Consider the following 72089-nt stretch of genomic DNA (forward strand, 5'->3'; position numbering starts at 1 on the left):
AGGAGTCATCAAATTGCTGATTACCCAGAATACACTGAGAGAGAGCAGGAGGATCCTGAGGTCCTGTACATAGTTGAGAAGATGCTGGAGACGTGTGGCAGTAAGAGGTCTCTGAAGATCACACTCCACATCCTGAGGAACATTAAGCAGAAGGATCTTGCCGACTCACTGGAGAGAGATGAGCAGCTCAGTAAGAGCTTTCTCTCATTGCTAATGTGTATCCATTCAAATGCTGAAATTAGTTATAGCATCCACACTTTCACTATAGTGTTTTACATTCACAATATTACATATAGAAATTGTCACAACCAATGCGCACACAAAGGCATTTCAATGAAACTATAGCATCAAGCAGTGATTATGGGGGTAAGCAAATGTACATGAGATCAAATTTCCCTGAGGGGGATTCAAAGCAGAAACCTTGTGCTCAAAAGCCAGTGACTAAACCACTGTCCCATTAGACAGACTGCCCTGAGGTTGTAGCCAGGGCAACCTAAGAGCACTCAGGATAAAAATATTAGATTTTAAAATTACCCTGTGACCTTTAAAGACTTTACCACAAGGACACGTCCACAACATAAACCTGAGAAATGAAGTGTAGAAGGACATTTGAACCCATTTTCAGTCTTTATTGTACAAATGCAACAGTATGTACTTTCTTGCTGATTTGTTGTATTTATGATGGATTATAATTGCGAGTTATGTAATACTGTGTGAGAAGTGTGTAACACTGTGAGAGAAGCGTGTAATGCTGTGTGAGAGCGGTGTGTAATGCTGTGTGAGAGGTGTGTAATGCTGTGTGAGGTATGTAACACTGATATGTGTGAAATACTGTGAAAACTGAATGCATTAACATTTTCATTGACTGTTTTTTCTTAAAATCCGTTATTGAGTGGGAAATGTTTATCACATCTTTAAAATGTTTATCACATCCATTATTGAGTGGGAAATGTTTATCACATCTTTAAAATTATTATTTCTCATATTTCCTCTCTTCAGATGAATCCATAAAAAGAGCCCAGCAGAAACTGAAAACTCATCTGAAGAAGAAGTTTGAACGCGTATTTGAAGGTTTAGCAAAGCAGGACCGCCCAACCCTCCTCAATGAGATCTACACAGAGCTCTACATCACAAAGGGGGGAAGTGGGGAGGTCAATAATGAACACGAGGTCAGACAGATTGAGACAGCATCCATGAGACAAACCACACAGGAGATGGCAATCCTCTGCAATGACATCTTTAAGCCTTTACCTGGACAAGAGAAACCCATCAGAACTGTGCTTACAAAGGGCATCGCTGGCATTGGGAAAACTGTCTCTGTGCAGAAGTTCATTCTGGACTGGGCAGAAGGAAAAGCCAATCAAGATGTTGATTTCATCTTCACTCTCCCTTTCCGAGATCTGAATTTGAAGAAGGAAACAACAGTCAGTCTGATGCAACTTCTGCAGCACTACTTTCCACAACTGAAAGAGATCCAAAGTGTTGAAGGTGATAAAGTCAAAGTGGTGTTTATCTTCGATGGTCTGGATGAGTGTCGACTTCCTCTAGATTTCCAAAGCAATAAGAACTGCTGTGGTATAACAGAGGCATCATCAGTGGATGTGCTGCTGACCAACCTCATTAAGGGGAATCTGTTTCCCTCTGCTCTCCTCTGGATCACCTCCCGACCAGCAGCAGCCAATCAGATCCCTCCTGAGTGTGTCCACCAGGTGACAGAGGTACGAGGGTTCAATGACCCACAGAAGGAGGAGTACTTCAGGAAGAGAATCAGAGATCAGAACCAGGCCAGCAGAATTATCTCACACATAAAGTCATCCAGGAGTCTCTACATCATGTGTCACATACCAGTCTTCTGCTGGATTTCTGCTACTGTTCTGGATACAATGTTGGGTGAAACAGAGAGTGGAGATCTGCCCAAAACTCTGACTGAAATGTACACACATTTCCTTCTCATTCAGACTAATGTGAAGAATCAGAAGTATCATGGCACGTATGAGACAGACGCAAAGAAGATGTCAGCATCAGATACTGAAATCATCCTGAAACTGGGGCAGCTGGCTTTTCTACAGCTGGAAAAGGGCAATCTGATATTCTATGAAGAGGACCTGAGAGAGAGTAGCATTGATGTCAGTGAAGCTTCAGTGTACTCTGGGGTGTGCACAGAGATCTTCAAAGAGGAGTGTGGGTTGTATCAGGAGAAGGTCTACTGCTTTGTGCATCTGAGCATTCAGGAGTATCTGGCTGCCTTGTTTGTGTTTCATTCTTGTGTAAATGAGAACAGAAATGCACTCCGAGCAAAAAAATATCGCATTGACAGAGTAGAGCTGTCTGAGTTACACAGGAGTGCAGTGGATCAGGCCTTAGAGAGTAAGGATGGACACCTGGACCTTTTCCTCCGATTCCTGCTTGGCCTCTCTCTGGACTCCGTTGAGACTTTCTTAAGACACAAAACAAATCCCATTGTTACATTCTTTCAAAGACTAAGGACACAGCCAGAAAGCAGATCAGAGAGCATTGAGAAAACAGTCCAGTACATTAAGGAGAGGATCAGAAAGGAATCTTCAGCAGAGAGGACCATCAATATGTTCCACTGTCTGAATGAACTGAATGACAGCTCTCTAGTGCAGGAAATCCAGAATTTCCTGAGATCAGGAAAACTCTCTGATAAAAAGCTGGAACCAGACCAGTGTTCAGCGCTGGCCTTTGTGTTACTGATGTCAGAGGAGATCCTGGATGAGTTTGATTTGAAGACCTACAACACATCAGCAGCAGGTCATCAGAGACTGGTACCTGTAGTCAGGAACTGCAGAAAGGCCATGTGAGTATTATGTCATTAATAATGTCTTTTCCCACTTTCAATTTCTAGTGAGAATAAAGTGCAATAAAGGCAAGTGAAAATTTGGTTTAAAAAAAAAAAAAGATTTCTGAATCAAGATGTTTTAACTAGTGCCCTCATTTGATGTATTGTATCCAGAACATAAGAAGCATCACATGCAAAACCTCATCACTTATCATATATTTAATTTAATTTACTATTACTATTTACTAATTTAATACGTTTACTAATTATTTGCAAAGATAGCAACTGTGAAATAAATATGGAGTTTATTGATGGGCAGAGTAATCTGATGGATCAACCTTTATCAGAAAGTACAATTCAAGCAGATTAAAATGAAGAGATGCTATATTAAGTTACAGTATTATGAAAAGGGGCCCTGTTTTGGTGTCAGCACAGGCACAAACACACCTGGGTGCGAGTGGAATCGCTTGTCTTGTGTCTTGCAAATAAAATATTTTTCACTTTCACCAGGTTTGTCAATTTTATGGTCTGTGGTTAATCTGGTTGTGTCAAAATGGGTTTGTTGATGCAGTCGGGGATGTGTCAATAGAAACATTCGGCACTGGGTTAGTTTGGTGTTGAATAATGCGTTTGCAGTCAAACCAACCCATACCAGGTTTTAACTCGTGCTATTTTGGCATTATAACTGTGCCACACATGTGAATCCATAAACACATAACACAGATACAAGAAATATTTTGTTTATTTCAGTTTAACTATTTTAAAGAAAAGTTGTATTGTTATTCAGTCCAATGCTGGCTATTTAGGCAGTGGAGTTAATTGTGTAAACTACTTGAATGAGACAGGTGGGAGATCGGCTGTACACCCCTCAGATAGTGTTTACAATGAGCCCAGAACGCACTGGAAACTGGAAACATTTAAATCATGTGTTTCGCTGGGCTGGGTCAATGATTGGGTGGGTTTTTGGAATGTTGAAAATGCATTTTAGAATTTTGGATGGATTGGGTGGTACATCACTGTACAGCCCTCAGAAAGTCAGTACAGTGTACTGTGTTCTACACTACATAGCCATACACCATGGATGTGACATAGACCTCACAGAGGACACATTACAGGACTTTCATACAGAGAGAAGCAGAGTCGCATGTGACGATCGCTACAGATATTACAGAGCACAGAGTGCACGAGAGAGCAGGGACTGGTTGGCTGAGGAGCCGTTTCACTAGTGAGTGTACATTCATCTTATCAAATGCGTGTCTGAAATGAATGACACTTAGTTGAACTAAATCATTTTTTTGTTTATTTTGAATAGTGGTATGAAACAAAAATTGACAGCAAAGAAACAAAAAAGCACTAGTAAATTCAAACTAAATGCTGTCTTCTTTCCTGTCTTCTGGTGCATAAGCGCGATGCCTGCCTAGCTGAAACAGTAGCAGCAGCAGCAGGATGGAGAGGCCGACTGGAGGCTGTCTCTGCCAGCTGCCTCCTGCTCCTGGCCAGTCTGGGAATATTCTCCCTGCGAAACTGTTCTTGGGAATGGAACCTTTTATTATATCTTTTAAAACTGGCATATGAACATGAAATAAACTGTTTTTGTTTAAATAGTAACAAAATAATGAATGTAAACTATTCAGTTTCATCTTCATTGGTTTGTAGAGGTCCTCATAATTTGTTGTAATTGTTTATAGCGTTGGGCAGAGAAAATTCTCCCTTTAGAATAACCAGCATGGCGAGGTATATCCATATAAGAAATAGGATTTATTTCTGCAGAAGGAGTCCGGAACCTACACACAACAAGATGGATTAGCCTGAACTGGAGAAAGCAGGGGCAGTCCCTGCTTTCATAAGCAAAAAGTGTTTTAACAATAACATACATAATTCTACATCTAATTGGCACAGACAACAAGATGGATAAGTCCAGTCCCTGCTTCTATTAGCAAAAAGTGGTTAACAATAATATACATAATTCTACATCTGGTTGGCACAAACAACAAGATGGATAAGTCCGGTCCCTGCTTTCATAAGAAAAAAGTTTTTAACAATAACATACATAATTCTGATTGGTACAAAATTAATACATATGCATATTGTAAGATTTAACAAAGTAAATGTTTGGCTGTGTCTAGTCATATAGCATGAATACTGAATAAGCACACGGTGACCTCTTAGTCTTCAGTGTTACATAAACAAGCTTTATATCAGATATAGTAGTTTGGTTTTTATCGATCGGTTGCTTTCAGAGTCCTGGGCAGCATGGCATCATAGCCAGTTTCTCCCTGGCAGGATGGCAGGGGGGAGGATAAGGAGGAAGGCCAAGCTCACCAGTTTGAACTTATAGAAATCCAGAGAGACAGAGAGAAAGAAAAATAAAGACATGCACATAGACACACACACACACACACACACACACACACACACATACATGCAATATTTTTAAATTCTTGTCCTTGGGAAGTTTGTTGCCTGGAGACGGAGGGGCCCTGCTGCAAGGCCTAGGAATTTAGTGTTGTACAGACTTCTAGTTATGCTAGAGAAAACTCTCCTCCCTTCAGTAGAGATGATCACAACACACTTTCTCTTCAGCCATGGTGACATTAGCATATGGCTGTGTTTCCTAAAGGGAAATAAATGGGGTGATCTGATTGGCAATAATGAAACCAAACCCAACCACACCCACAGAACCATTTATTCTTATTGAACCAGCCTCTTTTACAACTGTGCCACAGTTGCGCTAGTGCCTGGAGTCAAGAAATGACTGAAATACCCAAATTCACCAGCGCCTTGCATTGCTGCTAGTGTTTGACAGTTGTGCCTTGACTGAGAAAATAGGGCCCAATTTAAACATCTAATTTAATAACACAGACTCAACTACACAAACAAAAACAAAATTAGACAGTCCTGGAAATTAAGTAAAAGATAATCATGAAAGACAAAACAAAACCAAGGCTTGTCTCTCCCACATTAAAAGTGATCAAAGCCAAAGACACACAGCTGAGAAGAAAGACAAAGCTAAGACACAAGACCAAAGGCTCATGTCTGCTTAACAAGACAAAACGTCATAGCCTGTATTCAATCAACATTTGTCCTTAACTTGGACTTGGACTAGTAAATACACTTCATACCTTTTCTTCACAAACTCAGTTTGGTGAATTAATTCAAGTTATTGCTGTAATTGCCAAACTGTTTGTGAAGAAAAAACATTCATTGCTTTTAATTGTAAGTTTTAATTATAAGAACAAATGTTGTTTGAATCCCTGCCATGTGTTTAAAAGAGGGGGGTTCCCCTTCTCTTCCTGGTCTATGCATAATTAATTACTGATTAGAAGAGAACAAAGGAGAGACTTATCTATACCCCTTTTTATATTTTACTTTTAAGCCGCTTGATAGGATTACACTTCTTTTCAATGTCATGATTAAAATTATGTTAAGCCTGGTTTGAGAGGGATATGTTTGGTTATGAATTAAATGTTTGTGTTTCTATGTTGGGTGACTAGGGCAGGCAGTAAATGTACCATCTTTAAAGGCCAGTAGTACCACCCTGGTCTCTGCTTTATTCTCTTATAGTCTGACCCAGAATCTCCAGCATAGTGCCTGTAGATAGAGTGCAAATAGGAAGGTAGAGGAATCGTAGGATATAATGGGTGCCAGAGTGAGGTCTTCTCAGGGAACTGTTAAATTAGCCTCTAACCCCAGAACCTGTTCTTGAGTTAATTCTGAGGCTTGTCTCAGGCTAAAGCCTCACCTGTACAGGGATTCTGAAGTTTCCTAGAGCCCAGAACAGACTGAATGGTGTCTCATTGGGCACTGCCATCAAATATATCACAATCTCAACAAAATAAACTCAAAGATATCAGTAACAGGTGTTCCCACAGACCTTTGGAATACGTTGTTTCTCTACCTGTCATATGTAATACCAGAAGACCGGACACACAGCTGGTTATATGTGAACAGATCACTTCCTTGTCTTTCTGCTTCTAAAGTGAATCTACTATTAAATGTATTTTAGATTGCAATGCTGTGGGTAGTTTGTCACAGAAAACCAAAACTAAAGAAACAAACTCACTGTCCTCTCTGGAAGATGTGCATTATTATTTAGAATCTTTCCTTTTGGTGGTAGCTGTGCCAAGCATTCAACATCTTTGCAAGTTAACTCACTGTCCACTTTGAAAGATGGCAGCTGCACTTCTGTGATGGGATGGGAGGGCTAAGCCCAGAGAACAGATTATAGAAAAGGTAGAGGAGCCCTTTGCCTCAATTCAGAGAACTTAAAGTATAAGAAAAGGGGACATTTGGGTCAGAATTACATCTGTAGAACAGTCAGAGTTCAGTCCAGCAGGATGTTTAATTTTCAGGTCCAAAATACTGCAGTTGGAGAGTGTAGCACAGACATCTTCCTCAGAGCATCATCAACCTTAAAATCCTCAATTTCACTCCTCATTACTGAACACTATCATTGGCAAATTTCCCATATTAGATACATGCTTCATGTATACCTAATATAATAATACTATAATATATTAACTCTTCTTTGCAGACTGAACAACTGTGAACTCACACAGAAGTGCTGTAATATTGTGGCCTCAGCTCTCCAGTCATCAAACTCACCCCTGAGAGATCTGGACCTCAGCTATAATAACCTGGGAGATTCAGGAGTAGAGCTGCTCTGTGCTGGACTGATGAGTCCAAACTGTAAACTACAGAGACTGGGGTGAGTAGCGCTGTGTACTGTGTGATCTTAACTAAATAGAATTTGTGATTATGGTTCTATTCAGTGAAATATTAAAAAGCTCTTTCTCTCTCAGTTTACTCCTCTGTCCACCAGCATTGTTTCTTTGCCCATATATACCTTACTTCTATATCACAACAAGCAAGTAAAAGCAGGATGAAACCTTTTGAGGGTTGCCAGGTTTGTGGTTCCTGAGCAGAATGTAAGGTTTCAGAGGAGTCTGTAGTATCAGGTCACAGGTGATTGGATGCTGAATGTCCGATTGACATGGTAAAAGATTGACCACCTGCATAGTAAAATGTTTCAGGTCTGTCAAACATTGCAGTCTACATCCATCTCCATTATTCACTACCTGCTATGAACTCTAATGAAATCCATACATTTACCCCACTCTCTTTCACACACTGACCTTTTGATGAAGGTGAGTTTTACTCCTTCATCACACACCTGTGTGTGCTGCAGGATTGTGGTGTTTCTGAAAGGATTGTGAATAAAATGGTATTTTATTCTGCTGGTAAAGCTGGGCATTAACTATTGGCCGGCAGGGTATATGTGTGTACATCTTGGTGGAAGAGTGTCCATCTGAACAAAATGTGAGCTGCTGTTTAGATGCAGTGTTACATCGTTTAGTTTAGTTACTCTTCTGTGGTTCCAGTCCCAAGTAATAGTCTGGATATTATACCACTGTAAGCAGGCATGCTGTGTGGAATAGCCTGATTCAGAGATCAATATTTTGGCTCTAGCTCCTATCATCTAAAGGATAACATCATTTACAGGAGTATTTCTTAGATATGTATTCTAATTCTTTCAAATGCCCTGACTTATTACATATTTTGTGCAGTTTATATTACTCCACAAGGTCTACCAAACATGTTGATAAGGGGTTTTAAAAGAAAAAAATGACTTAATATATCAGGCGTTTATTATCATTATTATTATCATTGTTACAATAATAATTAAATGCAACGCAATAATTAGCCTGTTAGATAATTAGCCTGCGAGAATAAAATTAATGGATGGATTATAGGGCAAGGACACACAGAACTTAGGTGCAATGTGTGGAATTTTCAAAAGACACCACGTTTTTAAAGTGTCTATCAGCAGTAAAAGTTAGTGGCAATAATCAGTTGTGGTGTTCTCATACAGCCACTAGATGGCGATGCAGTGCAATTCCAGTTGATGCCGTAGTTCAGTGGTACTCACTAATTTTCTTAGGAGAGCCACTTATGAGTAAGACCATTACTCAAAGAGCCACAGAGATTGGGATGGCAGGTATGCCATCCCGCCAAGTTACGCCTTGGCGGGGGCATGCCCCATACCTATACAGCACCGAGAGTTTGGCACTTTTCAGGGTTCCCCACAGAAATAACCACAACCGCCACAGACACTCAGCCCTTAAAAACATTAAATTCTGTACATTCTGACCCCATTTCAACAGACAGAATTCATAAACAACTTCACATGTTCACACAATAAAGCCCAAAACTAAGGGGATTTTGCGTTTTCTCCTTCTTCTTCTTCTCTTCTTCTTCTTCTTCTTCTTCTTTTTCTTCTTCTTTTCATTCTTATTTTTCCTGCCGCCTATCCCACTAACAACATGTCTCCCCATTGGACATTTCACTGACACCAGCCAAATCTTCACCTACACGACCCACTCAAAAACGTGCATACACACGCAAAATACCCATACCTTTTTACTCTGAAACATGTCCAGTTTTAACAGCTAGTCTGCCTGTGGCCTAGTGGGCAAGGTTACAGTCTTGGGAACATGAGGTCGTAGGTTCAAGCCCAGCTAGGAACACATTTCTTTAACCTGCTTCGACCCTCACAAATAATTGTCTACTAGCCTACTTATCAATTATTGCTTTTGCACCATATCTACCCGCCGTTCACCGTTCAGTTATTAACCGGCTACAATATTGCTAAGCCATATGCATTATGACTTACCGTCTGTACGTTCAGTTATTAACCGGCTACAATATTGCTAAGCCATATGGATTCAACGGGAGCTCTTCTGTGCTTACTGGCCTGTGTTCTTCTTTAAAACCACCGGCAGGTTTGCTAATGATATTTCACGCATTGCATAGCTATGGCATGGTGCTGCACTAACGAAGTCACAGACTGGTAAACCTCCGGTTTAAGGCTTGCATCCCGACTCGCCCTCAGGCAGATCATTCCCTCTTTTACACTAATGTTTTCTTACGCTTATATTTGCTTTACCAAAACTCACTCACGGCCACCCATATGCATTCCATGACGCAAATGTATTCCTTTTATTAAAAAGTTACAGCAGTTCACCACTGTGCCATTTCTACTAACTATATTTCTTCACTTGGCTACCGCACAAAACCTTCATATCAGCAAACGCCACGTTTCTACATTCATGTTACCTCGCCCTGTTCTCTATCTAGCCACATAGGCTACAAACAATTACTACGTATGTAGGCTACGTTCTGCAACTCCGCATTAAAACATTACATTTAAAATCATGATTCACTCATAAGTATAACTACTAGCACTGAACATGAGAAAAACACATTAGTGCAATAGATTGCACACGTTATTTAACCCTCCACTTCAACAACTAATGTTAAATATAGACTGTTATATATACCGTTTGATAAAAAAAGTAAGCTCGCTCATGGTCACTTCATTTACTTCGCACTATAGTCTGTGATCATGTCAACCTTCACCTACATGCCCATTCTGCTAAAAAACATATTGTTTCAACTACGCAATTTCATCATTTCGCCTAATTTATCTCACACTTGTTATTTTCTCATATGCAAAGCCTGCTGGGACATATGTGTCTGCTCCTATTCTCCACTATCAACTTTTCCGGTTCTACCTTAACAAAACAGCAAAGAGGATTCCTACCTGCAGATAAGCCTATCAAAATGCCTTATAAACCTTACAAACACTAAAAGTGCATCTTCACGAAATAACAGACAACGGAGCAGGACAGAAGGGTACACAAGTTGCGACCTAGGCAGCTCTAATTCTACGGGCTTGCTGATTCTTTTGTCAATCAAGGCTCGTTGGATGCCCGTCAAATCCGTGAGTAGCCTACATAGCTACACTGGCCATATTTCACCTTTTCTGATGCGTTTACAATTACGCCACCGCACCATTTGTCACAGCCACTGTTTTACATATATAGCAAACCGAAACTGCTAAACGTACACGCTCATCAGACTGTACAAATTCACACAAGGATAGCCATAATCCACAACCGTTTCTTACAGGGTCACTTCGCATTTCTCACTCTCGTAATAAAACGCTTTGCAAAAAGAAATGATATCTCATAAAAAACACGTTTTCAACGTACAAAAATGCCAAGTTACTCACACATACAACACATACACCGTCAATAACTCATTCATTCAGACTGCCAAAATCCAGGCCTGCCATTAAAAGTATTAATATCAAAATGACGCCAAGTTACGGTACTACAAACAATATAGGCTATCTTGCCTCACCGAAATTTAATAACATGTATTCCAAAGCAATGCTACCCAATATTTCCTCAATTCTTTCAAGTCACTTGGCCCTGTGTTTTGTAATCTTACCATATTACAATGTCATGCAAACGTTGTGTCAGATCAAAATGTCAAATATTTCGTATTGCCTCATGGAACACATTGAAATTCATGTAGAAAACTGCTGGTCAGTCACTACAGGAAGCATATTTCTCCAGAAAACATATGTTTATACTTGCTTCTGAACTGAATTTGACTAAATGTACAAGTGATTGTATATTTGCAACGTACAATAAATACATGTAAAATACATATTGTACATACATAGATAGAGAACTTCTTTATCCCCATGGGGACATTTCCCTCGCAGCATGTTACATTCACATTTACGAACAGACATTTATACCAAGAAACATACAATCATTCACGCAACAGAAAGGCTGGCCACCAAAATACATACATACCAATACAAATTGGACATATAGACGCCTTTTCAATCAATCTTGACTGTGAGAAAGCCATCCACACATATGTTTGGCCTGTCCATGTACTGCACGCGTATATACACACAGGGCCAAGTGACTTGAAAGAATTGAGGAAATATTGGGTAGCATTGCTTTGGAATACATGTTATTAAATTTCGGTGAGGCAAGATAGCCTATATTGTTTGTAGTACCGTAACTTGGCGTCATTTTGATATCAATACTTTTAATGGCAGGCCTGGATTTTGGCAGTCTGAATGAATGAGTTATTGACGGTGTATGTGTTGTATGTGTGAGTAACTTGGCATTTTTGTACGTTGAAAACGTGTTTTTTATGAGATTGCAGATATAACTCAGATGTTTTTTTTTTATCATCACTCTCAAGATATATACCATCTTTGTGTATGTTTTTAAAAAAATACAGTACCATGCTTTATATCCTTACATCTCTTTTTATTCTCAATTCATAATTGCGTTGCATTATTAAAAGATATAATACTTGTGTGTGTGTGTAAGGCTGGGAGTGGAACCCATCTTATGTATGTGTGTACATATGCAATTATACATAAGCATTATCAACATGAAATAAAAAAATGTTCACAAAAATGTATATATTGGCCTACTAATAGAGATGAAAAACGTCTTTTTCTAGGTTATATTTGTATCAATATGTTGAGGCTCTCATGTGTTTTAGCTGTCCCTTGACTTTCTCCATGCAAAACTTGTTAGTGGTCGCAATCCTAGTCAAACAATCAAGATGCACATCTGTAAGTCTACTTCTTTTCTTTTGACAATGCTCATTATAGAAAATGTTGCCTCACATGAGTAAGTGCTCACAAAAAAGCTCATTACCTTCTGCACACAGAGCTTTAAATGTGGATAATCTGAGGCTGGGACCATGCTCCAGAAATGAGCAACGCCTGATCTGAGCTCAGTTTTCAGTACATCGTTGACCTGCTGCTCAAGAATCTCACTCTGTATTACAGCAAGGTCTGGACAAAGGTTTTTCAGAGCAGGTGTAAGGCTTGACAATGGCACATTAAAAGGGTTCTCAATGAAATTGAAAAGCTCCCTATACCCCACAACATCTTGAAATCTCCTTTCAAATTAATTTCTTATTTCCTCCCATATGCCTACAAATTCATCATAGTCAAAATGTTGCAGTAGATCAGGGTTATCAGTTGTGCAGGCTCTTAGATTGGGAAAGTGAAGAAATTCTCTGTCAGGTATGAAGAGAGTGGTGATCTTGTGCTGGAAAGCAGTGACTGCTCTTAGCATGTTACCTGGGTGCTTCCCTTTTCCTTGAAGTTGGAGGTTAAGGGAATTCAGCTAGGATGTGATGTCAGTGAGGAGTGTCAGCTGTAATATCCAGTGTGGGTCCTTAAGCTTTGGCTCAGCCCTCCCTTTGCTTGCAAGAAAATCAGGGATGTGAGGAAGTTGAGTACAGAATCGTTCAAGCACCCGGCCACGCGATAGCCATCTCACTTAGTTGTGCATCACCAGATCCCCGTACTCTGCCTCGTATTCCTCCAGAAGTGCACGGAATTCCCGGTGATTAAGTGCCCTGGCCTCGATAAAGTTGACGACTCGCACAACGAGCTGCATCACATTCTTTAGCTCTTGGTTTTTAAGTTTTGACACCAGTGCCTCCTGATGAATTATACAATGAAAGGAAACAAACTTGGGAATGCTGTCTTCCATCAGTCCGATAAGTCCCTTCTCTCCTTCTCTCTCATGCTTGGAGCTCCGTCGGTGCACACCTACACAAGTTTCGAACAGTCGATTTGTTTCTCTGCAAAAAAGTTCATCAGTGCTTGAAAATCGTCCTCCACTCTGGTCTGTCCATGAAGTGGTAACAGATATAATAGCTCCTCCCGAAATTTGTTCTTTTGAATAAAGCGAACCCACACACACTATTGCGCCATGCCGCTTATATCCATGCTCTCATCAAGTGCAATGCTGTAACATCTGCAATTCGCTGTTCCTGGATATCTTTCCCAATAAACTTGATCCTCCTCATTAATGTCGAATCTGAAAGCTGCAGTGCATGTATTTGTTTTATTATTATTATTATTATTATTATTATTATTATTATTATTATTATTATTATTATTACTATTGTTATTATTAGGGGCCAAGCACCGAAGGTGCAGGGCACCTATTGTAATCGTTAGTATTATTATTATACTTTCCGTAATGGGAGTCTATGGCAGCCCATAGAACCCATTGGTGGTTTTTTATGAAATTTGGCACATTGATAAAGGACAGTCCAATGTATCCAGGCATCGCATTTGGGGCCAATCCATCCATCTCTTTAGCGCCACCAACAGGCCAAACTTCAAGGTACATTTTTGCTTATAACTTTTGAACCATTTGTCCGAGTATTGTGATCTTTTTTGCCCCTGAATCCTTGGGTCATGACTATTTCAATACATTAATTTCCGCCATATGAGATTTTCCGCCATTTTGAATTTTTTGAAAAACCTACTTCTGCGAACTAGTCCTAGAGCGTTGATCTGATCACCACCAAATTCGAGACATATCATCTACAGATGGTGCTGACCAAAAGGTAGTCACAGAATTTTTATTGACCAAATGATATGGCCACTGTGAGCCAATGAGTAAGTTGGAGGGTGTGGCTTTTAGCATAAAGGTGTATAAATTCTGAACGGTTTGACCAAACACCACAAAACTTCGTAGGCATATCAGTACCCATAAGTGGAGGCTAACCTTCCATTTTTGGCCCGATCAAACAAGAATGGTGGCGCTAGAGAGCTCATTTCCTGTTTACGTATAACCACTATGCCGATTTTTTCAAAACTCAGCACATTGGTATAGGGCAACTCCAAATGGACAGGGAGCAAATATGAAGCCGATTGGAAATAAGGTGGCGCTATCATGAGCTAAAAGGTGTTTTTTTGGATAAATTTGAACAAGCATATCTCCGGTCCCTTTTAGGCTACATTCATGAAATTTTGGACATATATGCAACTCGTCAAGCGTAACAACTTTCCCATAAGGACCCATAAGCTCCGCCCATTAGATCTTCCGCAAATTAGACTTTTTTGAAAAATGCTTCAAATGCTTTCTGCCATGGAAGTCTAGACTTTTTAATGTCATTATACATTAACAACAGCAGATGGCGCCATTTATCTATAAAATGGTTGCTGTTCACAAGGAGATGGTTCAATGATATTAGAAATCCCAGTAGACTATTTAAAAAAAAAATATTCATTTAATTTAAATAACTTATTCATTTGAAAACGTGATTGCATTTTATTTTCTTTTAAATGTAACAATTTCATGTGAAACGTAGAAAATATATCAGCATACCCTTTTTTATTCATTGTATCAAGTGGCTTCAAGTTCAGGGTGCATCCACTTTCAGTTTGTACCTTGTCCCTGTATTAATGCGGGTTTCCTCTGGGTATTCTGGATTTCTACCGCTGTCCAAACGCATTCAGGTAATGTCAATTGGACATGATGTTATTGCCCATAGGTGTAACTGTAAGAGTGCGTGTCAATGTGCCTGTTCACCCTGTGATGGACCGGTGTCTTGTTCAGGGGTTGTTCTGGTTGCTTGTCTACCTGGTGCCCATGTAGTGCTTGGCCCCTTCATTGCTGCTCGCAGCTATATTTATTATTATTATTATTATTATTATTATTATTATGCACGCTACATTATCTCTGCTGAGGTCAAAAAGCATTGCTTAACAATTTCAGCGTCCATGAAAGCCTTTTTATGCCTAGCTAAAATCCATGCGATCTCCTAAGTGGCCTAGGTCAATTTCTCGGCAACAGAGACTGATCTCGCCATCATTTTTTGCTGCTCAGTCAGAGTCTGTTAACTGTTTACTTTTATTAGTCCTCAGGTTGCTACCTGGCGGGTACAACATGTTGTCCTTGGCGTGAAAAGCACTAAAGTGGCGTTCAAGGTTATACCGTTTACAATTGGCATTAGTCTTCTGGCAAATTAGGCAGAATTGAGTGGATTCGTATTGCACAAAGAAAAACTCATCAGTCCATGTATCCTGAAATTTTCAGTGTTCGTCCTGAATTGACCTCACCTTTTTCTTTGCTGGTGCAGCATCGGTGTCTTGGGCTTCTCGGCCAAACTGATCTGCATTTTCCCCCGTTCTTTCCTCACGTTGCTCTTTCTCCTCGGGCCTGTTTCTAACTCCGTCACAGTCAGATAATGAACAATCACTTTTCTCGTTCTGCTTTTTTCTAGTCATAAATCTGTCCATTTTGAGTGGGCAGAGGCCGAGACAATATTTGATATAACCTTATATCAAACGGCATTATGGAATATCAAATTTAGGCTTATGTGCTAAACTTGCAAAACCATTAGCAAATGCAAAGCTACACACATAGGCTATACGACTACTCATGATCCCTCGCTGTTACGTAGCCTACGTTCTTTGACGTATCTTCAGTATGCTGCCATCTGCTGGATAATTCATTTCAATGTGCTAAAACAGGACATACACGGAACATATAGAAGTAAGTATAGCTATATTCTTATTGTTATCAGTGGATCTATATGAGCCGCAAAACAAAGTCTCACGAGCCGCGTAATGAGTAACAATGTGCTACGGAAATAAGGTAGAAGGGTACAAGTGATAAGTGATCCTAGATTGGGAGTGCCCTGCAGAGAGTGCCCTGGGAGTGGTGGCAGTGTAGCACAGTGGGTAAGGAACTGAGCTTGTAATCGAATGGTTGTAGGTTTGATTCCTGGGTAGGACACTGCTGTTGTACCCTTGAGCAAGGTACTTAACCTGAATTGCTTCAGTACATATCCAGCTGTACATTATATGTTTTTACATTTATTTGGCAGATGCTTTTATCCAAAGCGACATACAAAAAGTGTATTTCATGGTCATAGACAACTGCTAAACACAGGTTAGTAAGGTACAATACTTATTTTGTACAGCTATTTCTAGCCAAGAACACAGTTTAGTTCACACAGTGAACACAATTCAGATCTAACCTCTTCAAAGGCAACTAGGCAGAAGAATAAGCTACAGTATTAGGACAAATACAAATTACCAAAAAGTGCTGGGATGGGGCAACATGTAACAAGTGTCATGAAAAAAGGGGGGGGGGGATTTAGAGTGAAATATACAGGGTGGTGGTGGTTAGTCTAGGTATAGTCTGAAGAGATGAGTCTTCAGGCTACGGCGGAAGATGGGTAGTGAGGGGGAGGTTCGGAGAGGGACGGGGAGTTCGTTCCACCACTGGGGAGCTAGGGTGGAGAAGCTCTGTGATCCCTTTGGGCGGGTGGGAGGGGTTACAAGGCGCCCTGCTGCCGCAGAGCGGAGTGGTCGAGCAGGCACATAGAATCGAGTCAAGTAGATGGGAGCTGTCCTGTTGGCAGCAGTGTAGGCAAGGGTCAGGGCTTTGAACCGGATCTTGGCAGCGACCGGTAGCCAGTAGAGTGATCGCAGCAGAGGAGTGACGTGGGAGAATTTGGGAAGGTTGTAGATGAGTCGGGCAGCGGCATTCTAAATCATCTGTAGTGGCTGTATGGCACAAGCTGGCAGGCTTGCAAGGAGGGAGTTGCAGTAATCAAGGCGAGAGGTCACCGTAGCCTGGACGAGCAGCTGAGTGGAGTGCGTCGTCAGGTATGGTCGAATCCTTCTGATGTTGTACAGAAGGAATCTGCAGGACCGTGATGTTGCCTTGATGTGCTCCTTGAGGTCCAGTTGGTCATCCAGGACCACCCCCAAGCTCTTGGCAGAGTGAGAGGCAGTCACTGTGGTGCCATCAACCGTGATTGAGAGCTCACAAAGTAAGGAGGTCTTGCACGGGAAGAAGAGCAGCTCAGTTTTGTTGGGGTTGAGCTTCAGATGGTGGCTGGCCATCCAGGTGGAGATGTCAGCCAGGCAGGAAGATATCTTATCATTGACCTGTGTGGCCGAGGGGGGGAAAGAAAAGAAGAGTTGTGTGTCATCTGCATAACAATGGTAGGAGAAGTCATGTGAATTAATAACTGAACCAAGAGAGCTGGTGTATAAGCAGAACAGCAGAGGACCCAGTGCAGATCCCTGCGGCACTCCCATAACAAGGGGATGAGAAGCAGAGGTAGACCCCTTCCAGGTGACCTGGTAGGACCTATCTGCAAGATAGGAAGCAAACCAAGACAGGGCAGTCCCGGCGATGCCCATCCCAGCCAAGGTGGAGAGGAGTATTTTATGGTTGACCGTGTTGAAAGCTGCAGACAGGTCAAGAAGGATCAGGACAGAGGAGAGGCGTGAGGCTCTTGCAGTGGCAAGTGCCTCCGTCACAGCTAGGAGCGCAGTCTCTGTTGAGTGCCCGGATCAGAAGCCAGACTGGTGAGGGTCTAGCAGGTTGTTCTGATGGAGAAAAGAGGTTAATTGTTTAAGAACTGCTCGTTCAAGGGTTTTGGACAGAAAGGGTAGAAGTGATACGGGTCGATAATTCATTACATCGGAGGGGCCTGAGGTGGGTTTTTTGAGAAGTGGGGTAACACGAGCCATCTTAAAATCAGAGGGAACATGACCAGAGGAAAGAGAGGAATTAACAATGGAGGACAGATAGGGAAGGAACTCGCTGGAAATGGATTGAGAACTGTAGATGGGATGGGGTCAAGTGGACAGCTGGTTGCACGATGAGAGGTGAGTGTATAAATGGATACAATGTAAAATGTAAAAGGATATGTGTAAAATGCTATGTGTAAGTCGATCTGGATAAGAGCGTCTGCTAAATGCCTGTAATGTAATGTGATGTAATGAGTTGTGATAGTTAGTCCAGGTACAGACTGAAGAGATGCGTTTTCAGACTACGGCAGAAGATGGGCAATGACTGAGTGGTTCGTAGAGGAACAGGGAGTTCATTCCAATACTGGGGAGCTAGTGTGGAGAAGATCTGTGGTAGGGAGAACCATTCACCCCGAGGGAGTGCAAGTCACCCTGTTGCCGCAGAGTGGAGTGATCAAGCTGCCGTGTAGGATTGAATTGTGTCCTATAGACGGGAGCTGTCTTTTTGGCTGCAGTGCAGGCAAGGGTCAGGACTTTGAACCTGATCCTGGCGGCGATCGGTAGCCAGTGGAGTGACCTCAGCAGGGGAGTGATGTGAGAGAACGTAGGAACGTTGAAGACAAACAGCAGCATTCTGAATCATCTGTAGTGGCTGTATGGCACAAGCTGGTGGGCTTGCAAGGAGGGAGTTGCAGTAATCAAGACGGGAGGTCACCATAGCCTGGACAAGTAGCTGGGTGGAGTGCATAGTCAGGTATGGTCGAATCATCCAGATGTTATACAGGAGAAATCTGCAGGACTATGATGTTGCCTTGACATGCTCCTTGAAGTCCAGTTGGTCATCCAGGACCACCCCCAGGCTCTTTGCGGAGTGAGAGGCAGTCACTGTGGTGCCGCCAGCAGTGATTAAAGCTCCCGCAGTAGGGAGGTCTTGTGACGGATGAACAGCAGCTCATTCCCATCTCAGCTAAAGTGGAGATGAGTAGTTTGTGGTCAACCGTGTCGAATGCTTCAGACAGTTCTAGTAGGATCAGGCAGTGGCAAGTGCCTCCGTCACAGCCAGGAGGGCAGTCTCTGTTGAGTGCTCGGATCAACAGCCAGACTGGTAAAGGTCAAACAGGTTAACCAGCATTTATTACAATAAAGAGGACAAAGTTATTACATGAAGGACAACGTTATTAGATTAACCATTTTAAAAATAAGCTAAAATTCCCTGTTTTGCATGAGGGTGCAGCCATGCTGCCTACCCTCCCTTCCAGGAACATTAAAGGAAACGTCCTTTACGCCACTCTGATACCCTGATCTAGGCAGGCAACCTATGGGTCCCACCTCCTGTCTCGGAAAGAACAAGCCAGAAGACAAAGGTATTTACGAGGCTAGAGGCCCATCATGGCTACAGAACAAATAAAGATCCGGTTCCATTTGATCTTAAGTTTAAATGTAATTTGTGGCATTCAATTGAAATCATTGATTGAAAAATCTTTATGTCTATTGTAAACACCTCACAGCTAGACCAATGAGGGTTTGTAGCTGGAGGGGAAGGTATCGCGTGTTCTCCCTTGGCTGGTGTGATTCAAAACCGAGATGTTAGTTATTTTTCCTCTGTTCGTAAGAACAGGTCACAATTATAATTGAGAATGCACTGGTTCCGTTGCCACGGGTTAGATATGAAGGCGCTGCTTCATATCCCGCTTAAAGCTGGCCTGAAACGGATCAGTAGCATTCTGGTTACTCTCCGTTCGTAAACGGGGCTATGCTGTCATCAGAGATATATCCGATCTGTCGCCGGACTGTCAATATTCCAATGGGAGCATCAGAATATTCACAAATGCGCGGAACAACATAACAGATATATCTGTGACCACAGCAAGGAAGCGTAACAGTTACTATGTTTTACTCTCGTGTTAATCTGACTCCATTTTATATGATAATTTAAAAATTGGGTTTAACTATACGTGGAACTTGGGAGTGGTTACACTCGACTCTATCTTGTGCCATCATTCCTCAATATATGCTCTCGGGTTTAGCATTATTGTTAAATCTCAGTTCGGCGAGGAATCCAGAGGGTAGGAGGCTGACCACCATAATACATGCCTTCCATGCCTGGCTTACATGGATAGTGCATCGATAGTTATGAGCCCAGGACGGTGCGTATCTATCGGGCTCCTTAAGGCGAATTTGACAAGAACCGGCGTACTACGGCCATGGGTTCTCTTAAGCCAAAACACCAGAACCAATACCACCAATCCCTTAACAGGCAGATCGTGGTCACCTATCTAACTTGAAGACCCCACTAAAGACATTTACTGTACTAGACCCCTGATCAGTAGGTCCTAGTCATAATTGCCCCCCTGAGTATTTAAACGGAATTTCGGCTGAAAAGAAGATAAAATGGATTAGAGTCATGAAGACTACGCAAGTTAAAAATAAGAAGAATTTATTTAACAGGCAGGTAGGTTGTTATCTTTAAATACAAAATCAATTATAAGGGTTAAAAAACATAAATACAGAGTAAAAGAGTTCTTACCAGCCTGTTTAGCTACACACAGAACATCGAGTATGCGCAGTGCGGGAAGTCGATTGCGATCTTCCTTGGCTATCTACACACAGCGCACATAGTATGTGCACGGTGGGAAGTCGATTACGATCTTCCTCGATTGCTTTGTCTCCCTTCCTTTTAAGCCAAATCCCGCGTTTGGTCTAGGCATTACCATAAATTAACCTGGCCGAATCATAAATCTCGAATTCCGGCCTCCACCATTTGGAGGCGGTTGTTTAAACAATTGGTGGGGAAATGGGGAAAAGGAGATGATTACCAGAGAAGACATTCCATTGTGTTAGTTTTTTCCTGAGTTATTGAAACTATGTTTTTTCAAATTCTATTTGGTATGAAACATATTTCATTCAATGGCTTGATTATGGTGAACATGTACGTACCAAACATGCCAAGTGGATGTAATATTATGGTGCAGTTGTCATGAAAATACCCTTTTGTTTAACCATTGTACATGCAATCCATGTTATTATTACATAATGCATAATACAATAATACAATGAAAACATGTGCATGGTTTGTAAGGTTTTCCGGGGTTTGTAAATAAGATATACATATGGTTTATAGTCCAGATCCGGAAAAGAAATACAAAGTGTAATTTCAGAGGGGCCCACATCAGGGCACTGTGGTACTGTCCCGCACAGTTGCCCCACCATGTGGCTGGTCATTTCACCCTTTATGACCCCAAAACACCCACACCCACAACCACAGACAAAAGCCGCGTTTCCACCGCAGGAACTATACCCCGGAACTAGGAACCTTTTGAGGAACTCAGTGCGTTTCCACCGCAGGAACTAGGGTCTAAATTTAGTTCTGGGGGGTTTGTTTTACCCCCCAAAAGGTTCCTGCTCGGGGGGTAGTACTTTCCGAAAGTACAGGAACCTTTTGGGTGGAGCTTGCAGCGCTGAACATTTCTGATTGGTCGAGTACTCACGGGATTTTTTTGTGTCTATTTTCAGGCGCCATGTTTGAAAATATGCAGGCGCAAACCAATTTATTTTCATAATAACTTCAAATCAAACTTGTATGTTATGCGGCGCAGTAGCCTACTTTTGGTTATAGCCTGCCAACGTCTTGGAATTATAACGTGTGCTCTTCTGTTCTTTTCTTGCTTTAGTATTCGTTTTATAAAATGCTAAGCATTCGTGCTGGGACAGCATATTACGTACTAAAACATTCAAACGGATTAATTCGGTTGCTGAATATTTTCTTCCGGATTTTCTTAGCCCGTTGTAATTGACTCAAAACGTTTGATACAGTTATGTGAGGTATGCGGTAGTTCTGCGTAATTCACATTGGTGATACAGTAAAAGCAAACTGGAAATCACCTTCCGCACTTTTTGTCAGGGTAAAATAACAGGTTAATTCTAGTAATCGTACCTTTAGCCTTTTCAGACTGCCGTAATTTTACTCTGCCATTCTTCAATTCCACAAAAAGACCAGGAAGACTATGGACTAATTTATGGTGCATGGTTCGCATCTGGAGGGCACACTTCGCTGCTCGGCTAGCAGTAACTTCGAAGGAAAACAAACGGTGGCTGTACCACTACTAATTTAAATTTTCACGCAAGTCTGAGTTTTCGTTCTGTTCTTGTCATTTTGCGATTAGCCTATATGGAATTGACGATGAGAAAGTAATCAAACAGCAAATTGTTTACAACGTGTGCATGTTTTCTGCTGTTGTTGCCACTTAGCCTATATTGGAAATGTGAATGCATTCTGTCGCTTCGGATGTCAAGACATGAAAGCGAATGTTCGCATAAAAACATAATGAATGTGTTTGAGAGGATATATAAAACAGTTACAATCTGACTATTGGTCTGTTATATCCTATTTGTTGCATAACGGTCCAAGTTCAACTACCAATGACAGTTTTGCTTGACAGCGGTAAAATATGCCCAAACAGCTGCAGAAGAATATTTCAATTCCATGTGATTAAATCGATAAAAATCAATAAATACAAAAGTAACCATATATAGTCATTGTTGGTAACTCGTTGTATATAAGTGGAATAAACCCCTCCGGGCTGTCCCGGTTATTAGAACATAATGTAGGCTACTTCGGTGGTAGTATGGGGTTACAGAAGAAATCATATGACAGATGGACCGACGACAACGTCGCTTTTTCTTACGTCAGTGGGCTAATTTGCCTAATCTTCGCGGGACTTTAGACCCCGGTGGAAATGCAGACAACCATTGGCTGAAGGAACCTTTTAGTTCCTGGTAAAGTAGTTCCTGGGACTGAAAGTTCCGGGTAATTTTGGTGGAAACACGGCTAAAGAGACTAGTTCCCCTTATCTTAGTTGTATCCAGGTGGTAACATTCCAGAGAGCCAACGACTTGCTCACACAACCATAAACAACCAGTTCAGTTCCTCTTATCTCAATCTTGTCCAGAGGGTAACAGTCCAGAGAGCCAAATGGCCTGCTCATCCCGAGGAAATCCGAGTAGTTTATTGTTTTACCACAAGGCTCTCGGGTCCTTTGAAGTACACGCTGCGTCCCAGCATGCTGGCTTGTTCAAATGCCAGCCTTTTCTGGGTCCCAGTTTGATTTCCCTCTTACAGCTCCCCCCTCTGGCCCAATGGGGGACACTTCAGAACGTCCTCCCAAGGGGTCATGGACACTTTCCCAAATGGTTGGTGCCAGAGGTCCAGGGTTGTAGGGCTGATGGTGGGAATAACTGGGAAGGCTGATATCAAGGGTTGTGTGGGTTGAGGTGTGTATGGTATGGAACGGATCAGATGTTGGAGTGAAGATGGGAACTTTTGTGCCTCAGATGACCTGTTGCACTAAGTCCATTCCATCAGTCGGGGCCCGCCGTGTTCTTAAGCACAGGAAAACTCACAAGACAGCTGACAGTGACGTAGGAACTTTGTACCAGGAGGTGTCCTCTCGATTGAATCTATCGAAGCAAAGTCTTGGAGAAGCTGTACTTAAGGTTGACATCCACGGGGCGGTGCAGAGGTTGAACCTTAACAAACTTGGTTGGATTATGGGGAAAAAAGGTTTGTGAGATATTGCATATATGAATGAGGTAGTTGGGAGTTTTCATGACAACTGCATTATGTGGTAAATATGTTTTTTGTCCTTCTCATGGTAATATCCTTTGTAATTTTGTATAAACTGGATTTGGGAAATTAAAAAGAAAGGAGACAAAACCCAATACATTTTGTGTGGATGGTTATTGAAAATGATAGTATAAAAATAAAGAACATACAGTATAAAAATAAAGAAAAACACAAAAAGCATAATTTAAGACATGTAAGACAAGTAATGTTTGGAGATTGTAGCTTCCTTAAGTCTGTGGGAGATACATTTTAAAATTAATGTGAAACTTGTCATTAACATTAACAGAAATACCATAAATATTTAAGAAAATTTCACATACTTCTAAAACATTTCCCAGAAGGGACCTACAAATCCCCCTAACCATGAGGTGTTAAACTCTTTGCCTGTAGTTGTGCAAAGAAGATAAAATCTATGTAGGGTTACTGTCTGCATAATCTGGGAGTTAAACCGCAATTGATAAAAAAATAAAAAGATGAAAAAACAAAAAGAAAATCAGACACTTTCTTGGGAGTGTCGGTTTACTGCTCCTTAAATATTCAACAACTGACAGAGAAGGGGGGGAAACAGAGCAAGACAGACCGGTAAGGAGAAGGGAGAAAGGAGGAGGAGGAACAGTAAATGAAAAGGAAGGAGGGATTCAAAGGAGAGAAAATGTGGAAAAGTAGAATAAAGAGAGACCAGTAAGCCAGTCCTTGCCAAAAAATGACCCCCCTTTCAACATTTTAATGCTAAAAGACAAATTTGATGTAAACTTAGGAGTATGTGCTTCTTCTCCTTATTTATTTATTTATTTGACATATGTAGTTTGGAAGACTTCTTCCTTAAATAATTTTCCTTGCAGGCACAGATGATACTGGCCCTTATTAGCTGAGTTTAAGCTTGATGACCTTATGTTCATTTATGGCATTTGACTGGCTTATCAACGGTTTGCTAAAGATTCTAACGTATATTTTGTGCTATGGTGAAATTCACACAAAAATACCATTAGATCTCTAGTATCTGACATGCCTTAGCTAATTTAATTGGCACCCAGATAAGTCTGTTAGTGAATTCTAACAGTTTCTAAATGCCGTGCACAGGCGTGCGTTAATAATTAATATATTATTAGTTAATATTATTAATTTAAATACTCTGGTTTCATCCTTGTGCTGCTAAGACGCATAGAACAAAAACTCAGATGAAAACAATAGGGTACACCAGAATTCACTACACTTTTTTGAAAGCGAGCTTTCTAAAGAAAGGTGAATGGTGGCACACCTATGCCTACATAACTTAATTTAGCTCTAGGCTAATGGTTATTTTAGTTATAATAGGTCAAAGTCTATTTTTTGGTTGGTTATAAGCCATGTTGGAATTTTACCCTCTACATTGGCTTCTCTCAACTGTTTCATAAACCCTAACCTATTTATTTAATTAATAGTACACCACTGTTTACTGAGACAGATGACACAGGCCAAGGACCCTGGTTCCAGCACCTCAGAAATTCAGAAGTTCTGTGTCCTGATACCTTTTCACCAGTCTCAGAGGTCTTTAGACATGAGTCCCACATGTGGCAAATTCCAGACGGTCGCCACCCTTGTTGTAGCCTGCGGCTACACTCTCAGAGGGATGGAGACTTGCATTTGCCGTGGCACTCAGCGGTCCTGTGACATTACATCGGGCGCGGTACTCAGAGGTTCAGTGACTACACTGGTACCGGCCTCGATCTCTGAGACTTAAAGTATGGTTTCCTCCGGACAGATACGAACAGTTTCAAAACTTGGTGCAGCTGCAGTCTGCACTGTCAGAGGTCTTGAGACGTGTGTACCGCCGCAGGGCCATACCTGGGTTTAAGGATCAGCACAGACTCTGCTTTCAGGGCTGGAACTTCGAAGCCGAGGTTATGCACCTGATTCAGCATTCAGCAGTATTTTTTATATTATTTAATTTAATTATACTAAGAAGCTTGCCACTTTTCCTGAGTTAGCCCTCTAGCAAAGTTCAAACTTCTTCGCGTGTGCATTCTGTGATTGCACACGCTTACTGGCAGCTATAAACCTTCTCACTGTTCACCTTCTATTGCTTTTTAGTCTTCCATACTCCATTCTGTTCACCTTCAAAATTCACTGGCTTTTCACCAGTGCCTCATTTCTCCTGAGTTTGAGCAAGGTTTTCTGCGCCTCTGTGCAGAAACAGTAGTAAGCCTTGCACCAAAACTCCCTTCCTTTCTACAAATGTTTACATTTCCTTACACATACGTAACCATCTACTGCTATAGGCTAGTTTGTTCTAGAACGCATTCCGCCGTATTATCACAACACATTTCATAAAAACATGCCAGCCTAAGCTTCTTTCTTTCCCTGTTCATGAACTCCCCAAAGGGTAGTAATATGGAAAATGCCTGGTTTCTACGGTCCCAGGCCTGTCTGGGATATGTCGATCCCCTATGCAGTGACTAAAAACTCTCCCTAGCACAGGCTAATATACAAGAGAATTGTGTCACTCACCACACCAAGGATCGGAAACCCAGAGAAGAAAATGCGAGATACCCACAGTGAAGGGTATCACGCCGGGATGAAAAACACCAGCAGAAACTTCAGGGAACACTCCAGATACTCCATATCACGTCGGGGTCACCACTTGTAAACACCTCACAGCTAGACCAATGAGGGTTTGTAGCTGGAGGGGAAGGTATCGCGTGTTCTCCCTTGGCTGGTGTGATTCAAAACCGAGATGTTAGTTATTTTTCCTCTGTTCGTAAGAACAGGTCACAATTATAATTGAGAATGCACTGGTTCCGTTGCCACGGGTTAGATATGAAGGCGCTGCTTCATATCCCGCTTAAAGCTGGCCTGAAACGGATCAGTAGCATTCTGGTTACTCTCCGTTCGTAAACGGGGCTATGCTGTCATCAGAGATATATCCGATCTGTCGCCGGACTGTCAATATTCCAATGGGAGCATCAGAATATTCACAAATGCGCGGAACAACATAACAGATATATCTGTGACCACAGCAAGGAAGCGTAACAGTTACTATGTTTTACTCTCGTGTTAATCTGACTCCATTTTATATGATAATTTAAAAATTGGGTTTAACTATACGTGGAACTTGGGAGTGGTTACACTCGACTCTATCTTGTGCCATCATTCCTCAATATATGCTCCCGGGTTTAGCATTATTGTTAAATCTCAGTTCGGCGAGGAATCCAGAGGGTAGGAGGCTGACCACCATAATACATGCCTTCCATGCCTGGCTTACATGGATAGTGCATCGATAGTTATGAGCCCAGGACGGTGCGTATCTATCGGGCTCCTTAAGGCGAATTTGACAAGAACCGGCGTACTACGGCCATGGGTTCTCTTAAGCCAAAACACCAGAACCAATACCACCAATCCCTTAACAGGCAGATCGTGGTCACCTATCTAACTTGAAGACCCCACTAAAGACGTTTACTGTACTAGACCCCTGATCAGTAGGTCCTAGTCATAATTGCCCCCCTGAGTATTTAAACAGAATTTCGGCTGAAAAGAAGATAAAATGGTTTAGAGTCATGAAGACTACGCAAGTTAAAAATAAGAAGAATTTATTTAACAGGCAGGTAGGTTGTTATCTTTAAATACAAAATCAATTATAAGGGTTAAAAAACATAAATACAGAGTAAAAGAGTTCTTACCAGCCTGTTTAGCTACACACAGAACATCGAGTATGCGCAGTGCGGGAAGTCGATTGCGATCTTCCTTGGCTATCTACACACAGCGCACATAGTATGTGCACGGTGGGAAGTCGATTACGATCTTCCTCGATTGCTTTGTCTCCCTTCCTTTTAAGCCAAATCCCGCGTTTGGTCTAGGCATTACCATAAATTAACCTGGCCGAATCATAAATCTCGAATTCCGGCCCCCACCATTTGGAGGCGGTTGTTTAAACAATTGGTGGGGAAATGGGGAAAAGGAGATGATTACCAGAGAAGACATTCCATTGTGTTAGTTTTTTCCTGAGTTATTGAAACTATGTTTTTTCAAATTCTATTTGGTATGAAACATATTTCATTCAATGGCTTGATTATGGTGAACATGTACGTACCAAACATGCCAAGTGGATGTAATATTATGGTGCAGTTGTCATGAAAATACCCTTTTGTTTAACCATTGTACATGCAATCCATGTTATTATTACATAATGCATAATACAATAATACAATGAAAACATGTGCATGGTTTGTAAGGTTTTCCGGGGTTTGTAAATAAGATATACATATGGTTTATAGTCCAGATCCGGAAAAGAAATACAAAGTGTAATTTCAGAGGGGCCCACATCAGGGCACTGTGGTACTGTCCCGCGCAGTTGCCCCACCATGTGACCGGTCATTTCACCCTGTATGACCCCAAAACACCCACACCCACATCCACAACCACAGACAAAGAGACTAGTTCCCCTTATCTTAGTTGTATCCAGGTGGTAACATTCCAGAGAGCCAACGACTTGCTCACACAACCATAAACAACCAGTTCAGTTCCTCTTATCTCAATCTTGTCCAGAGGGTAACAGTCCAGAGAGCCAAATGGCCTGCTCATCCCGAGGAAATCCGAGTAGCTTATTGTTTTACCACAAGGCTCTCGGGTCCTTTGAAGTACACGCTGCGTCCCTTGTTCAAATGCCAGCCTTTTCTGGGTCCCAGTTTGATTTCCCTCTTACACTATGTTAGAAGAAGAAGTAAACTTCCATGCTTTTTATAGGTATACAATAGCTGGACGGAATTACCTCTTATACTACCTATTATATTTCTGTCATGACTATTTAGCCCTGCTTTCAACAACATAAGGTCACTTTAATGTAATAAGTACACTGTCAGCTTTTAGATAGGCCAGTCCTTGTCATAAGTGAGCCTGCACCCCCCCCCCCCCCTTTTGGTTGTGCATTTTAGCTCATTTCCTTTGTCCCTGTGGAACTGGAAGAGGGGCATACTTTGGTAAGGTCTGGCTCTTCAGTCTCTCTCTCTTTTCTGGTAATCTCAAATCAGAATATTGTTTAATTTCTTCTGTTTTGTACCTTAGATATAGTGAGCCTACATTCAATAAGTGCATAATTTAAAGAGTGCATCATTTCAATTCACTATTTTAATTGACTCCTTATTTAATAAAATTATTTAGTCTTCTGACTTGATACAGAATTTGTTTTGGCTTGTCACTTGATTCCACCAGGTTACTGTCGATTGACCTATCAAAGAATTTGTCTATTTAATTTATAAATGTCATTTTCAATAATAATTGTTAAGTTAAGTCATGTAAAGTACATTTTCTATGTAGGTTAAGGGAGAGGTTCTTGCATGCAATACCACTTGTGTTCAAGGGCATTGACTGAAAATACTGGTCTGAGGGTGGCACGGTGGTGCAGTTGGTAGCACTGTCACCTCACAGCAAGAAGATTCTGGGTTCAAATCCGGTGTCACACACCGTGACTACTCTAATAGGGACAGAAGAGCTGGACACAGGGAGATGTGTAAATTCCAGATGTCTCCAGCATTTTATTGGGATAGCGAGTGAGACCGTAATCACAAACACAAACGAAAAACCTTTGCCCGTCACCCTCACGGGATCTGGGCAAAAACAATAAACTAAAATAACAAAGACAAAATAAATGAAATTATACGAGCGCTTTTCAGCCTTTTCTCTGGTCTGTACGTGCTCTCTCTCGCTGTCGTGGGGGATCCCAGTCTCAGACGCCTACTGTGGAAAGAAGCACACTTCTAAATTCTGGATTGATTCGTAACATCATCCAGGTGTGTGTCTGCTTAACCAGTAGGCGTGGTCCTCTAATTGCCCTGAATTCCTCCCGCAAACCGAGCCCTGCCACATCCGGCCTGGGCCTTTCTGTGTGGAGAATGGCCTTTATTTTGTATATTCTCCCCGTGTCCACGTGGGTTTCCTCCAGGTACTCCGGTTTCCTCCTACAGTCCAAAGACATGCAGATAGGCTAATTGAAGACAGTAAAGTGCCCATAGGTATGAGTGTGTGAGTGCATGGTGTGTGTGTCCTGTGATAGATTGGCAGCCTGTCTGGCCCAATGCACACTGGGATGGGCTCCAGCACCCCTCACGACCCTGCCCAGGATAAGCTGGTATAGATAATCAATGGATGATGGATGGATGTTGGTTGTCCAACAGTGCCTCCTGGAGTTTTACATCCAATATTGAAATGGAGTGATCTTTGTCTGCAACATGTTACACATGCATATAAATACACTGCTGTCTGAGTTTTAATCACAATATAGACCGCTGCTGGGTCTGTACAGCCTGCTCACTGCTTATTCCTGTATTTTAATGTATAAACACAGCGTGCAGATGTTCCCCTGTCATACAGTACTGCACTTCTGCCCTGCTCTCCATGGGAGTATCGGGGTTCCCCCACTCCCTGCCCACTGATCCCTTAGCAGTGTGCAGCACCAGGGGGTCCTGAGACGGCCTCAGCACAGGGGCTCAGCTGATCCCTTAGCAATGTGCAGCACCAGGGGGTCCTGAGACGGCCTCAGCACAGATTCTCAGCTGATCCCTTAGCAGTGTGCAGCACCAGGGGGTCCTGAGACGGCCTCAGCACAGGGGCTCAGCTGATCCCTTAGCCCATAGTGATGGATGACAAAGGGATTTTACATTTATGCAACCTCATATTTGTACCCCAGTGAAACAAGAAATGTCTGCCACCTGGGTGCAATTAGGATCAGTGTGAAGGTCTACTCTCTCACTCTGGCTGGAGTGAGAGAGATGGGAGTGAGGGGGGCAAATGCCTGTGAAGAGATCTACAGCTGCACGGCCAAATCTCTGCCATAGCATTTACACAATCTGGGGATGAAGACACCATTCCCCGTACAGTGGGTTTCTCCTTGTCAGCAGATCAGAATCAGAATCAGAATCAGAATCGTATTTTATTGCCAAGTACGTTTACACATACGAGGAATTTGTTTTGGTCAACACACCGAGGCAGCCATCTGCGGCGCCAACTTATTAGATGAGAAATAAGAGAACAGGAGGAAGGAGGAGGAAAAAAAATAGTCCTTTCAATGAAACGAGGGCACTCGTTTCATTGAAACGAAGAAAAATCTCAGCACATAGCAACATCATAAAAACATTACAAACATTACAACAAAACTCGAAGACTTGCACATGTGGTAGGGGGTAGGGTGTCGGGGAGGGGATGTGTCGCAGCACAGACACTGGGGGGAGCGCGCAGCCGCTCAGGCGCATCGCATCAACCCTCAGCAGACTGCACTGTAACGGGGGAGGGAGGGGGGGTGGGAGCCAAGAAGGCGTTGAGTAGGAGGTGGTGTGTGTGTTATCTTCATGTGCGTGTGTGTGTAAGTCCATGGACCTCATCTCCACCACAGTCTCAACATTGTCTCTGCCGTCTGATACTGGTGACGAGGACATGGCCGTTGCCATGGAGACGACCTCGAAGAGTCCTGATCCAGAGACAAAGTTCCACAGGAGCAGGGAGGTGGGGGCAGGGCCGAGCATCTGTCTGCATAACAATCCAGGAGAGTGGAGAGATATCAGCCTTCCAAGGCCGATGTGGGGGAGCCAATGAGGATAAGGATTGTTTTGGGTTCAGGCAGACTTCTGCATTTTTTGTCTACCTTTAGTCCTGTGGTTCTCTCAGCGTTGTTCCAATCATCCGAATTAGTGGCCCATTTCAGTGAGCCGAACCGACAACTTCTCCAAGTTGGTATCCGTCATGCGAATTTGCGATCCAATCAGCGCTCGTGTTCAGAATTCCTGGAACATCAATCAATCAATCAAATTTTATTTATATAACGTATTTCACAGTAATTGTCACAATACACTTCACAGACAACCCTGGCCTAGACCCCCACAGGAGCAAGCCTAGAGCAACATGGGCCACGCGTAACCACAGAAAGTGACGGCTGCTCCAGACCAACAGTCTGTGGGCTAGGCCATGGAGCGGGAGGGAGCGCATGCCACCTTGGTGATTGACATATGCTACTGCAGTCATTATCACAGCGTATGAGCACATGATGTTGCCTTAAACTGGGAAGAAAATATCTGAGAGCTGTCCATATAGTTAATAGCTAAAAGAAAATTGATTCACCATGTGACCCTCCTGAGACCCCCCACTCCAGAAAGGGATGTGTGTGTCCTTTTTTTTCCGTATAAAAACAATCCTGAGAGGGGTTCCCTGAGTGTACAGTAAGAGTCTGTGTTTTCCCAGTGACACAGAGTTACAGAGCGCATGTGTGTCACCGTGAGCCGGCGATGGAGATTGCGCACAGGGCTGAGGTGGAGGGATGAAATCCACCTCATAAAGCCCCTCATTCTTAACAGCCCCAGTGGCAATACCTGAGAGGCTGACACCATCAGCTCCTGTAGTCTGAGGCATGTGTGATACTGCACTCTTGAGCCTGGTTTGAACTGAGAGAGACATACTCTGAGAGATAAAATGCAGTCCGCTGATAGACAAGTTCACATGGATTCAGAGTATAAATCCACTTCCAAGAACGTTTCACTCCAGGATGGGGAGAGATTGCTCTTGGGGAGGTTTACTCTGAAACCAAGAGACAACAGATGTGTCAGAACTCGCTGAGTGTCCTGCACAACTCTGGGTTTTGAATTGGCAATAATCAGCCAATCGTCTGTATAAATCAGTATTCTGATCCTCATTAGTCTCAGTGGAGCCAGACCCGCCTCTACACAAAGACAGAACACCCGTGGACTCAGGGAAAGGCCGAAGGGTGGAACTGTGTATTTGTAGCAAGCACCGCGATGGGCGAAGCGGAGGAATTTTGTGTGAGGGGGATAAATGCCTACGTGGAAGAAGGCATCTTTCAGATTTACTAATGTGAAACTGGGATGTTATGTTAATCAGTTAAGTGTTCATTCTTAAAAAGAATGTTGATTGATGAATTTCTATAGATTAAACAGTTAATTTTCAATAAACCATTTCAATGTATAACCTAATGTTAGTGATTAGATTTCAAATGAAAGAGACGTTTCTAAAATGTTAAATTAGTGAGTCACGGTTCCCTTGACTGGCAGCGTTAGTGAAACGTTATTGGTCCTTTCCTGGAACATCAGTGCCATCTGAGCGCGTCTTCTCAGCTGCTGGTCTCACCTTCAGCGGACTGCACACCAGACTGGCCCCAAAGCACACAGGCATGCTCATACTCCTTAACAAAAATGCTTAAGTATTAAGCTAAGCATATTTTAAGTCATTATTTTTATAGGCCATGGAGTAGATTTTAATCTAATCAGTTAATCATTATTAATCAATTATTGGGTGCCGACGATTGATTAAAAGATTTGCACAAAAGTTTCCAGTCGTTCTGACATATTGAACGTGAAAGAGTGCTGTATGTTAACATTTTGAAATTGCCTCAAATGTTTGTTTAACACTGAGATCCAAGAAAGGAAGTTGAGAACCGTCCTTCTTTGGGAGCTGGAAATAGTGAAAATAAAAACTATGTTGGGTTCGATCTCTGGGAACCACACGTATTTCCCCCTTTTTGTAAGAAGGAAGGAATTTATTCCTCTTAAACATGGGGGCGCTCTCTTGTGTTTGAGAGTAAATGACTCTGTAGAAATGGGGGGTTTCACTTTGAACTGAGTCTGTAGCCCTTGGCTATTGTCTGTAGCCCTTGGCTATAGTAGCCCTGCAGGGTCCTATATGCTCTTCCAGGAGGGCGGTAGCCTCCTTTCGCATTGGACACGCTACTGTCTGTCAGAGCCACACTTAGTGCAACTGGATGCTTCTATGGAGGTCTGGACCGGATGTCGTTGCCTAGAGTTGGCTTTCAAACACAAGATGATGAAAGAGAAGTTTATTTATGGCACCAATGCAGTGATTTGTTTGAGCAGAGATGCATACTTCAGTCAGTATATACGTAAGCCACGTACTTTGGATGCACTGTAGGAGAAAGAGTACTTTATCATATGACAAAATATGAGAGTTGGCAATAACCATGAATAGAAAGCTTTAACAGTGTTAAGAGGCAATCATTTTATTTACCAGACATGGAAAGATGGACTGGACACTATGCTGTAAGAGAGGAAAGGACATGCACCTGAAGAGATTGTAAGATAAAGAAACGGAACAGAAGAAATTGTGATGCATACCAAAAATGCTTTTTAAGAAAGACTTTGGATAATGAAGTAAATTGTTTGAGCTTCCCTTAAATGCTATCCAGAGAACATCTCCCACAATCCACACTAGTTTACATTTGACAAAATGAAGTCTAACCTGAACAAGACTCTAGTACCTACCACCATCCCCACCAGACCACGCCCCCTCCACCCTACAGGGACAGGAGTGCTGCATGGTAATTATACTGACAGTAAATAAGGGGCATTGTACTATTGGTGTGCCCTAATGATTGAATCTGTCATTCCTGTATGTGTTGCATGTCCTTCTGCAAGGGTTTACAGTGATGGTCCTTCTAAAGACTGTTTTATACTTCTGTGTAGTCTGCATAGTTTGCATGATTTCCATTGTGTGCAACTTTTGCAAACGCGCAGAACATTTATATGACATGTTGTACTGGTACAGGTTGTGATTTTCCACCCATTTACAGATACCTTCAATTCCATATCTTTCATATCCTTTAATAAACTTGTATCACACCCATACTGTATGCTATGGGAACGAGGCACAGACGAGGCAGACAGTGCTGGCAACATACCTGTTGAGGACTTTTATTGTGACAGCGGTATCGCAATGAATGAAGACAGGAAAAGTGAAACACGAAAGACGAGATGAAAGACTACTCAAAGAGAGAGATCAGGCTACTCAAATGTTGGGGGAAGCAAAAGTGCTAGGGAAGTGCAGGTGGGTCCAAAATTCAGGCCACGAGGAGGGGCACGTCCGAATTTGCCACAAAAAAAAAAAAAAAAACGAGAATCAGAGACTCTGTTAGTCACTCAGTGAGGGGAAAGCCAGCACACCCCTGGAGTGAGACCATGAGGCCTATATAGGGCCAGCAGCTACTCAGGCAAAGGGGAAAGGGGATGTGGAAAAAGCACTGGTATGCTGCTGGCGGCCTGATTGTATCTCAGGTCCAGGTCTGAGTGCGGAGTGGAGGTGCTGAAACTCAGCCCTGTCCCTCCGGCGTTGTCCAAGTCTGAGTGCGTAGTGGAGGTGCTGAAACTCAGCCCTGTCCCTCCGGCGCTGTCCAGGTCTGAGTGCGGAGTGGAGGTGCTGAAACACAGCCCCGTCCCTCCGGCGCTGTCCAGGTCTGAGTGCGGAGTGGAGGTGCTGAAACTCAGCCCCGTCCCTCCGGCGCTGTCCAGGTCTGAGTGTGGAGTGGAGGTGCTGAAACTCAGCCCTGTCCCTCCGGCCATGTCCATGGGGCGGCAGGCTGGGCCGGTGAGACACAGGTGAAGTGGAGCTGAGTGGCGGCTGATGGCAGGGAGGGGCGGGGCTTCAGAGGCCCACACCACAATACATATATATGAGCATGTGCATTACTTCCTGTTACAGTGAATCTGCCTTTAGCTGTGTTAGCTTGCAGTGCTGTGGGAAGTTTGTCACAGAAAGCTAAAAGGAAATGAGCAAATTGACTGTCCACACATGAAAAACGTGTGTTGTCTTTACTTGGTGGTGGCCAAACATCCTACAGCACTGAAAACTAACTCACTGTCCACTCTGAAAGGTGGCAGCTGCACGTCTAGTATGGGATGGGAGGATTAAGCCCAGAGAAAAGATCATAGAAAAGGTAGATGAGCCCATTGCCCCAATTCAGAGAGCTTACAGTATAGGAAAAGGGCCCATTTGGGTCAGAATTACATCTATAGAACTGTCAGAGTTCAGTCTAGCAGGATGTTTAATTTTCAGGATTGTGGTGTTTCTGAAAGGATTGTGAATAAAATGATATTTTATTCTGCTGGTAAAGCCGGGCATGGTTTCATCGGCACGTTATGTGTGTACATCTTGGTGGGAGAGTGTCCATCTGAACAACATGTGAGCTGCTGTTTAGATGCAGTGTTACCTCGTTTAGTTTAGTCATTTTTCTGTGGTTCCAGTCCCAAGTCATAGCCTGGATATTATACATTTGTAAGCAGTCAAGCTGTGTGGAATAGTCTGATTCAGAGATCAATATTCTGCCTCTAGCTCCTATCATCTAAAGAATAACATCATTTACAGGAGTATTTCTTAGATAAGTATTCTAATAATCTTCAAATGCCCCCACTTATTACATTTTTTGTGCAGTTTATATTACTCCACAAGGTCGACCAAACGTGTTGATAATGGGTTTTAAAGAAAGAAAGGACCTAATACATCAGGCTTTTATTTTCATTATTATTATCATTGTTACAAAAATAATTAAATGTAACGCAATAATTAACCTATTATATTCCCAAAAGCGTGCGAGAATTAAATGATTGGATGGATTATAGCGTAAAGACATGGAGAACATAGGTGCAATGTGTGGATGTTTCAAAAGACACCACATCTTTGAAAATCTAGTGTCTACCAGCAATAAAAGTTAGTGGCAGTAATCAGTTGTGCTGTTCTGATACAGCCACTAGATGGCGATGCAGTGTAATTCCAGTTGATGCCGTAGTTGCATTGCTGTAAGATCGTGCCAGATGAACTGAAGTGTAGCACAGCTCGTACACGGCTCATGCACTGCTTCATCTGTTAGCAGGGACAATATCGCAGGTCTGACCAATAATATCATGACTGGTTAGATAAAACCTTCATGTTATTTTATATACTGGCGTATATATTTAAGTTGTCCGTGACAGTTAGCTGCTTAGTTCCTCTCTGGCTCCGCTAGCTAGGTTGGGTCATGAAGTAACGTTAAGGTAGGTTGGGCTGGCTAGCTAGTGCCTGTGACTGTGTGGGTCAAAGCGAAAGCTGAACTTAGAACAACGACAACAAGTGTCATCAAATAATTATGTTATGTAACTGTAGTTCTGTATTTTCAAAGAATGAACTAGCTGAGGTAACAGTAAACAGCTCAGAGCGAGCTGGCATCGCCATGGTAACCAACCGACCCTCCTAACTGCCACATTTTAAACAGCGTCGTCATGGTTACTGTCACGTTACTTTGGCGAGAGGTAAATAAGGAAGAGCACAATTTTGTATCGAATGCGGTTTCCTTTCACCTTGCTGAATATTTTAAAATTAATGTCAAAAACCCTGACAGACTGTATAATTTGTTAAACTTAAATTGTTTGATAACTTGATGGTTACAAGATTAGGAAGAAAATATTATAATGATGACAGTAATGTATTATGGCGATCTTGCCTGTGTATAAAGTAAATAATTGTGATAACTTGGGTTAACTTGTCCCGCTCCACGATCGTGTAAATACTCGTTATTTTAAATGTGTGTAGCCTGCTAGGAACCGCTTACATAGCGCTAGCAGCCCCTCGGGTTTATGATTTGCACCGTCATGCTTCTGTCATTAGTCACCTAGCCACTACTGCTGTGTTGTATTCCCTGCCTGTCTCCCCTGTTTTGCGTGTGTCTCGTGCTGCTGTTTCCCGCTGTATGCCAATTATCCGACCTTCGTGTGGTGTGATGTTAAGGCTGTGTGATTGGTTAGTCCTGCTGTGCCTTGGCAGCCAATCACGGCGAACAGGGTTTTTGACAAAAGCAGGCTTCACCCAGCTATGAGGGTCAGTCTACGAATTGCCGTTTGGAAGAGATGTCACAAATAAAGCGAAGCTCCCCGGGAGCGATTTGAAAACAGCCAAGCCCATCTCCGTCTCTGCTTCTTCGCGAAACCGCCACATTGGTGTCCGGAAGTGAGATTCAGCTAGCTGAAGTGGAGAAGGCGATCCGAGAGCTGGAAGAGAGACTGGGGGTACCGAGGCGGCGGAAGACCGAGGCAGCAGAGACGGCGACGGGCGCCGACCTGCAGAGCTCGGTGGCGCAACGAGAGAGAGCCCCCAGAAAACCAGACGGAGCCAGTGCTGTTCAACCTACCCACCCGAGGGAAGCTAGCACTAGCACGCCAGCTAGCATGCCAGCTAGCACACAGCCAAAGCTAGCCCGGTTCAGTGGAGCAGCGCAGTGGGAGACGTACCTAGCCCAGCTACAGCTGGCTACCCGTCACTGCGGCTGGAGCGAGAGCCAGACGGTGCACTGCGGCTGGAGCGAGAGCCAGACGGTGTGATGCACCTAGCACTCGCCCTGGAGGGCCCAGCGCTGCAGGTCCTGCTAGATCTCGATGCTGCCGAACAGGGCGATCTCAAGGCGCTGACGACGGCCTTGGCAAGGCGTTTCGGCCAGAGGCGGTCGATGCAGAGCAGCCGGGAGAAGCTCAACATCCGCCGCTGTGCAGGAAAAGAGAGCTGGGGGACCGTGGCTGCGGACGTGCGGCTCCACGCACGGCAGGGCTACCCGTCCCTCGACTTGGCAGGGCAGGACGAGCTCGCGCTGTACGCCTTCCTCCAGACCCTCTCCCTGGAACGGCTGCGCCAGCACGTCATCCTGACCACGCCCTGCTCCCTAGACGACGCTCTGAAGGAAGTAGAGAGGGCGGAGGACGTCCTCGGCTTGGCTCCAGGGCAGACAACCCGGCCCCGTGTCCGCGAAAACGACTGCTACGAGGAGGAGGAGGAGGAAGTCCGCTGGGCACTCTCACCCCCACAACAGCGGCGACAGCGCCCACCACCAGCACGACGCGGCTGCTGCTATCGCTGCGATGAGCCAGGGCATCTGGCCCACGACTGCCCAGCACCAGCGCCCAAGCCCTGATCGCCACGGCCGGCGGGAAACGACGCGGGGGCAGGCGCTGTGAGGAAACCGCTGTCCCAGGAACCCATCCTCCTTAATCAGGAGCAGCCTGCTGCGCTTGAAACCAGTTTGGTCCCACTCGCGAAAGCAAATATTCCATCTGCCTTTGTGAAGGCGGGAACCGAGCAAAGTCCTTCCATTAAGAGAGCCGAAAGAAAATTCCAGCCCGCCCTTTTCAGGGCAGGAGAGCAGCCTGCCCTTTTGAGGGCAGAAGAGCAAACCATCCAACAGCGAATGGGCCGACTGGGGGAGGCGGGCGGGCTATACCTGCATATGTAGGCTGGATGGGAAACCCTGCTGGGCACTGGCCGACACGGGGGCCACCATCTCCCTGGTGCGACCGGGAACGCTCCCCAACACTGCCTGGTCCCCAACAACCACTCAGCTGCAGTCAGTGACGGGACAGAGGCTCGGCATGCGGGGCAAGAAGATGGTGAGCATGGAGGAAACCGAGAGGTGGTGACGCATGAGTTCTGGCTGGCCGACATCAGCGACGCATAATCATAATCGGCCTGGATCTGCTGGTCCACTGGGGTGCCACGGTGGACATCGCCAACGCCAGGCTCTCCATCGGTGCCACCACCCTCGCCCTCCACGCCACCCCCAAGAGGAAACGCAGGTCCAGGAGGACCCGTCGCCGAGCAGCCTCAGCCCACCCTCACCAGCCGCCGCCACCCCAGCTAACCAACACAGAGTGTGGCTCGCCTGCCCCACTGTCACAACCTGCCCCCCCCTCTGTCGAGACGGTGAGTGCTGTCCGCGAGCTGTGGCGATGCAGCTGCAGTGGCCTCAACCCTCACCAATGCCAACAGCTTGAACGCTTGCTGAAGGACAATGCAGACCTCTTCGCTGCCCGCGATGAGGAATGCACGCAGACCGAGCTAGTGCAGCACGCCATTGACACTGGTGACGCTGCACCGGTTCGTCTGCGCCCTCACCGGTTGTCACTCGCAAAGCGGCTGGGGGCAGAGGAGAGGTTAGAGAGATGGCTGCTGCAGGCGTCATTGAGCCTTCCAACAGCCCGTGGGCGGCCCCTGCTGTCCTAGTGCGGAAGAAGAACGGAGAGTGGCGTTTTTGCGTGGACTATCGGTGCCTCAACGCCGTAACGCGCAAAGATGCGTACCCTCTCCCCCGCATCGACGAGGCGCTAGACCACATCGCGGGGTCCAGTTGGTTCTGCTCGCTGGACCTCCGGAGTGGCTACTGGTAGGTTAAAATGGCCGAGGATGCTAAGGCTAAAACCGCCTTCACCATCGGGCAAGGGTTGTGGCAGTTCCGCGTGATGCCGTTCGGACTGTGCAATGCCCCTGCCACGTTCGAGCGGCTGATGGAAAGGGTGCTGTCGGCCGTCCCCCGAAGCTGCTGTGTAGTGTACCTGGACGACCTCCTAGTACATGCCAGTAGCTTTGAGCACGCCCTCGCTAACCTCCACGACGTGCTCACCGTGATTCGCCGGGCTGGGCTACGGTTGAATCCCCGGAAGTGCCAGCTGCTCCAGAGGGAGACGGCCTTCCTGGGGCACGTTGTGAGTGAGCGAGGGGTAACCATCGACCCAGCTAAGGTGACTGCTGTGCGGGATTGGCCGACCCCAGCAAATGTAGGCGAGCTGCGCAGCTTCCTGGGGTTGGCGAGCTACTATCGGCGGTTCGTGCGCGGTTTCGCCTCCATTGCCAGTCCCCTCCATCGCCTCACCGACAAGTACCAGCCGTTCGTCTAGACCACCGAATGCGCAGAAGCCTTTGCCCGGCTCAGAACGGCTCTCACGGAGGCCCCCGTACTGGCGTATCCCGATGTGCACCGCCCATTCATCGTCAACACCGACGCCAGTAACGTGGGGGTGGGAGCCGTCCTCTCTCAGGAGGACAGCGATGGAGAGAGAGCTGTCGCCTACTACAGCGGTGCCCTGAGCCGGGCAGAGCGGAACTACTGCGTGACCCGCCGAGAGCTGCTGGCCGTAGTCAAGGCACTGAGGCACTTCCGACCCTATCTCCAAGGCAGCCACTTCTGCCTCCGCACTGACCACGCTTCGCTCACCTGGCTCCTAAATTTCAAGCACCCGGAGGGCCAAGTCGCACGGTGGCTAGAAGAGCTACAAGAGTGCGATTTCCAGATCGAGCACAGGGCGGGGCGGCACCACACCAACGCTGACGCTTTGTCCCGCTGTCCCTGTGCTGAGCTGGATTGTCAACACTGCCAGCGACAGGAAGATAAGAGCCAGGTGGAGCTAGCAGTGGCTACCGCTTCCATCAGCGAGGCGGAGTGGCTGCCAGTGTCGCAGGAGCAGCTGCGGGAAGGCCAGGAGGCCGACAGCACGCTAAGAAAGGTGAGGGGCTGGCTGGAGGCAGAAACACCGCCGCAATGGGCTGAGGTCTTGGCTGAGGGGCCCGAGCTCAAGACCTACTACGGGCTGCGGGACGGGCTGTTTTATCGGCGGTGGCAGGCACCCGGGCTTGGTAGCGACCTCCTCCAACTCCTCGTTCCCCGTGTGCTCCGCCCCCAAGTCTTCGGGTTGGTGCATGGCTCGGTGGGGATGGGCCATTTCGGGAACAGAAAGACCTTACGACGATTGAGGTGGCGCTTTTACTGGCTTGGGTGCCGCCGGGACGTGGAGCTGCACGTCCACTGCTGTGACTCCTGTACAGCATGCAAGGGGCCTACCAAGCGCTCCCGCGCCCCTCTACAACGCTATGTGGTGGGGGCCCCGATGGAGCGAGTGGGGGTGGACGTCCTCTGCCCCTTCCCTGTCACTGAGGCCGGTAACCGCTACGTCCTTGTGGCTATGGACTACTTTACGAAATGGCCTAAGAGGCGTACGCGGTGCCGGACCAAAGTGCTGCAACAACAGCGGGGAAGCTGGTCGAGGAGATGTTTGCCCGTTTCGGGGTCCCCGCCCAACTCCACAGCGACCAGGGGCGAAATTTTGAATCGCGGGTGCTGGCTGAGGTCTGCAGTCAACTTGGGGTAGCTAAGACCCGCACAACTCCACTCCATCCCCAGAGCGACGGACTGGTTGAACGGTTCAACAAGACCCTGACTGCACAACTCGCCATCCTCGCCAGGCAGCACCGACGAGACTGGGACCGCCACCTGCCCCTGGTCCTGTGGTCCTACAGAACTGCCGTATAGGAGTCCAGCCTCTGCACGCCCGCCGCCCTGATGTTTGGACGGGAGCTCCGGATGCCTGTGGACTTGGTGTTCGGGGCCCCGCCCGAAAGCAGGGAACCAGCCCGTACAGAGGCATGCTACTTCCGCCAGCTGCTGGAACGATTGCGAGTGGCACACGACTTCTCTCGCCAGGCCCAGGACACTGCGGGACTGCGACAGAAACGCGCCTACGACCAGCACTGCAAGGGGCAGGCCTTCAAGCCAGGTGATAAAGTGTGGGTCCACTGCCCAGTGCGCAAGAAGGGCCTGTCGCCTAAGCTGCAGTCGCATTGGCGGGGGCCTGGCGAGATCTTGGAGCAGCTGAGTGAGGTGACGTATCGCATGCGCATGCCAAATCGAGGGCGCCTGGTGGTGCTCCACCAAGACCGACTCGCACCTTACCAACCACTCACCACCGAAGACGCAGCTGGCGGACAAGAAGGTAGCAGCCCTGTCCCCTCTACACCACCGGCAGCAGAGGAAACGGCTCAGCCCACCACGGGCCGACCCACTCGGAAGCGACGGCTACCAAATTATTTAATCGACTACGAGGTAAATTGCGTAGAAATTGTGGGTCGTCGGGGACTAGCGACCCTTTAGATGGGGGCTGTGTGGCGATCTTGCCTGTGTATAAAGTAAATAATTGTGATAACTTGTTAGCGGTTAACTTGTCCCGCTCCGCGATCGTGTAAATACTCGTTGTTTTAAATGTGTGTAGCCTGCTAGGAACCGCTTACATAGCGCTAGCAACCCCTCGGGTTTATGATTTGCACCGTCATGTTTCTGTCATTAGTCACCTAGCCACTACTGCTGTGTTGTATTCCCTGCCTGTCTCCCCTGTTTTGCGTGTGTCTCGTGCTGCTGTTTCCCGCTGTATGCCAATTATCCGACCTTCGTGTGGTGTGATGTTAAGGCTGTGTGATTGGTTAGTCCTGCTGTGCCTTGGCAGCCAATCACGGCGAACAGGGTTTTTGACAAAAGCAGGCTTCGCCCAGCTATGAGGGTCAATCTACGAATTTCCGTTTGGAAGAGATGTCACAAATAAAGCGAAGCTCCCCGGGAGCGATTCGAAAACAGCCAAGCCCATCTCCGTCTCTGCTTCTTCGCGAAACCGCCACAGTATTTAGCTAATGGGTTATACGAGTACATTAACAGTTATATTTATCTATTCATAGTGATGAATATTCAGCGTCTTTGAAATGTATAGATGTTTATGAACTGAAGAACATGTCAGGTGAGGTAAAGTGCACCACAAAAATGCTGTTTTCTGTGTTTGCAGATGAAATTAATATGTTTGCAAATCAGATAAGTTCATCACATGGAAAGGGTTATTCGAGCCCAGTAATTGCCTTAGACTATTGTGGATTATGAACTTAATTTACACACCCCCTCCCTGTTTTTGTGTGTACATCTCAGGAATGCGTAGGTACATATGTATCAACTGTCAAGGTGAACAATGTCACAAAGAATTTGTGCGTGTGTTTGTGTGCGTGCGTGCGTGCGTGTTTGTGTGTGTGTGGTCTCTCCACAGGCTGGGTTGGTGTAATCTCACAGAGGGCTGCTGTGATGTTCTGGCCTCAGTTCTGCGTTCTCCTCACTCAGAGCTGAGAGATCTGGAGCTCAGAGACAACGAGCTGCAGGATTCAGGAGTGAGAGCGCTCTCTGCTGGACTGGAGGACCCACACTGTAAACTGCATAGAATGGGGTGAGTACAAACACAAACCCCTTCAATCCAAAGGGCTACAATGTAACTAAATACAACACTGATGTCAATGTTTCTAATGTGAAAACAGACACTCCACAGAACTGAGACAGCATGTTCCTGTTCTTCCTCTTGGTAGAATTCGACTACACAAATGAATGAAGAAAATGTTTTAGTCCTGTTTACTGAACTGTAGTGGTATGTAAACTCAAATGTGTTTGATAATGACTCATTCCACATTCATGTTATTTTAGTTTAACACACACAGCCCTGTTAGTTTATATTATGTTACATTACATTTATTTGCCAGACGCTTTTATCCAAAGTGACGTACAATAAGTGCATACAAAAGGTAATTGGAACAACTACAAAACACAGGTCCGATAAGGTACAATATTTTGCAGTTATTCATAGCCATGAACACATTAAGTCCAGTTCACACAGTGAACATTACTTACCTAACCTATGCTAAGTCAAACTAGGAGGCATTACAAGCAACATCTAGACAATGATACTGGGCACAGTAAGTGCTGGATGGAGGTACATGTAACATGAGTGGCACAGGAGGTACATGTGTAGAAATAGAGGGATTTAAATGATAGAAATGATCTACAGAGTGGTGATAGTTAGTCCAGGTATAAAATTGTGATGCATACCAAAATGCTTTTTAAGAAAGACTTTGGATAATGAAGTAAATTGTTTGAGCTTCCCTTAAATGCTATCCAGAGAACATCTCCCGCAATCCACACTAGTTTACATTTGACAAAATAAAGTCTAACCTGAACAAGACTCTAGTACCACCCCCCCCCCCCCCCCCCACCCTACAGGGACAGGAGTGCTGCATGGTAATTATACTGACAGTAAATAAGGGGCATTGTACTATTGGTGTGCCCTAATGATTGAATCTATCATTCCTGTATGTGTTGCATGTTCTCCTGCAAGGGTTTACAGTGATGGTCCTTCTAAAGACTGTTTTATACTTCTGTGTAGTCTGCATAGTTTGCATGATTTGCATTGTGTGCGACATTTGCAAACAGGCAGAGCATTTATATGACATGTTGTACAGGTACAGGTTGTGATTTTCCACCCACTTACAGATACCTTCAATTCCATATCTTTCATATCCTTTAATAAACTTTTATCACATCCATACTGTATGCTATGGGAACGAGGCACAGACGAGGCAGACAGTGCTGACAACATGCCTGTTGAGGACTTTTATTGTGACAGCGGTATCACAATGAATGAAGACAGGGGAAAAGTGAAACACGAAAGACAAGGTGAAAGACTACTCAAAGAGAGCGATCAGGCTACTCAAATGTTGGGGGAAGCAAAAGTGCTAGGGAAGTGCAGGCGGGTCCAAAATTCAGGCCACGAGGAGGGGCACATCCGAGTCTGCCACAAAAAAAAAAAAAAAACGAGAATCAGAGGCTGTTAGTCACTCAGTGAGGGGAAAGCCAGCACACCCCTGGAGTGAGACCATGAGGCCTATATAGGGCCAGCAGCTACTCAGGCAAAGGGGAAAGGGGATGTGGAAAAAGCACTGGTATGCTGCTGGCGGCCTGATTGTATCGCAGGTCCAGGTCTGAAATGATTGGATGGATTATAGCGTAAAGACATGGAGAACATAGGTGCAATGTGTGGATGTTTCAAAAGACACCACATCTTTGAAAATCTAGTGTCTACCAGCAATAAAAGTTAGTGGCAGTAATCAGTTGTGCTGTTCTGATACAGCCACTAGATGGCGATGCAGTGCAATTCCAGTTGATGCAGTAGTTGCATTGCTGTAAGATCGTGCCAGATGAACTGAAGTGTAGCACAGCTCGTACACGGCTCACGCACTGCTTCATCTGTTAGCAGGGACAATATCGCAGGTCTGCCCAATAATATCATGACTGGTTAGATAAAACCTTCATGTTATTTTATATACTGGTGTATATATTTAAGTTGTCCGTGACAGTTAGCTGCTTAGTTCCTCTCTGGCTCCGCTAGCTAGGTTGGGTCATGAAGTAACGTTAAGGTAGGTTGGGCTGGCTAGCTAGCTAACTTGTGCCTGTGACTGTGTGGGTCAAAGCGAAAGCTGAACTTAGAACAACGACAACAAGTGTCAACTTGAGGGTCATGTTGTTTCATGTAAATGGTAAACAAATGATATTTGCAAAGTGTTCATATTTATTATCAAATAATTGTGTTATGCAGGCCTAACTGTAGTTCTGTATTTTCAAAGAATGAACTAGCTGAGGTAACAGTAAACAGCTCAGAGCGAGCTGGCATCGCCATGGTAACCAACCGACCCTCCTAACTGCCACATTTTAAACAGCGTCGTCATGGTTACTGTCACGTTACTTTGGCGAGAGGTAAATAAGGAAGAGCGCAATTTTGTATCGAATGCGGTTTCATTTCACCTTGCTGAATATTTTAAAATGAATGTCAAAAACCCTGACAGACTGTATAATTTGTTAAACTTAAATTGTTTGATAACTTGATGGTTATGTAACCCGAATATTTGGAAGAGGCTGTTCTCCAAGTCTCGGTCGAGGCGAAGGTGTAATGAACTGGGCTACAATGAGTATCGTCAGGTATAACATTTAATGGAAGTAGCCAACATGGCAGGAGCAGTAGCACAGCAGCATGTTACCAGCACAATCCTCCTTTCCAAAACTAACCAAACAAGATGTGTTCCCTAATTAAGGTCCCAGGGGGAACACAAGAGGGGGAACTTAAATATTTAATGAAGACTGAATACAATATGCGTATAAATGGAAATGTATAGACTTAAGAGTTCAATGTAAATAGTTCAGTATTACCAGTTACAAAAATGACAATTGTTAAGATTTAAATAATACCCATGGCTGATACAAATAAAGGTTACAGTTACAAGATTAGGAAGAAAATATTATCATGATGACAGTAATGTATTTAGCTAATGGGTTATACGAGTACATTAACAGTTATATTTATCTATTCATAGTGATGAATATTCAGCGTCTTTGAAATGTATAGATGTTTATGAACTGAAGAACATGTCAGGTGAGGTAAAGTGCACCACAAAAATGCTGTTTTTTGTGTTTGCAGATGAAATTAATATGTTTGCAAATCAGCTAAGTTCATCACATGGAAAGGGTTATTAGAACCCAGTAATTGCCTTAGACTATTGTGGATTAGTCAGAATACTTTATGAACTTCATTTAAACACCCCCCTCCCTGTTTTTTGTGTGTACATCTCAGGAATGCGTAGGTACATATGTATCAACTGTCAAGGTGAACAATGTCACAAAGAATTTGTGCGTGTGTTTGTGTGTGTGCGTGCGTGTTTGTGTGTGTGTGGTCTCTCCACAGGCTGGGTTGGTGTAATCTCACAGAGGGCTGCTGTGATGTTCTGGCCTCAGTCCTGCGTTCTCCTCACTCAGAGCTGAGAGATCTGGAGCTCAGAGACAACGAGCTGCAGGATTCAGGAGTGAGAGCGCTCTCTGCTGGACTGGAGGACCCACACTGTAAACTGCATAGAATGGGGTGAGTACAAACACAAACCCCTTCAATCCAAAGGGCTACAATGTGACTAAATACAACACTGATGTCAATGTTTCTAATGTGAAAACAGACACTCCACAGAACTGAAACAGCATGTTCCTGTTCTTCCTCTTGGTAGAATTCGACTACACAAATGAATGAAGAAAATGAATTAGTCCTGTCCTGTTTACTGAACTGTAGTGGGGTGTAAACTCAAATGTGTTTGATAATGACTCATTCCACATTCATGTTATTTTAGTTTAACACACACAGCCCTGTTAGTTTATGTTACATTACATTTATTTGCCAGACGCTTTTATCCAAAGTGACGTACAATAAGTGCATACAAAAGGTAATTGGAACAACTACAAAACACAGGTCCGATAAGGTACAATATTTTGCAGTTATTCATAGCCATGAACACATTAAGTCCAGTTCACACAGTGAACATTACTCTGACCTAACCTATGCTAAGTCAAACTAGGAGGCATTACAAGCAACATCTAGACAATGATACAGGGCACAATAAGTGCTGGATGGAGGTACATGTAACATGAGTGGCACAGGAGGTGCATGTGTAGAAAGGATTTAAATGATAGAAATGATCTACAGAGTGGTGATAGTTAGTAGTCCAGGTATAGTCTGAAGAGATGCATCTTCAGACCACGGCGGAAGATGGGTAGTGAGGGAGAGGTTCGTAGAGGAACAGAGAGTTCGTTCCACCACTGGCTAGGGTGGAGCTAGGGTGGAGAAGCTCTCTGGTAGAGACAAGATTGAACCCTTTACCCGGATGGCAGGGGGTGCAAGGCAGTGGTCAAGCGGGTGTATAGGATGTAATCATGTGCTGTAAGTAGACGAGGGCCGTCCTGTTGGCTGCAGTGTAGGTGAGGGTCAGGACTTTGAACCTGCAGTGACTGGTAGCCAGTGGAGTGACCTCAGCAGGGGAGAACTTGGGAAGGTTCAAGACAATAAATGTGTGTAAGGTGTGTAACACACTGCTATTAGTTTGACACACAGCCCTGTTAGTTTATATTAATGTGTGTAAGGTGTGTAACACACTGCTATGTGTTTGACACACACAGCCCTGTTAGTTTATATTAATGTGTGTAAAGTGTGTAACACACTGCTATGTCTCTAACACACACAACCCTGTTAGTTTATATTAATGTGTGTAAGGTGTGTAACACACTGCTGTGTGTGACACACACAGCCCTGTTAGTTTATATTAATGTGTGTAAGGTGTGTAACACACTGTTACGTGTTTGACACATACAGCCCTGTTAGTTTATATTAATGTGTGTAAGGTGTGTGTGTCCTTCTCTCTGCAGGCTATCAGGCTGTAGAGTCACACAGAGAGGCTGTGATTCTCTGGCTTCAGCTCTGTGTTTAAACCCCTCACACCTGAGAGAGCTGGACCTCAGATACAATCACCCAGGAGACTCAGGAGTGAGAGCGCTGTCTGCTGCTGAACTGGACACACTCACACTGCTGTAAGTACAGAAAGTTTCCACACTGCGCCTCACACACACACACACACACGCACACCTGAGAGAGCTGGACCTCAGCTACAATCACCCAGGAGACTCAGGAGTGAGAGTGCTGTCTGCTGCTAAACTGGACACACTCACACTGCTGTAAGTACAGAGAGTTTCCACACTGTACCTCTCATACACACACACACTCACACTGCTGTAAGTACAGAGAGTTTCCACACTGCACCTCACACACACACACACACACACACACACACACAAAAGGAGTTGGGGCGGGCATGGAGGGCACTGTTCACATGAGCGTTACTCAGGAGGGTTGGGGATCTCCAGTGGAGGGTGCTGCAGGGTATCACTGCAGTAAATAAGATGTGGTTGTTGTAGTTTGGGGTTTGATCAGGGACACAGTGATGGTGGAGTTTCAGTATTACAAAGCAATGGAGAACCTGAGTGTGTTTCAGAGTGTGTGTGTTTTAAGGGTGTTTCATGTTCAGTGGAGGGAGGGGAGCTATTTTTGCATATGGAATAGGGTGAGGGATTGGAATAAGTTTCCTGTGACAGATTTGTGTATTTTTCATATGATCTTGGTTTCGTGTTTTATTGTGTCTTTGTTTTTATTAATGTGATGTCATCGGTGTGTTGAGAGTGGAAATAAAGGATGGTTAAAATTCATAATTCTGTTCTGCTGTTCTTACAGTGTGGACCATGGAGGAGAGAACAGGACCAAACCAGGACCCAGGAAATGTGAGTGTGTATCGACACAGAACACTTTCCATAGGTACACACTCTGCTGTGTGTGTGTGTGTGTGTGTGTGTGTGTGTGTGAGAGAGAGACTTCTCTCTTACACACATAAACACACAAACAGAAGCACACATGTACACAATCACACACACAGAGATACTATCACAGCTCTCTCTCTCTCACACACATAATGAGGTGAATATTAATACGGATAATTAATCTCATTAATGTCTCTGGTGTGCAGACGGCTGTCAGCTCACACTGGATCCAAACACAGCGCACAGAGAGCTGTCTCTGTCTGAGGGGGACAGGAGGGTGACACACACACCGGGGAGAGTGGAGCCATATCCTGATCATCCAGAGAGATTTGAGTGCTGGCCCCAGGTTGTGTGCAGAGAGAGTGTGTGTGAGCGCTGTTACTGGGAGGCTGAGTTCAGTATGTCTGAGAGGGAGGGAGGGGTTTATATAGCAGTGACATATAAAGGAATCAGCAGGAAAGGACGGGATTCTGACTGTAGGTTTGGATTCAATAAAAACTCCTGGAGGCTGAGGTGCTCTAAACTCAGAGACTCTGATAAACTCAGATACTCTGTCAGGCACAATGAGAACCGAACACGCATACCTGCCCTCACCTCCCCCTACCACAGAGCAGGAGTGTGTGATGATGATGATGGTAGAGGAGTGTGTGTGTACAGGGTAGGAGTGTGTGTGGACCGTCCGGCCGGCACTTTGTCCTTCTACAGCGTCTCTGACTCTGACACACTGACCCTCCTGCACAGATTCCACACACACTTCACTCAACACACACCCCTCTGTGCTGGATTTACAGTGTGGAACTCCTCAGTGTCCCTCTGCTAACTGGAGTAGACACACACAACACACACACTCATACACATACACTCACACATACACACTCAGATACACAGACACACACACCCACACCTACACACACACACTCTCACACACCCTCTCTCTCATACTCACACTCATACACACGCACTCACACACCTACGCACACACACACTTGTGCGCACACACTCACACTCTCTCACACCCACTCACACACCCACATTCACCACTACACTCTCACGCGCACACACGCATGCATGCATGCATACGTAAACACGCTCATAACCATATGCACACACACACACACCCTTTCTCTCACACACACACACACTCACATCCACACACACACATACATGCGTGCAGAGATACAAACACGTGTCAACACACATTCACATTCCCATATGCATGCACACATGTATAAACACACACACATTCTCTTACCCATGCACACACACACACACTGATGTACACTCATGCACACACACATACACACTTTCTCACACCCAGTCACTCACACCCCCAATCACACACATGCACACACACCTACACACGGACACACACAATCTCTCACACACACAAACACACACATTCACCAGTGCACTCTTAAGCGCACACACACATTCATGCATACGTACACACGCTCATAACTGTATGCACACACACACACCCTCTCTCTCTCTCACACACACACACTCACATCCACACACACACACATTCATGCGTGCAGAGACACAAACACGTGTCAACACACACATTCACATTTCCGTACGCATGCACACGCATGTATAAACACACACACATTCTCTTACCCATGCACACACACACACTCCTCAGTGTCCCTCTGCTAACTGGAGTAGAGACACACACACATGCGCATACACACTCGAACGCATGCACACACACACACACACACACATATACACACACTCATATACACATACACACACACACTCAATCACACACATATAAACACAAACACTTGTATACACCTAGACCCTCACACACCCACACACACACACACACACACACACACACATACACACACACACACACACACTTATATACACACACTCATATACACATACACACACACACACAATCACACACTCACATATATATATACACACACTCATATGCACCTAGACCCACACACACACGCACTCACACACCTACACACACTCTTGCACACTCAATCACACACACCCTCTCTCTCTCACATACACTTATATACACACACTCATATACACATACACACACACACTCAATCACACACCTACACACACTCTCAGTCATGCACACACGCTCACACACCTACGCACGCACACTCTCTCACACCCAGTCACTCACACACACCTACACACAGACACACACAATCTCACGCACACATATACACACGCATGCAAACATACACACGCTCATACCCGTATGCACACACACACACTCTTTCTCTCACTCACACTCTCACATACAGTATACAGACACACACATTCGCAAACGCATGCGCGCGCACACACACGCACTCACACCCAATCACACACACACACACACACACACACACACGTCGAAACACTCGCAACCTTCCTTGAGCAAAGCCTTACCACTGCAATTTCAGCTGTGCCCAATATTAGCCTCAGTACTGCTTAAACCCTGTACATAAGAGTATGATCTTTTAGCAGGTTCAGGTTAAGCACTCACTCTCTAAATATGATTTTATTTTTTTACATTTTGATAAATTTATATTGAAAATGTTCAAGGTGTGTTTATGTACTTTTGATTATTAAAACATTCATATAACATTGAGAGTAATAATGCCAGAAGATGGCAGAGTGAAATGTTTTTGAAGTAATAATTCTGTCTCCTGTATCTGCATCTTTTAAAAAAAGAAGCCAGTGGCAAACTCCTCCATGTGCATTTTGCTAGTTTTTACAGTTTCTTTCATACATACAGTGTTCCAATGTGCAAATTTCTGTGGGCTGATGCAGCTGATGCATCCCATGAGAATGGTCACTGCAGTGTACTTACTTCCTTTCATTACTGTAAACAATGATGGATTGAGTTTCCTTATTTATTCTGTTAGGATTGATTTTTTTTTTTTGTTGCTTTAATTTTCTGTATTTTCAGACAATAATATGCAATGATTAAACCTGAATTATAAAAATATCAAATGTTTTGCTGTTGTGATTTATTATTGTGTGATGTATTGAACTCCTGTGACACTGGTACTTATTACATATTCTGTATGGGATTATGTTTGGACTCAGTATGAGTGGATCAGCATGGGGCTAAAATCAGTTAATCAATGCAGTAGAAGCAAGGACATTCATCTACAGTAGTGGAAATAAAATCTGTTATAAGAAACGTTGTGTAGTGTCTGATGAATGCTTGCTTCTGTTACTGTAGTGTAACCACAACTCAATACATTTTGAAAAGTCACTGCTTGTCTATTGAACTGGTATATTTATGTTACCTCTGAAATAAATGGTTTTCCTGTAGGTTTGAACCTGGATCTACTGCACATCAGTTGAATGGATTAGACCACTAAGCCAAAATCAAGGCAGAAATGTGGTTTGCATGACATCCAGTCATTGAGATGTTCCTGAGACCCTACAGTTTTTCTCATTTTTTCAAATGCATTTCTAATATCTGCAGTCACACATTACAAATGCATTACAGTATGTTATGATTGCTTTGGCTCAATGTGCAAAACTCAATTTGCCAAACTGACTGGCAAAATTCTTACCCTAAGACACTCATTGCAGTACCTACCCACAAAGTGCACAACTCTAAATCAGTTTTCACAATACAGTCGTCTTGTATTAGTAAAATGTTCCAATGCTTATTGCTAGACATGCAGATTGTGAAATGAAGTCAAGATGTTTGCAATCCTGTCTCGTCACTTCCAGCAACATTGCCCAGGTGAGTTGCATTGCAGCATGATTGGTAATCTCAACATAGAAGGCTGTTTTACAGCACTACATTCAGCAGTGTCTGACAACATGGAGCAGCCCAATGCAGTTGGTACTGATGGACTGGTCGTGGCTGTGCCTGAGGTTGTGGTCAAGCAGGTAGAAGAAATATTGTTGTATTGAATGAATTTAGAGCCGCAGTGATTGACCATGTCATAAATCCAGGCATAACAATGGGAGAAGCTGGAAGGATTGTAAGGCCCAACTTAAAAATGTCAACAGTGGCATCTAGTTAGAGCTTTTGGACTGAACATTGATAAGTCAATAATTTACTGCAAAATGTGATACTGTAATTACATTACAGGATTGTTGTGTCGGTGTCATTTTATATTATTTCTGTTCCGTGACGAGCCTGTAAGCCATGCTAATCATTTTTATTAGAGACCACGCAACTCTGTTTTTCCAAAATTCCGGCTTATTCCACATGGGGGAATTGCGTTTCTGTTAGGTATTCCTGTGGCAATGTCTGTTCTGATAATGTGATTATTTTTCTTCTATCAGATAAGGCCTGCTGGTGCAAGTTTGTAATGTTGCATTTGTATGTGTTATTTTTACTGTTCACGTGTCAAATGTCTAGAGTGTAAATGTTTCTGTTTAAATGATTGGTTGAATAACACATATCACCGCTATTTTCACCGACCATGTTAAACGTACTCACTTGCGCGTCTCAGATCCAAAGGCATACTGATGTTAAACCCATATTCCAATCTGTTTGAAATTACACAAATTCTGCCTAGTCTGTTCAAACATCAGACATTTTTTTAACTCTACATATTGTTTATGCCCTGCACCTGAACAAATTGGATGTGCCCATTCTATTGTAACATCTCCTTTGTAAGCTAAGAAGTTCCTTTCAGCTGACTACATCAGCATCTGTACTACCGGCGTTTTATGAGAGCTTAAAATGTACAACATTGTTAATCAGAAATATCTGGGTGGGTAAATTGGTGGATATGCTGTAGAACATAGTTTGTCATTGATTTATAAATAGACCCGTATATCCTGGGCTTTCACTGATGGTTTAATTGTGGTACATATAGCAGTGGCCTGATATGCATTCTATGTTTGCAGTTTGCTTCTACCTGACTGCTTCCCGCCAGCAGGGAAACAGAGGGGTAAAACCCCCCCAGCAGGGAAACAGAGGGGTACAACCCCCCAGCAGGGAAACAGAGGGGCACAACCCCCCAGCAGGGAAACAGAGGGGCACAACCCCCCAGCAGGGAAACAGAGGGGCACAACCCCCCCAGCAGGGAAAGAGATGGGCACAGAAGACTCTGGGTCATCCCACCATGGATGGCGCAGGAGAGGTAGCAGGTTTTAGCAGTTTGCTAAGGTGGTCTCAGAGGATGGACAGCGTGGGATAATGTGGAGGACCGATCGCTCAGTGGGTCAGACTGGTGGAAGATACCACAAGCCAGGCTTAGCTTCCTGATCAGGGCCAATTATGACACGCTGCCTTCTCCTCAGAACCTGCGCTAATGGTTTTGTGCGGATGAGACCGTCCGCTCTGTGCTGCCCCCAAACGAGTCCTGTGGCACATTCTGTCAGGCTGTGAGACAGCTCCAGCACAGGGACACAGAGCAGGCCTCCAGCACAGAGACACAGAGCAGACCTCCGGCACAGGGACACAGAGCAGGCCTCCGGCACGTTCTGTCAGGCTGCGAGATGGCTCCAGTACAGGGACACTGAGCAGGCCTCCAGCACAGGGACACAGAGCAGGCCTCCGGCACAGGGACACAGAGCAGGCCTCCGGCACAGGGGTGCTACAGATGGAGGTATGACCAGCTGCTGCGAAAGCTTCTGGAATTACTGGAGACCAGCAGACAGGAGGCAAATAGAGACGCCTCTCCTGTGAAAGAGCATCAAACCCACTTTGTGAGACAAGCAGAGGAGGAGGGGACCGTAGGACACAAAGGTGGGAGTAGAGTCCTGGTACCAGGCAGGGGGTGGAGCATGCGTGTAGATCTCAATCCACAGCTCCGTTTCCCAAATGAGATCAGTACAGCTTCCTAACATGGAGACGTGGTCTACTCGGGCGAAGGTGGTGCTCCTTATATGGAGACGTGGTCCACTCGGGCGAAGGTGGTGCTCCTTATATGGAGACGTGGTCTACTCGGGCGAAGGTGGTGCTCCTTATATGGAGACGTGGTCTACTCGGGCGAAGGTGGTGCTCCTTATATGGAGACGTGGTCCACTCAGGTGAAGGTGGTGCTCCTTATATGGAGACGTGGTCCACTCGGGCGAAGGTGGTGCTCCTTATATGGAGACGTGGTCTGCTCGGGTGAAGGTGGTGTTCCTTATGGAGCTCACCCTCCCATGGGAGGAAGGGGCAGAAGCAGCCTATGAGCGGAAACGGCTGAAGTACTTCGACCTGGCAGCGGAGTGTGAGAGTGTAAGGAGTGTAAGGAGGCCGGTTAGAGAGTGACAGTATATCCAGTGGAGGTGGGACGCTGGGGGTTCACCCGCCAGTCAGTGCTTCACATTCTGGAGAACACAGGCAAGGCAGGGGCAAGGCTGAGGAGGGCAGCTAGAGGGCTGGCTGAGGAAGCAGAGAAAAGGGGCTGGTGGCTTTGGCTCAGAAGGGGGGGGGGGGGGGAGTCAGCAAACACCCACTGAACCCAAAACAACAGCAGAGGGTGGCAGCTGGCCTTCTGGATCAGTTTGAGCCTCTTTGGATTCCTGGAGTAGAGGCTCCCAACCCTGCACACACAGGTGTAGAACAGGACACCGGCCACAATGATCTGGTAGAACATGGCCAGCATTCTGCTACACACACCGAAGGAGCGTAGCCTCCCCAGAAAGAAAAGCCTTCAGTCTAGTAGGGCCTCCAAAGACACAAACCACAGTATCAAACCAACTATGCATGTGATCAGGAGAACATGGTGTGTATGTGTGTGCTTGTGTGTTTGTGTGCGTGCGTGTGTGCATGTTGTGCATGTGTGTGCATGTGTGTGTATTGATGCGCTGTGTACGTGCTCTGTGTGTACAATAAAAATGAGCATCTTCAGTGCATCAACCAGTGCATTTCTTTGAAATTACACCCCCATCCTCGTGCTAAATGGAATTTAAACCATTATGTGCTGTGGCAGGAGCTTGAAATGGTTGAAAATATCAGAGTATTTATTTTTGCTATCAGACCTGTGGGCTGTACTGGAATACTGGAAACACAAAGTGGATGCATTCTGTCATCCGGTGGTCTTGTGACCCTACTACAAGGGACTGAACTCCAGAGAGTGAGACTCAAGGCAGAAGTTGGGAGTTTCTAAAATGTTTCTAAAACCCTCCCATAGCCTGGGCAACACAGGCACCAATCATGCGTTGCCCTGTGGAGCTACTGGCCACAGTCGGCACTGGCAAGGTGCATGGATGAGGCCGTGAGGCTCATCCATGCACCTCAGCGTGGTGCCTTAACCGAATGAGCCATCCAGCAGCCCCAAGCCTAATTTCAAAAAAACAACAACTTATCAGCATGCATAAGAAATGCTAACTACCATACAATGTGTCAAATAATCACTGCATTGATAGGAACCACTCAAAGCAGGTACATGAGGTAGACAGGAAATCATCTGGCCAGATGACATTTTCCCACTGTAACAGACTTTAGTACAATATGCACCAGGGAAATACCCACTACACAGCATGCAGAGGCATTCTCCAAAGACTCACTAAGTTGTCTCAGTCTTGATAGTAGTTTCTAAGCATCACACATCATATGGTCACATCTCACAAGCATGGAGTCTCTGTCTGTGGTCACACACACGTTACATCACTAATTAGGCATCTCAGCACGCAACACAACAGCACAGTATAGTGCCTGGGACGGGGGCGGTATATCCCCATTGTGGGTGCCAGAGCTTTTCGGGTCCTCTCAGGAGTGCACTCGGGACGGGACTGACCTGCATTCCATCCTCTCCGTAGCTCTCCATCGCTCTTTGCCCTCATCGCCAAGGTAACTGGGAATGTGGAGACTGGGGCAAGGCCGCAGGCCTAGGCAGAAGTGGCCAGGAGTGCATACAGAAATACAGAAACATACACTTCCTGTGAGGCGGTGTACTGAGTGGACCCAGGTGCAGAGGCAGAGGCAGAGATGAGGTGGCAAACAATAAAGATTTACTAGTGCAAAGCAAAACTACAAAAACACTTAATTAAGGCGAAACAAAGGGAAGACAAAATAAACCGGAAATTAGACTCCAAAAATGAACAAAGTTAATACAAAAAAAAACAAAGATCTTAAACAGGAACACAAAGGACAGATAACAAAGAAAAAAGTAAACACTCTAAATTACCAAATAGACTTTAACAACAAGCGGAACTTTTAGTGCGCAAGAAGTGAGAGCTAAGACAAGAGTCCATGAAAACTCAAGACTGAGCAAAGTAGGAAATGAACGACATGGAATAAATAAAGAAAACCAAACAAGACACAGGTGGAACAGATGACACTTAATGAGGCTGGGTAATCAGGACAGACACAGGTGAAAGAAATCAAAAGTGAGTAAGGGAGTGCTGGCGACATCTAGCGGCTGGTGCTGGAAGGATCCGGGCGAACCCTGACACTTCCCCTCACTACCTTAAGCCTCCAAGCAGCTTTACACTGCAGAACACAGTCTGAAGTGCATTAATCACTGCAGGTTTCCCACTGAATCTACAGGAACTGAGGTGGAGCAGTGAAAGAATGGGCAGTGATTCACTATCTGTTCTCATATAGACATGAAAACTGTTTTTCTGATCGTTCAAATATTGTCTGGATTATTCACAAAACATTTTAGTTTACAGCCATATCTTCTGCAATTACTGTGACATAAGAACACCTATGCAGCTATGGAAATTACTGAGTTTTAATCACCAGAGTCGAACTTTAATCCAATGTTTGGGCTGTGACAAAGGCTGATAACAGAATAAGCATAGCAAGTACATGAAGCAGTAATGTTCTGAGAGTTCTGAGAGCTAGCCTTGTATTAACTTGTAACTAGGTGGATTACGGGAGCTTTCTCAGGTCAGAGCGTCACAGGCATCAGCATGAAGGTTGGCTTTTTGTGTATTACTGCATGGTTTCAACAAGAACAGGGACACTGATGTCTCTTGTTATTAAGGGACCTTCCATGTTGTGTAAAATTATAGATTCAGTGTTGGCTTTATAACGTCTGTAGGCAGAACTAGTTATTCTTTATTAATCTGGAGTACATGGTCACAGTGACCACAGTATTTGTCATTGAAATTAGATTTCTGTGATCAGATTCAGAATACAAGTAATCATTGACAAATAAAGTTGTCTGCAAATGCACACCCCCAATGGTCCGTATGGGGGACAACCACACGTCGCCACTGAGCACAGGACACATTCCACATTTCCCTACCGGGCGTGAACGCATCCCCACATACTGTCACTAAGCTGTGAAACCCCAGCCAATCTGTGCCCAAAATCAGAGGATGCGCAAGGCGGGAACTAACCGCAGCCTTAATACTCTGCATTTTGCCCTTATAGATAATTTCAACCGGTACAACAGGGTACTTGTGAATATCCCCATGCACACACCTAGTAGATACCCCAGATGCCTCTACCAAAGCCCCGGGCCGAACCAGGCTCTGGTGGATTATAGACCGCATGCAGCCCGAATCCACCATCGCCTGGTGAATACCCCCTTGGATCCTTACTGGAACGCTGTATGTCTCTCCTGAACCGGGGGAGGATGCCGGTGGGCCAGCAACCCGGATCACTTGGCCGACCTCCATCAGAGGGTACTCGCTGCAGAAGTGTCCGGGCTGCCCGCACCGCCAGCACTCCTGCCCCGACGTTTGAGGAGCCCCCTGTGAGGTGGGAACAGTGCCCGTAGCGGCTGGAACCCGTGGTGGAACAGGAGAAGCAGAGGGAGGGTTAGTGCGGGGGCGAGGGGGAGGGCGAACTGAACGTGAAGAAGGGGAGGGAGGGGGTTTTCGTCTTGGCGCTGGGGTAGGACGCTGCATCGCCGGTGTCCTCCCCTCTTCTGCTGGGCGCTGAGGGTGCTCTGCCAGGTGGTCCTCCGCCAACGCGACAGCTGCTTCCATGTCCCTCGGCCGATGGCACCGGACCCAGGGCGCAGTGCTGGCCGGTAGCCCCTCCACAAACTGCCCCAAACCAACTACTCTCAGCACCCGTTGCTCCCCAGCGGACTCCCCCGGCTTCAGCCATCTGGTCGCCGCGTCCCTTAGGTGTTGGCTAAAGACAAATGGCCGGTCCGATGGCCCCAGCTTCGCCGTCTGAAACCGGCGGCGGTGGTCCTCGGGGGAGTAACCCATCCTGTCCAGGACAGCCCTCTTAACATCCGCGTACCTCCCCTGAGACGCAGCTGGTAGGCTGCACGCTGCTGTCTGTGCCTCCCCCGTCAGCAGAGGGAGCGAGCGCACGGCCCACTCTGCCGCCGGCCAGCCACATGCCCCTGCTGTAGCCTCGAATACGTCCAGGAATGACTGGTCAGCCGCCGGAGACATCTTAGGTGGAGCCACGTTCAGGAGCGTTGAATGTGGAGGGGCCGAGGAGGCAGCCGCCGTGGCTGCCGTCTGGATCACCAGCTGCTGGAGGATCTGTGTCTGCTGGTGGGTCTGTTGGTGGAGCGCATCCAAAAACTGGTGAGTCACTGCTGACTGCTCTCAGAGCACGGCTGCTTGCTCTTGGTGCACAGCAGCCACCTCCCCCACCATCTGTGCGAGGAAGGACACTGGCTGGGCAGTTGGAGGTGAAGGACGGGATTCGGCCATGTTTATTTTGCTGAACTACAAGCTGGGCACCAGTCGTGGCGATTCTCTAGCCACCGTGAGTTCAGAATCAGCACAGGACCGAAAAATGACACGGGAAGTGCAGGGATGACGTCTTTTATTTTCACACACACACACACACACACACACACACACACACACACACACACACACACACACACACACACACACACACACACACACACACACACACACACACACACACAAAAGTTTATAACAGAAATGCCGGTGCAGCTCCTAAAGCATGCTGCCGCTCTCTGCAGGGCGTGTGTGTGCCTTTTTCATCCCCCCAGGCCCAGCCACTACTGCATATATAAAGGGAGAGGGTAATCAGTGACAAGGAACACCTGTGCTAATTAACTCAATCAGTGACAAGGAACACCTGTGCTAATTAACTCAATCAGTGAGAAGGAACACCTGTGCTAATTAACTCAATCAGTGACAAGGAACACCTGTGCTAATTAACTCAATCAGTGACAAGGAACACCTGTGCTAATTAACTCAATCCTGGCATTCATCCCGTGAGCCACCCCCCTCCCCCCATAGCTAAGCCACAACCACACCGCTCCACAGGCTTCTCCTTGTATTCTTTCAAATTTAATATGATCACTGAGCTCTGATTCCACAAGTGTAACTCTATCCACTGTAACATCAATCAAATGATGGACACAGATACACTATGTACAATCATACAGTTACAGGCCAAATTTGTATTCTTTTGTTTACAGCTTACCGATACCATGTCTACTGATGAGATTTTTGTGCTCATTCTTTTCATTATACAGTAGCTGGCTGTATTTTACACATGTCAGCAGTCGCTCGCACTCCCCCTGCTACCCCTACCTACCACAGGTGCAAGGATCCACCCACCACGAACAACCAAGACACAGGGATAAGGTAAGCAGAGTCTTTATTGAATTTATAATAAAAACAGTTCATGGACAGGCAGCTGCCCCGCTCTGACCCCCCCTCCCTTCTCTAGCTCCCCCCCTGCTTGTACGGTGACCCCACCAACCACTGACCTCGTGCCGCGCGAGCCGAGCCCCAGGAGAGGGACTCCCCTTCACCGCACCGCAAGCCATCACACACAGTGGTAAGTTACCCTGTGCCCCACACTCACTCCACACAGTGCTCGTTCTCTGACCCTCTCTCTCGGGTCTGCTCGCACGGCACGGCACGCGTGACTGGGCCCACGCCACAAAATGCCGGGCCTCCTCCACGTCCCACGCCGCCGCGCATGCGCCACACACACCTAAAAGAACCCCCCACGGGATTTCTCCCAAAAGGGAATAACAATGAAAAAGAAAAACAAAAGTAAAACCAAATCCAAAATCCTCAACAAAAAAACCCGGCTGCAATAACTAAAGGAAAAATAAAAATAAAATCCAAACAACAAAAACAAAGAAAACAAAATCCAAAAAAACCCCAAGTTAAAAAGTCTACAGAGCCTGTTCCTTCCTGGCTGCCCAAACACAAACTGCCCCAATCCCCGCTCTCTTATCCCTCTCCCTGCGTCCGAGGAAACAAGCAGCAGCTGTGTGAGCTCATTACCTGGCGAAGTGGAGGAAACCAATTAACCCTAGTCCACATACCCACACGTGCTCCCAGTTACCAATTAAGGAAGTGCTCTTACCAAGCAGCGGCTCGTCAGGCTCACCTCCTGAAATATACACAAACATTATCATACCCACACACACACACACGTATACACATATACATTCATTCTCAATCACACACACACTCACGTCCAGTCATTCACGCAAACATACGCATGCACACATTCACAAATGCACGCACACACACTCACAGTCACACACACATTCACACAACCACACACTCACATATATAAACACACACACACACAAATTCTCTTACTCATACACACATGCACCCATGTGCACACACACAGAAATACACACATACACACGTGCGCACACACACACATTCTCTTACCCATACACACACGCAACCTGGGCGCACACACACACTCATGCGCTCACACATACTCACGCACTCACACACATACACATGCACACGCATGTTCACATCAACAGTCACTCCCACAAACGTACGCATGCACACACATTCACAAATGCACACACACAGAAACACACTCTCACCCAATCACACACACACACACACGTCGACAACCTTCGTCGACAACCTTCCTTGAGCAATGCCTTACCACTGCAATTTCAGCCGTGCCCAGTATTAGCCTCAGTACAGCTTAAACCCTGTACATAAGAGTATGATCTTTTAGCAGGTTCAGGTTAAGCACTTGCTGTTTAAATATGATTTTATTTTTTTTGCATTTTAACAAATTTATATTTCAAATGTTCAAGGTGTGTTAATGTACTTTCGATTATTAAAACATTACTATAACATTAAGTGTAATAATGGCAAAAGATGGCAGGGTAAATGTTTTTGAAGTAATAACTCTGTCTCCGGTGTCTGCATCTTTGTATAAAAGAAGCCAGTGGCAAACTCATCCAGTTAACTGTGCATTTTACTAGTTTTTACAGTTGATTTCATTCATTTTCACAAGAGTTCCAATGTTCCAAAAGTACTGTGGGCAAATGCAGCTAATAGGGAGAATGCAGAATTATCACTGCAGTGTACTTTTTTCCTTTCATTACTGTAAACAATGATGAGTTGAGTTTCCTTAATTATTGGGTCAGGATTGTTTTTTTTTGTTTTGTTTTAATCTGTTGCTTTAATTTTCTGTATTTTCAGACAACAATCTTCAATGATTAAACCTGAATTATAAAAAAACACAGAACAGATCCAGCAGCAAAGCAAGTTCTTAACACATAGGGATGGAGCAATGCAATTTCTTAACACGTAGGAATGGAGAAATGCAAATTCTTGACGCATAAGGATGGAGCTGGGGTGGTGGAGGGGATTTACGAAGCAACGTGCAGCAGCTTGCATGCAGGAGGAGCAGCCGAATGAGTAGAGGGAGGCTGTTTAAGTAGACCGCCCAGTTAGTGAATGTACTGTGATAGGCAAACATCACTCAGCTGAGCCATCATCTGATTCAGCTGGAGCGCTTGACTCCCGTGGCCTGCCAGAACTACGCGATGCTCCATGTCTGTTATGGCCCTTATTTTCTCTGGGTCAGGTGCAATCCCCGCTGCACTGACCTTGTGACCGACAAAGATAACCTCAGACTGGGCAAACTCGCATTTCTCGTTTAAAGTCAGGCCTGCGTCTGGAAGTGTTCTGGCCCAGACGCGATTCCAAATGGCAAAACGTTAAAACAAAATCTACCAAAATGAGTGGTAAGCTCTCTGCTTTCTGGTGCCAACGGTATTTGCCAAAAGCCTGACCTGGCATCCAGTTTAGTGAACACCTTAGAGCCGCTAAGCTGAGCCAAGGACTGTTCCACTGATGGCAGAATGTGACGTTCCCTGCACACCGCCACATTCAATTTTGTCAAGTCAGCACAGATCCTAATCTTATCACTATTGGCCTTGGGCACTACCACCATGCCAGCACACCAGTCTGTAGCTTTTTCAATTGGCGAGATGACCCCTATGTCTTGCATCCTCTCCAGTTCTTCTTTAACTTTACCCATCAGTGGGATAGGGACTCTCCTTGGGGTGGCCAGAGCATATGGAACAGCATCAGCCTTTATCCTGATCTTGTAATCCCCTTCCAGCTTGCCAAGCCCAGAGAACAGTTTAGGAAACTGTTGCTTGTATGCCTTGTGCCTCCGCCACCTCATGTGCTTTTTCAAACAGGTGCACTGCCTCTATAGCCGGACGTCCCAGTAAAGGTCTAGCTAACGAGCGAACAACATAAACTGGTTGTGTGGTGGTTTTTGACTTTTTGGTGTTGCAGTTGACACTGAATTTGGCCCATGACCTGCAATGCTTTATTATTTGGCCCCAAAAGTCTTTTCTTTGTAGCTAGTAGTGGTCCATCTCTGCAGTAGCTGTACATTCTGGCAGGGATAGCAGTAACCGCAGCCCCCGTGTCCAGTTTAAATGACACTGTTTCCCCATTAAACTGCACTTCGCTATGCCAGCCTGTCTGTCCACTGTGTACCGCCCCAATAAAAATACTGTCCTGTTCTAAGACGTCCTCCTCTAGCAGATGCGCTGCCCGTCTCGTACACATCCTTGCAAAATGGCCTTGTTTACGGCATTTTCGGCATGCGGCGTCTTTGGCTGGACATTTGCGCCACGCGTGGGAGGGAGTTTTCCCACATCTGCCGCATGTGTTTGGGTACACGCCTGCCGCTTTCGGCGACTGTATGGGAGCAGCTACCCTGTCGCTTGTGTATGTTGCTCTGTCAGCACTGCTTTTCTGTCGGCATGAAACATTGTCTACGGCTGTCATTGAAGTGAGGTTACTGTGTCGCATGAATTTCTGTTGCTTTTTGACAGTCTCACTTTGTCTGACCTGCTGAACTGCTGTTGTTAAAGTTAGCTTCGAGTCCAACTGTAATTTCACAGATAAAACACTGTCTCTGATCCCCACGACAATCCTGTCTCAAATTAATTCCTCCTTCAGCGCGCCAAATTGACAATGCTCTGCTAATTTGTGAACCGCAGTTATAAAACAGACTGCAGATTTGCCTTCATCTTGTGTTCTCACATTAAATCTTGCCCTTTCAAAAATGACATTGTGTTTCCCCACAAAATGTCCATCAAAGTAGTCTTTTACCTTGGTATACACACGTTTATCCACTTCCGACAATGATGACGTATCAAGAATGTCCTCCGCACCATCTCCCATTGAGTACATGAGCGCCTTAACTTGAAATGCATCATCCTTTTTGCTGAGACCTGATGCATTGTGATATCTGTCAAATCTTTTAATCCAGCTGGACCACTTCTCCACCTCTACACAGTTGAAATTTTCAGGGGGTGCAATCCGAAAGTTCTCCGTTGACACTCGCACTTGATCCATTTCTGTTTTCTTTTCCTTTTTTTTTTCAGCGCGGGCCGGTTGCTCGCCTGGCTAACTATCTAGCAACTGTAATTACACCTGAACGGCGTTGATAATGTCGTAAAGTCAATAGAAGACTGATTTTAATGAACTACCATAAGTTTCGGTGAGCATACCCCCGGGAAGCATTAAAAGCGATCTATTCTGACACCATGTAGAAGTATGATTTTTAAGCTACTCAGCTGGAGACTTTCATGCTTGTGACTCCATACTTTATTCCACCGCTCACACATGACGTGCGTGTAGAACTACGGCAACCTTTCTAGGGCACACAAGACCGTGCCCATTACTACATTCAGTAGATAGAGATGGAGAGCGAGAGTCAACGCTGTCGTTCTCCTCTTCTGACTTGGTCCAGAAAACAGCATCACCTGAGTCTATCAGCAAACATATGCCATAGCCATGCTTAGAAGTTCACAATAATAAATGCTATTCCGGGCAGGACAGGGCCTCAACATCAGGGCCTAGTGGCTCCTCAGCCAGTCACTGCCCATCAGCAGAGCCGGCCATTGAAGGTGTCTCCATCCGAGCCTCATCACACAGCAGCACCATTCTCTGCGTTCTTCTGCACATTTTCAGAGCCAAACCAATGACAGGTGGTGTCACGAGTTTCATCTTCTCACTGATTTCAACATGAAGCAGTCTCTTTGATGAAATGTGTTTTCATTGTTAATATTTGTTGATGTCTTCAGAGAGGAAGACAGAGCTGGATCTGAAAACAGCCACCGTATCAGAGCCATGTTATAAAGCATGCCAAGGACAGTCAATGTAGCTGGTCGTCATAGTGACGCCGCACGAAACTGCCGTGACATCATCTTCAACGCGACACACACAGGAACAATGGAGGATATCGAAGGGATGGTGTTCTTCTTGATTCTTGGTATGTGGCTGTTTGTCACAGCAAGGAGACAAATTTTGTTTCAAAAGAGGCTGAAGGCAGCAAGACAAAAGACTGCTGAAAAAAACAGGAGAGTTTTGGTAATCCTACATCAGAGCTCAGACGACGAGACGACTCTGGTTGCTCAAAGGTGACGATTCCAGCGAAAATTCTCTCTGACCAATCAGTGGTCTACAGTGTTTTCACGTTACCTTTTGGTATCGCCTCAGCTCACTTGGAACCTCGACGGAGGTGATACCAAAAAAAGTACCAGGTACTATCCACAACTTTTTCCCGATGGAAAACCAAAAAAGTTGAGTCGAGTTGAGCCGGTACCATGTGGTGGAAAAGCGACTTTAGTGCCTCTCTGCAGCCATAGCCTGATAACGAATATCTTTCCTTTATGTTTGCTTACTGTACTCTAAACAGGAGATGCTGCAATAGAGGACAGGACAACACCACACTTCTCACTGCTAATGAAAAAGTTGCACTTTGGATTTGACCTTGACCTTGGTGATTCACTGTAATTCCCACAGAATGAAATACATTCATATACTTACAGTAATGTGTACAGAGAAGATGGAGGCAGGTGTCAAAGATGTTCACTGAAAGGACTGTGCACAGATTTTGGACTTGAAAATTTCTTAGACCTCTGGTGAGTTCTCAAATTGTATCTGTTTATAGAATTTCTCTTCACATATTTCCAAAGACATGTACAAATTTAACAATGGCCTTAAAAAGAATCATGTCAGCCAAGCCTTTTGTAATGGCATGCATTACAGTGGAAAACATGCTCTTTAATTGGCTATTTTTTTAAAACTATATGTATGTACCACATCAGTGCTCTTTGATAAAACAGTTTTTTCAGTTCAAAGAATATCATATAAAACTTGATGTTCAATGAATTATTGTGCTTCAACCCTGTGTTGTATGTTAGGTACTGTAAAACCATGTTGGACAACGTCAAACTGACATGTTGAAATGTTTTGGCTTTAAGCTAGTGATGAATACCATTTCATAGCCACAAGCAAATAGATTAGCTGAAAAACATTTTGCTTGTGATGGAATTTTCTTAACCCTCCCCAGCTAACTGCACATGGCAAAACACATGCAATGGAGTCCATCGTAATACAAGAAAGACACAAAAATCAAGACTGTGTGTCCAAAACATAAAAATCTATGCAACAGGAGCTCCAGCATCGATCAGCATCGATCACCATCAATCTCTGAAATAAAGACACAAGAGCATTACTGGAACAGTAGAAACAGACCAATGCTTTACAGTATGTAGGTACTCTATGAGCAAACACAAGAAATTTCTGTGCATTATGTTCTTATCAGTACTGTAATTCTGTAATATCCCACTGTAATACTGTAATAATATAAAATGACACCAACACATCAATCCTATAATGTAATTACATTATCACATTTTGCAGTAAATTATTTACTTATCAATGTTCAGTTCAAAAGCTCTAACTAGATGCCACTGTTGACATTTTTAAGTTGGGCCTTACAATCCTTCCAGCTTCTCCCATTGTTATGCCTGGATTTATGACATGGTCAATCACTGTGGCTCTTAATTCATTCGATACAACAATATTTCAGCTGCCTGCTTGACCACAACCTCAGCCTCAGCCACGACCCGTCCATCAGTACCAACAGCATTGGGCTGCTCCATGTTGTCAGACACTGCTGAATGTAGTGCTGTAAAACAGCCTTTTATGTTGGGATTACCAATCGTGCTGCAATGCGACTCACCTGGGCAATGTTGTTGGCAGGATTGCACACATGTTGACTTTATTTCACAATCTGCATGTCTAGCAATAACAATTTGAACGTCTTAATATGAGGTGACTTTTGTGAAAACTCAGTGTGTGATTTAGAGTTTTGTAGGTGCAGCAATTTGTCTCGTAAGGTAAGAATTTTGCCAGTCAGTTTGGCAAATTGAGATTTGGTAAATGGACTGCATTTATATAGCGCTTTCATCCAAAGCGCTTTACAATTGATGCCTCTCATCCACCAGAGCAGTTAGGGGTTAGGTGTCTTGCTCAGGGACACTTCGACACGCCCAGCGCGGGGATCAAACCGGCAACCCTCCGACTGCCAGACAACTGCTCTTACCTCCTGAGCTATGTCGCTCCACATTCCACATTGAGCCAAAGCAATCATAACATAATATAATGCATTTGTAATGTGAGACTGCAGTTAACAGAAATGCATCTGAAAAAATGAGAAAAACTGCAGGGTCTCAGAGACTGGATGTCATGCAAACCACACTTCCGCCCTGATTTTGGCTTAGTGGTCTAATCCATTCTACTGATGTGCAGCAGACCCAGGTTTAAACCTACAGGAAAACCATTTATTTGAGAGGTAACATACCTGCTCAATAGACAAGCAGTGACTTTTTCAAAATGTACTGAGTTCTGGTTATACTACAGTAACAGAAGCAAGCATTCATCAGACACTACACAACTTTTCTTATAATGAATTTTATTTCCACGAATGTAGATGAATTTCATTGCTTCAACTGTGCAGACTTTAGCCCCATGCTGATCTGCTCATATGGAGCCCAAACATAATCCCATATAGAATGTGAAATAAGTACTACTGTGTCACAGGAGTTAAATACATTACACAATAATAAATCATAACACCAAAAAATTTATATTTTTTATAATACAGGTTTAATCATTGAAGATTACTGTCTGAAAATACAGAAAATTAAAGCAACAGGTTAAAAAAACCAATCCTGACCCAATAAATAAGGAAACTCAAACCATCATTGTTTACAGTAATGAAAGGAAATAAGTACACTGCAGTGATCATTCTGCATTCTCCCTATCAGCTGCATTTGCCCACAGAAATTTGCACATTGGAACTCTTGTGAAAATGAATGAAAGCAACTGTAAAACTAGTAAAATGCACATTTAAGTGGAGGAGTTTGCCACTGGCTTCTTGTAAATGGACTGCATTTATATAGCGCTTTTATCCAAAGCGCTTTACAATTGATGCCTCTCATTCGCCAGAGCAGTTAGGGGTTAGGTGTCTTGCTCAAGGACACTTCGACATGCCCAGGGCGGGGTTTGAACCGGCAACCTTCCGACTGCCAGACAATCGGTCTTACCTCCTGAGCTATGTCGCCCCCTTCTTGTATACAAAGATGCAGATACAGGAGACATAATCATTACTTCAAAAGAATTTTAACCTGCATCTTTTGCCATTGTTACACTCAATGTTATCTTAATGTTTTAATAATCAAAAGTACATAAACACACCTTGAACATTTGCAATATTGCAATGTATTAAAATGTAAAAAAATAAAATCAGATTTAGATAGCAAGTGCTAAACCTGAACCTGCTAAAGGATCATACTCTTATGTACAGGGTTTAAACTGTACTGAAGTTAATATTGGACACAGAAATTGCATTGGTAAGGCATTGGTCAAGGAAGGTTGCAAGTGTGTCGACGTGTGTATGTGTGTGTGTGTGTGTGTGTGAGAGTGTGTTTGTGTGCGTGAATCTGTGAATGTGTGTGCATGCATGCGTACATTTGTGGGAGTGACTGGATGTGAGTATGTGTGTGTGTATGTGTGTGAGTGTATGAGTATGTGTGTGTGTGTGTGTGTGTGTGTGCATGTGCACGCATGTATGTGTGTGTGTCTGTGTGTATGCATGTGTGTGAGTATGACTGAGTGCATGAGTATGTGTGAGTGTGCATTTGTGTGTTTGTGTGATTGTGTATTTGAGTGTATGTGCATGCATGAGCATGAGTGTGTACAGTTGAAGTCGGAAGTTTACATATACTTAGGTTGAAGTAATTAAAACCCATTGTTAACCACTCCACAGATTTCATGTTAGCAAACTATAGTGTTGGCAAGTCAGTTAGGACATCTACTTTGTGCATGACACAACAATTGTTTACAAACAGAATATTTCACTTCTAATTCACTATATCACAATTCCAGAAGTTTACATACACTAAGTTAACTGTGCCTTTTGACCTCTTAGCGCAAAGCTAAGAGATTATTAAACTGAAACGTTCGGTGCTACTGCAACCAAAGTGTGAGTTAAAAACAGAAACGCGTTGTTTTAGTTTCATTAGTAGACGATACACGACAACTATGCCGAAAACGGAGTTTCGCAGCCCCACCATTGTCGCTCTGGTCGTTTATTTAACACGCACCCCCTCTGCAGTTTCATCTACAAAACACCCCCCACCCTTGACATAATGAACAATATTGTCTATCTTCGCATTCATAAAAATATTCTTTCACCACTAAAAAAATCATATTCCGTCATAGCAACAAGATAAACCCGACAATAGCTCTAAGATATGCCTATACAGCAGTGAAAACGCTGCTCACTGAATAACGAAATAAACGAGAAAAAGTTTTTAAAAATGATACCATGTCATTCTACAGTCAATATCTGGGATTAAATATTGAATAAATATACAACCTTACTGCTGGTTCTACATGTAGAGATGTCCCTTTTGAGACTGCGTGGTCATATATTGTCTTGGACAATCCGTTTGGGAAATATACATGCATTTGTGACGCCTGTCACACCTGTATCGCCTGTATCTTCCAAAATAGCTGTGCGTAATACCACACCTGTTGTTTACAGCGTTGTTGCCCTTTTTAGTACAGTCTGGCTTGATTGACAATTCATTTATTCAGTAGGTGAGAGTATAAGCTTTCTAACGATGTATAAAATGTCTAATTCTGCTTTTGGAATAGCGTTTTATAGGTCAGCGTAACAGAAAATATTCTTAGCATCGCATTCACTTACGCATTCACTCTATGTTAGCAGAAAAATACTCTGCACCTAACAAAACGTGGTTAACCATATTTCGTAATTTCTTGGGAAATACTATTATTATTGAGGACTTCTGGACATAGCTAAGCCATATGCTTGCTGATAGACCTAGCTGACATCGTTTTCTGGAGCAAAACAGAAGCGAATAGAACAGTATCATTGACACTGTCTGTCTCCATCTACCGAAAATAGATTAAATTTCATCATTGCTGCGTAAGTATTACTGCTCAAAATATTTCGGTTATATACGTTATTTTTGAAATTGAGTATCTTTAAATAGGTTAGTGGTGTTATATAATGTGGATATTTCACACTGTAATGTAAGTGTTAGATGGTAGTGTAATAGTTTTTGTGAAGCATGCAACAGTGATGACGTGAGAGTTGGAACATTGCCAAAACGTGGCGGACGGTTGAAAATTGTTTTCATGTCGTCTCATCCCCATACAAGAAAACATACCAGAGTACAGAGTATAGAAATACACACAATAGTTAATTATTACACATATAGGTACTGTACTGCATTGTGTGACAATATTTTTGCATTATTTTTTAAATCTGATAGCAATGTTTCATCTTAAACCTTCATAAGGGGCTTGTTTATATGCTTTATAATGGACAAAAATCATTTTATTCAATTTTGGAGAGATTTTGAATATGTTTCTGGACCCCTAGATATTTTAGACCACTGTACTGACTGAAAGCTTGTAATTCCCACTTGAAAATTTTGTAACAGTGATCTTCTTGAGTCAAAACAATTGATTTGTAGTGAAATACGTGAATATGTTGTGATTTACAGCAATGCATAATTTAGGCATTTTGGATAGATTTGGAGACGCTGGGTACACTGCTTAGTTTTTGCTTCATACATCTATAGTAGTTCTACATATCTACCCTTAGAATTTATGAACTTGTGGTCAAGACGTTTTTGATCTAGCACATGTATCGTTTAACCTGCTGTATATATGCAATCTCTCAGTATTTCATTGTAAACTTAAAAAGTGCAAATTCATTTTAGATTTTTTGCAAAACAATTGCATCTGTGGCACTTCATTTCTTCCAAAATTATGAATATAAATTAATCTGTGTTAGTATTGTAAATTGTACCGATGTCTTGCTTCATTTAAGCCATTTTCAAGTGTCTGTGGTGTTCACATCTGGAGTTATAAAGCTTTAAATAGGGTACCCCCTAAATGGGCAAGGATTGGCAAGATTTGGCTTGTGCGCTAACGGCTTAAACAGCTTGGAAAAGTCCAGAAAATGATGTCATGGCTTTAGAAACTGCTGGTAGGCTAATTGACATTTGAGTCAATTGGAGGATGTCAACCTGTGGATGTATTTTAAGGCCTACCTTCAAACTCACTGCCTGTTTGCTTGACATCATGGGAGAATCAAAAGAAATCAGCCAAGACCTCAGAAAGAAAATTGTGGACCTCCACAAGTCTGGTTCATCCTTGGAAGCAATTTCCAAACGCCTGAAAGTACCACGTTCATTTGTACAAACAATAGTACGCAAGTATAAACACCATGGGACCATGCAGCCGTCATACTGCTCAGGAAGGAGAGATGTCTCCTAGAGATGAACGTGCTTTGGTGCGAAAAGTGCAAATCAATCCCAGAACGACAGCAAAGGACCTTGTGAAGATGCTGGAGGGAACAGATACAAAAGTATCCACAGTAAAACGAGTCCTATATCGACATAACGAAAGGCTGCTCAGCAAGGAAGAAGCCACTACTCCAAAACCGCCATAAAAAAGCCAGACTACAGTTTTCAACTGCACATGGGGACAAAGATCTTACTTTTTGGAGAAATATCCTCTGGTCTGGTGAAACAAAAATTGAACTGTTTGGCCATAATGACCATTGTTATGTTTGGAGGAAAAAGGATGAGGCTTGCAAGCTGAAGAACACCATGGGGGTGGCAGCATCATGTTGTCAGGG

The 72089-nt window shown here is 44.5% G+C and overlaps 2 protein-coding genes and 1 long non-coding RNA gene across 3 annotated transcripts in view; 2 read left to right on the forward strand and 1 right to left on the reverse strand.

The window, feature by feature from the left end:
- The window catches only part of LOC118215098 (NLR family CARD domain-containing protein 3-like), a 14503-nt gene extending 11681 nt beyond the window's left edge, over positions 1–2822 (forward strand). Inside the window, exons 9-10 of the mRNA XM_035395535.1 lie at positions 1–190; positions 1000–2822. The exon at positions 1–190 is cut by the window's left edge and continues 150 nt beyond it. Coding sequence (XP_035251426.1) covers positions 1–190; positions 1000–2822 — 2013 coding nt within the window. The remainder of the gene's footprint in view (positions 191–999) is intronic.
- Positions 2823–44026: 41204 nt separating this feature from the next.
- Positions 44027–46494, forward strand: LOC118215128. Its single transcript, XR_004762767.1, has 3 exons — positions 44027–45210; positions 45418–45678; positions 46065–46494. It is a non-coding gene; the product is annotated as an uncharacterized LOC118215128 (long non-coding RNA).
- A 9731-nt stretch (positions 46495–56225) lies between these two features.
- Positions 56226–59086, reverse strand: LOC118215109 (synapsin-1-like). Its single transcript, XM_035395553.1, has 2 exons — positions 58400–59086; positions 56226–56734 (listed from the first exon to the last, which is right to left on the reverse strand). Exons 1-2 carry the CDS (start codon positions 59018–59020, stop codon positions 56498–56500), a joined length of 858 nt encoding a protein of 285 aa, XP_035251444.1. The 5' UTR covers positions 59021–59086; the 3' UTR covers positions 56226–56497.
- Positions 59087–72089: the final 13003 nt, after the last annotated feature.

This window comes from Anguilla anguilla, chromosome 16 (genome assembly GCF_013347855.1).
Source record: "Anguilla anguilla isolate fAngAng1 chromosome 16, fAngAng1.pri, whole genome shotgun sequence".
NCBI lineage: Eukaryota > Metazoa > Chordata > Actinopteri > Anguilliformes > Anguillidae > Anguilla > Anguilla anguilla.

Excerpts from the sequence above, each read along its gene's own strand:
- LOC118215109 (XM_035395553.1), bottom strand. The coding sequence starts at position 59,020 with ATGGGTTACTCCCCCGAGGACCACCGCCGCCGGTTTCAGACGGCGAAG. Across the intron at positions 56,735-58,399 it reads GAGAGACATACAGCGTTCCA|GCCTGCGGCCTTGCCCCAGT; the intron begins GTAAGGATCCAA and ends ACTTCTGCCTAG.